Genomic DNA, 69,892 nt, shown 5'->3' on the forward strand with positions numbered 1-69,892 from the left:
AAGAAGGAAACAAAAGTTACACAATAACCTGGGAATATTTAGTGTAGGGGCATTCAGCTCTACACAGTTCAAAACCCCGTGAGAAAATACTATAGAACAATACATTACCTGATGGTCAAAATAGTGAGCCTGGGTAACCAAGATAAAGTTTTCTCTTGTGGACCTTGTTTACAAAGCAGGGGGCTGTGTAATAAATACTCTTAGAAAGATTTCTATCCAATATTGTTGAAATAAAAGGTCACATATTAAATGAGAAATATGCCAATACTTGTAAAATTCATTATTTGTGAACCACCCATTTCTCAACCATATCAGACAGAAGGGATATTATTACAGCACAAATAACAAAATTTAGTAACATAAAGAATCTCTGGATAGAAAATATTTAGGATCACAAATTGTGAGAAAAGGAAAAAATTATAGTTTTTTATTTATTATATGCATTGTCTTTTCATTTTTACATGACAAGCTTTCTATTTCAAAAGCTTATTTCCTCTGACATCTTCACACATAGAAACTCTCAATAAAGGTCTGGTAATGAATGAAAAAATGAATGAATTTTTAAAAAAGATTTTATATGCTGAAGGAATGACTGACTATATAGCCTCACATTTCACAATAAACTATAGCATATTAATTTGACCCCCAAATTAGGCAGAAAATAAAAGTAGTCCATAAAGTGCTCTACTTGCTTATATTGCCAAGAAATGAGAGGTATACACTATAGGTCAAATTCTAGATTAAGACCAAAATATCAAGATAATATGAAAGTACTTTATTTAAGTATCAAATACATGAGCCAGATTAGCCAATCTTGGGTGGCTATAATGAACCAGATATTTTGCTACATCAAATACTCTGGTCCTCAAGGACCTGATGTTAGAATAGCCAAATTCACATCACTAACCTTTTTGTTAATTTTATTTTTTGATTTGTGTTGAAGTTTTTGCATTAAGCATACCATATAACATCTATCTGTATGGACCTATTAATGTAATCTCCTCATCTAAACTCACAACTTATCACTGATCCAATTCTATATTCTACCTCTTTCCATTTATAGTCTGTTCATTTCAAATCAAATTCTACACAAATTTTCACTCCCTTCTTATTCAGACTTATCTAAAAGCCTTTGTTAGGGCTTTAATATCTTAAATTATGCTATTTAGTTAATAATTTCTTTATTTCACATTAAATAAATGAATTCGGAAGTCTTAACATTTACAGAGAAACATTCCAGTTTCCACTGTCTTACAGTATTCTGTATGTTATTCTTGAGAAGTGAAATGATTAAGACTAGGAAAAAATAGTGTTAAAGTATTGATCTATAACTTCACAAAAACAAATTCAGCAATTCATCTGTAATAATTAAAGCATGAGAATTTTTAAAATTATTTTTTCATACCGTACAGCAACCTAATTTTTTTCCTGTTCTTGGCCAATGAAATCTTTACAGGTTAAAAATTACACATCATAAACCATTTTTCAAATAGTCAAAGTGCAAATTTTTCAGAGTTATTTTTAAACCTTGATAATTTTTAAAAACTTAAAACAGAGAGAGTTTTGCATAAGAGAAGACACGAAGTATTATTCAATAATGGTCATTTAAAATTTTCTACATACATACTGTTCATTGACTTATCATTTGGCATTCTACTTAGAGGGAAAAAAAATGTACATAAGGGCCAAGCCAGTTTTAAAAAATTATAAACATACCCACGTGCAAATTGAGGATTTAAGACCACAGTATTGCCCTCAGTTATACTGTGAAACAAAAGTTATCTCATGTACTAAAGTATTCAGTCAAGTTTTAATAACTTCATATACCCTAGACCTAAAGCTGCCAAAGATCAAGGTTCATTGGCAATAAGAGAGCCTTCGATTATTATGAAGAAAATGTCCATGCTATTTGTAATATTTATCAAGTTAACATTTTAATCACGTGTCAGTATCTCATTTATTAATAGAATGAATACATTTCTCACAAATTCTGATTTTCTGTCACCACCTCCCCCCCAACCTGAGATGCGTCTGCCATTTTCAAGGTTTTAGAAACACTTGTTGAAAAGACCACTGGAAAGTTACAATAGTAGTGTGAAATTTTAATTATCCCAAGGAGGTACATAGTGAATAATTTTTAAGAAGCGAGGATAGTTTTATGACTTTCAAAATTAATTCAAAGGAAACAATGTGAGCCTGATTTTTGCTTTGAGTAAAGAAGTTATCATTAGAAGATCGAGTTCCAAGGGAACCACAAGCGCCAACATTGTAAAATTTACCTTCCCATATGACAGCCTTTACCCTTAGAAGAAAAAAGTCACCTTTCATTCTAAAGAAGTTACTCAGGTTAGCCTAGTTCCAATAGACAGTGAAACCATGGACGAAAAAATCATGCAAAAGGATTAGTTACTCCAACTCAGGTTTGCTGCCATTTCAGGGACACCCCATAAGTACTCTTCCTCTGCAGACTTAGAGTTGACCCCTGACAACCCCTAAGAAATAAAATTGTGGAGAAGTCATCACTGTCCAAAGCTGGGGGGTGGGGGAAGGGGAGCAAATGAGAGATGTATGAGAACCGACACGCTTTGCCCTCCGAAATGCCTCATATTTACTTTTGACAAAAGAAATAAATAGAAGCAAAACCGAGATTCAGAAGAAACTCTCTCTGCTGCGTGCACCGGTAGAGCATTTTAAAGATCCTTTAGAAAAGAAGCGGGCTGGAGGCTCACCTTCCATCTCGCCGCGGGGCTGGGCTGGAGCTGCCTGTCTGGCTACCCGGCCTCTCCACGTGCTCCTGCAGTCGCCGGGACGCAGCGCGCAGCTGGCGGGAGATTCCCAGCGCGGGGAGTCCCCGGGATCCGGCCGCCGCTTCGGCGCAGATTGAAAGGGACAGGAGCCGGCGACCGGCCGGTGCGCGGGGTTACAGCGGCGCTGGCTGGCGGCGGCTTTAAAGGACGCTCACCGCGGAGCGCCGGAGGTACCTACCGCGCCTCCAGCCTCCTTTTGAATGTCAAAGCCAAGAACCCCGATAGGATGGAAACGGTGCGACTGTAAATTGTCTCAGAATGTCTATTTTGGAAGGATAGTGGATGGAGAGTAATATCACATGGCGGGAGGGAGGATCTGGATTGATTCCTTTCAAGTATAAGTTAAAAGAGGTTTGTCTTAAATTGAGCAAAATCTGGAACTTTGGGTCTAGATTCAGGGATGATAGCCATGAGTGCCATCGATGAGAATTCACTTCATTCGATGTATTATGTTTTACTTCTTCAGTTTTTCATTTCACATAATAAAAGTTCTTGGTCCAAGTTTTCAGAAACTTCTGAGACAGTTCCAGAGTATTTTGGCACTTTCATCAGCTCAACGTTTTCATTTTTGGAAGCGATTCTCTCACTTTGTTTTCCCTTCTGGGAACTGCTTAGTTTATTTGCCACCACTCACAAAATACTACACACTCTATTTATGTGTGTTTATTTTCTGCTACCTTGCCCTCCTCCAAATAGGATCTGAAACAGCTTACAAAACTACGTATATAATGTATCAGTGCTAAGGGGTTGGGGTTGGGGAGACACAATAAGAGTAAAATTAACTCAAAGATGTTAGTACACAGAGTCAACATCTTTTCCCAACATCCTTCCCACTTTATAGAGGTCAAGCACGCACTTGACTATAGGGAGAGGAAAGGGGAAGCGACCACATAATTTTTTTCAAAAACAGAATTTTTCTTCACACTGAGGTCGAAGGGACATTGTTCAGGTGAGTCCTCAAAGTTACCCAGTGTGCTGAACTGGACAACATGTAAATGATCCTCAGAAAGACCACTTTCACCCTTGTTAGAAACTTACGTTGTTGGTATATATAAATACATTGGAGACTTAAGGTTGGGAGTTTGTGCATCAGCAGGCCATATCAGAATAAACCCACACTTACCAGTTAAAGAACGCATGTTGTAATTTTATGAATTTTAGTTTATTTTAAATATGCCTTGGTATAGGAGATATGTATAGATATAGATATAGGTATATAATTTTTAAATGAGTTAATAACTTGTATTGGCTTTGTTTTAAGATCATGGCACCATGATAGCATCTCTATAACTTGTATGGGTTGGAGTTCTACAGGATAATATCAATTTCAGAGAAATACTCTAAACACTAGGTCTAATTTTAGTATTGAAAGGGGAAATTTGTTGTTTGTTAGTTTCTAAAAGCAAAAATAGCACATCAAAAGTAGCAGAAGAGGAACTGTAAATTTTCACAGGGATGGTGTAAGGATGAATAGTTATTTGGTTATTAAAGAGTTTTAGAAAACGTTTAGCTTCCATTACAATGTTCTTTATGCTTAGCAATGGAATGTGTTACTACTTGGTAAATAATTAGTTCAGTATTGAGTATTTCAGACTCAAGAGAATGACACTTAACGGGATAGATAAAAACTAAACAGGTAAAGTAATTTATGCAGCTATTTTGCCCTCAAGGAGGTGGAGCATAAATCCCCACTCCTTAAGTGTGGGATTCGCGTCTGGGAATTCCCTGGTGGCCTAGTGGTTAGGATTCTGGGCTTTCACTGCTGTGGCCCGGATTCAATCCCTGGTCGGGGAAATGAGATCCTGCAAGTCACGTGGCGTGGCCAAAAAAAAAAAGATTAAAAAAAGTGGGATTCACATAGTGACATCCTTCCAAAGAGTACCGTATGAAAAGGGAGAGGGAGGAGAGTAACTTTATATTACAGAAACCAGACAAACACTACCTCAGCCAGGTGATCAAGGTAACATCCACAATGATATAAGGCAATGCTGATAGTTTGTACCTTGATACAGTGTGGTGAGTATGGTACTTCACCTCTGTAGTTTTCCACCCATAAACCAGTAGCCCCAGTCTAATAATGAAAAAAGAAAAGCAGAAAAAGTCCAATAGACAGGCATTCTGCAAAGTGTCTGACCAGTTAAGGTCAGGTCAATGTCATAAAAACTGTAATTAACTGTCAAGGTCATCAAAACTAAGAAATGTCTGAGGAACTGTCACAGCCAAGAGGAACCTAAGGAGACTTGATGACTAAATGTAATGTGGGATCCTGACTGGGATCCTGGAGCAGAAAAAGGCCATTAGGTAAAAACTAAGGAAATCAGAATCAAGTATGGACTTTATTTAGTAAGGTATTAGTATAGGTTCATTAACTGTGAGAAATGTACAATAACTAATGTAAGATGTTAATAGCAAGGAAATAGGTGAGTGTACGTGAGAACTCTTTGTACTATCTTCACAGTTTTCCTTAAATCTAAAACTATTCTAAAAGAGTGGATGGATACTTTGAACAAATAACTACTACTCACTTGGGTAGGTGTCTTCTCATAGTATTCAAAGTTGATCACACAGCGTTTACAAGGATCAATTACTTATAACTGGGAAGGTAATAAAACACTGTGGATTTATAATGTACTTTGACTACAACTGAAATGATAAACTTCCAGGGAATCAGAGATGATGCCTAAATTTGTCTTCATTATCATCACTTTAAGAAGGGTACAGTTGAGACTAAACCATGAATCTAGACACGGTAACTGACATGGGTGGATCTGACTCACCGAATCACATTTCATGGCTTATGCTATGTAGGTAAAATTAACAGTGACTAAAACTGAAATCACTGACAAAGGTTGCTCCCAGACCATCTGAGATAGCCCAACTACTGACTCGGCTCAAAGGAAATAAAACTGAAAACTCTTGATCTCACCCCAAATAATCATTCTGCACCCTGTCTGAACCTTGGGCTCTCTACCCACCAGCCTACTCAAAACCACAACTGAGGGTGTCCCGCTGCTAAGAAACAGACAACACACAGGGCATTCCAGGCCATCAAATTAGTAGCCAAGAAGGATCCATCAAAGACGCTGGCATGGTCCCCTTTGGAGCTCGCTCATCTTGACTTAGCATCCCTCCCCTCAGGAAAAGCATTTGGGGATCTCGCCTTTCAATTGGGTCCTTTCTTTAAAACAGTCTTACTTCGCAACCCTGGACACATTTGCAAGTGGGGTCTCTCAACGCCGTGTGATACTCGAAGTTGAAGATGAAGATTAAACTTTCCTCTAGAGTGTGAAGGCCTGGAGACACCTTATTGGTGCACTAGCGGTTCTTCATTTTATGGGTAGAACACAGTTGGGTAAAAATTGGGTGTTAAGAGTTTGAAAAAGATTGTGCACACAGTTTCAGACAGTTCATGAGAAGAAAGGCATAGGAAATTACCACGTGGGGCTCTCTGCTTCCTGTGAAGTGTAAATTTTCACAAGCTTCTCCCTCCTCAGGTCCTCATGTAATCGCATTCTTACCCACCCTATCCCACTGGGACCACCATGTTCCTCTCGTCGATCTCTTCAGCCCCTAGACTAAGGAAGTGACCGAAACGCGAAGCCTTACGTTCTTTCTTCTTCTACTCTTTTCTTCTCTCAGGGACTGCTCAGAGAAAACCGAGCCACCGACAGCGCGGGGGAACGGCGCCAGACTCGAGGCGCGAAGCATCAGAACCATCCGCACGACGGCAGCCGCGTGCGCGCGAGGGGGCGGGGCGCTCGCTTCCCGCGCACCTGCCCAAGGCCCTGCCCTCTGCCCGCGCCCCGCCCCCAGCCCCGCCCAGGCGCCCAACTTGGTCCCCGCGCGCGAGGCGCCGGTCACGCGAGCGTTCTCCTGCGCGTACGCTCCCGCTGTAGCGTCGGACAGTTAGGGGAGTCGACCCCCGTCGGTTTGCTCCTCTCGGTGGAGGAGAGATGGGGAGGCGTTGCGCTGGGGCTGAGGTAGGAAGGAGCCCGCTCCTCGACGCCTAACCCTCCCACGACGCTAGCCCCTGAGCCGTGATGCGAGCGTGGGTCCTGCTCTCCGCGGTGCTCTGGTACCTCACAGGAGGTGGGGATCCTCCCGCCAGGTCCCCTGGCCTCTCCCATCTTCTCCGTCCTGCCTCCTCCGTCCCGCCCCACTCTGAGCCCTGGCTTCTCTTCTACGTAAAAAGTCAGTGGTTTCTTTCCTCCGCAGTTGGATGGCAGCGTAATTCCGAGCGCACTGAGAAAGGCTTCATTTATGGCAACCCGGGACACCCAGGTAATAAGGACCTCTTCACCCGCAGAGTCTGCCCGAAGAGCCGGGGTTCCGTGGCTCTGCTAAGGTTCTTCCCGAGGAGGGAAATGGAACAAACATTTATTGAACGTATACTGTGTGCTCTGCACTTCCCGAAGGTTGTTGCATCGTTTCATCCTTACAGCGACGCCACTACGCCTCAGTTGAATCACCTTACCTAAAGCTGCATAGCTCGGTAGGAGCTAAGATTCCATTCAGATCTCTTTCTCTGATGCCACCTCACTTCCAGGTGTCCCCGCTGCTTTGCAACATGCGAGGTCCCCTCAGAGGAGTGATTTCCGGGGCTGGAAGTCCCTCTGTTTGGAATGCCCTTATCCCTTCCCTTGTTAACTAGAACTCCTACATATCCTTTACGGCTCAGCTCAAATGTCATTTGTCACTGTGATGAAACTTTCTCACACTCGCCAAGGAAAATTAGTCACAAGGCTAATTTTAGATAACTTTGGGCCGGTTCATAGCATTGGTCTGCTTTGGAATCTCTCCGTGTTTGGCGGCCCTCCCCTTCCCTGCCACCACCAAATTGTAGGACACTGTCTTCTTTATATGTTCAGAGCCTGGCATTCAGTAGGCTTTAAAATTAATATCTTGTGGGACTGTATTGGTTCCAAGCACATTGTTGCTGCTTCCATCAAATCCGAAACAGAATAGGTATTGCAGAAAATCTTCTTTGTCTGTCCCATTTAATTATTGTTCCTAACAGAGGAAATTTATAGTTAAATATCATGTTTGCCTTGCGGATGACAATGATCATCTTTAAAATAGTTTTGCAACCAAAAGATCCTTTTCTGATCTTTAATTTGATTCCACTAACCCTTCAAATTTTTTTTATTCTAGTTAGTTCTGAATCCGTACATCAAGATGTATTATGTACATTTTAGCAACTAAGACGTGGCACAGCCAAAATAAATAAATAAATTGATAAATAAATATTAAAAAATAAAATGTATTATGTACATTTTTATAAACAACACTATAATATCACAGAAAAAAAAATATTGACTCTGTAGCAGTCTAGAGTTTTAAGATCTATAAGAAGCAGAACGGACTTTAGCATTCCAAATGTTATAATGATATGCTGATTTTTAAAATAGTGAAATCCAAAAATAACTAATCAAAGTAACTTTGGGAAAAAATGGTAGGAAGTGTGTTTCTTAATTTAATTTTGCTATATAATGTAGTTATATATTGTTTTATTTTTGTCACAGTGAAATTATATGTAAAATTACATCACAATAGCCCAATCCTTGTCTGTATGGATTTGAAACGGGCTGAAAAAGAAACAGTGGACCCCACCTACTTATGGGTTGGGCCTAATGAAAAGCCATTAACAGGTAAGTTATTCGATTTTAATATCTTCTTTTCTTAATGATGCGAACATTTTTTAAGAAAAGCACTGTCATTTATTGGAATGAACAAATTGAAATTTAATTTTAACTACAGATTCACTTACTCCATATTTAGACAATCATATTATATCTTGGTCTGTGCCTTATTTTCTCCTTAGGCAAAAACTGAAGCAGTAATTTTTGTACCTTACTTCCCAAAGCTGTATTAGTTCAGAAGTTCTTATAAAACCTAAAATTTATCCTTGCAGCACCTGTGATAGGAGATGAGGTAACTAATAATGTAATTTTTCACGATGTTAGGAGGGTGTCTTATAATATGAGCATTGTTAATTTCTGTCTTATGTGAAGAAATTGCATAGAACTATAAGGCAGTGTGATCTCACAGAATTACTGGCATAAATCAATTGAAATTAGATACCAAGAAATGAATTAAAGAAAACCAAAATATATTTCAAAAGTGTACTTATCTCATGTGGTTTTCCATTGAGTAATATGACAGAGTTACGATTTTGTTGAATTCTTGAAGTTAAAATAGTCCATTAATTTTTAAATTTTTGTATTTATTTGTAACCCCAAGTTTACTAAATAAGGTTTGAACTGTTACATGTTAAATACCAAGCAATTTACTCTTTCTGTTTAGGAAATAATAAAATAAATATAACCAAAACAGGAAAGCTGATGGTGAAAGACTTTCTGGAGCCTTTGTCTGGACTTTACACATGCACTCTTTCTTATAAGACTGTCAAAGCAGAAACCCAAGAAGAAAAGGTAGTAAAGCAGAGATATGACTTTATGATCTTTGGTAAGAATATAGGCACATTTTAACTTAAACATTTAATATGGATCAGAATTAAGTATATGGTTTCTTCATTTAGTGAAAATGAGTCTTATATATAATCATTATGACTTATAGAGTATTTTGGGTGTATTTGACTAGGCAAACTCTTAAACTGACATCAAAATAGTGTGTCCTAAATAATCCTTTTTCAGCCTCCCACTTCCCACTCTAGGTATGCAGGCACAATCTACATTATCACAACTTTGCCAGGTAATTTAAAAACTGATGTTTAATTCCATAAAAGCAAATAATGATCCTTTTCACTGGACTGTGCTGACAGCAACACTTCTGTAAATTAAGACCCTCACCATCAAAATCTTATTTTTTTCTTGATACTTTTAACTTACATATATAGCCAGCCCACAGAAACCATACAATCTCTTGTACTGAGTGGGTAATATATCAGATGAAAATAACCTTTTTCATTAAAGTTATTCGTTTTATATGTTTTTGTGAGGACAAACTGTTAAAACATTTTATTAGAAAAAATAAAATACCCAAAAAAAACCCATTTTATTAGATAAATTAAGTTTCTGTGCTGGTTTGCAAGATTGATGGGATTAACTATTACATGTTATTTGGAAATTAATGCTAGGCACAATTGTTTTATTCTCATCTTTTTTAAAGCCTACCGGGAACCTGACTATTCATATCAGATGGCTGTACGTTTTACCACAAAATCTTGTGTAGGAAAGTATAATGATCTGCTTTTTAGACTGCTGAAGAAAATCTTGCATAATTTAATCGCTGATTTGTCATGCCATATCATAGAACCATCATATAAATGCCATTTTGTTAAAGTCCCAAAACATGGCCTCATTCCTGAGCTATTTATAGCCTTTCAAGGTAAAAAAAGTTTTAATATTTCTTTAATTTTATGTGTTTAATCTTAATTACAAAATTAATTGCCATATTATTATAGAAAGCTTATAAATAGTAGGCCTTAAATGTTCGTTAAGCACTAAAGTATGTTGTTGGTCTTAACCTGGTTGTGGTTTTAAAAATTAACACATTATTTGCCTTCAACTATGATATATTGTTGCCTGTCTTTTAGAACTTAATATCATTTTATAAATATGGGCTTTAACTATGCAGCTAATATTTAACTTATAACTTCTTATAGAATTTTAAATTGTATTTTTGAGAACTTAACAAAAGGGAGAAACCAAACCAAACCAACCCAGAATTATTACTATTCATTTTAAAGCCTTGTAGTTACCTCCATTAGCCCCCAGATGGAGTGAAATCATAATGTATAAATCATTCAAATTGTGCACCTTTACTTTATTACTAGAATTACATAGATTAAACACATGCACACATGCATACTGAATTCAGCATTTGGAGCTTTATTGGAATGTTTGGAACTTTTTGGAATCTTTCTGTGAAAATGTTATTTTTCCCCCTCCAGTTAATCCTTTTGCACCAGGGTGGAAAGGTAAATGCAATGAGTCTGTTGACTGTCAAGATAACACTAACCATAATATCCTCCAGGTGAGAATTTCAGTGTAAGGGGAAAGTATTTGAATAGTATACAAAGCTATTTAAAAACTGAAATATGAAGTATTATTGATTTTTGGTTTCAGTTTTATAAACTGAGATTGTTGCGATCTTGGCTATTTAAAAATGTTTTGTTGTGGAAGAGTACATCTGGAATGTTATATAGCTCCCCAGGTTACTATTATGTATTTTTCCTATGACAGAAGGATGGATCACTGTTCTTTGTTCTCCAAATGTAACTAAGCAGCAGCTTGAAGAACAACCTTACAATCATGTCAACCTAGGTTAAAACAGTGGTTCTTCCAAAATTGTATCTGTACTGATCAAAATAGTTGCTCTCTCCTCTGCCTCCTTAGAGGCTAAGGACATAGTCTAAAAACTCCCTTCGCTCTCCTCCTCTATATCCCTGAGCGCATACCCTTAATATTGTGCATGGTTTATGGGTTATTATTAGTTATTATTTAAGCCCCATGCTCAAAAAATAAAACAAAATTTACACCATTAGTCTGTAATGCTGGTTAGAGAAAAGTTTTGGTTTCCATTTTGCTTGGCTTTTTTTTTTTTTTAATTTTACTTATTTATGTATTTATTTTTGGTTGTGTTGGGTCCTAATTGCTGCGCGTGGTCTTTCTTTAGTTGCGATGAGCGGGGGCTACTCTTTGTTGCAGTGTGCAGGCTTATCATTGCGGTGGCTTCTCTTGCTGCGGAGCACAGGCTCTAGGTGCGTGGGCTTCAGTAGTTGGGGCACGCGGGCTCTAGAGCACAGGCTCAGTAGACGTGGCACACGGGCTTAGTTGCTCCGCGGCATGTGGGATCTTCCCAGGCCAGGGCTCGAACCCGTGTCCCCTGCATTGGCAGGCGGATTCTTAAGCACTGCGCCACCAGGGAAGCCCCTTGCTTGGCTTTTTGGAATTAGAAATAATGAACTCCCGGTTATCTACATATGGAATAGACATGATGCAAATAATTCAAAACAAGTGCTTTTTAACCTCAATTTAGTTTTTCTTAACTGTTGTGCATAAAAATTGACCATAATTGATAAGGTCAAGGCTGAACTAATTTTAGTATTAACGTGCAACTTTTCGGGAATTCATCTGTTGTGTAAAGCAATGGCATGTTTGTATTACGTTTCATTGCCTCTGATACAGGAGGAGAAATTTGGTTCATAGTTTAGTAATTGTACTTCTCTCTGGTGTTTTTAAATCTTAGGCAAGAAATCGAATAGAAGAATTTTTCCGGAGCCAAGCATATATTTTCAACCATGATTTTAATAAAACTCTACCAGCTATGCATTTTGTGGACCACAGTTTTCAGATAGTACGAATAGATAGCTGTCATCCAGGCTTTGGAAAAAATGAAGGTCTCCACAGCAATTGTGCTACCTGTTGTGGTAATTATAAAATATAAATATCTAATTATTTAGGTTATATAGTCAGAATTCACTTAGCATAATTCAGTTGAATATTTATAGTGGTTCTCTTTACCAAAAAAAATATGTTTAGTTAAAGGGAAGTAAAAATTCAAAGCCCAAATTTCTAAATATAATTATCTTCATTTATATGAATTCTGCTAATGTAATCTTTTGTATTACAAAATATTTCTGTCGTTTTTTTTTTTTTTTGGCTGCGTTGGGTCTTCATTGCTGCGTGCAGACTTTCTCTAGTTGTGGTGAGTGGGGGCTACTCTTTGTTGCGGTGCGCGGACTTCTCATTGCAGTGGCTTCTCTTGTTGTGGAGCACAGGCTCTAGGTGTGGGCTTCAGTAGTTGTGGTGCACGGGCTCAGTAGTTGTGGCTCGCGGGCTCTAGAGCGCGGGCTCAGTAGTTGTGGCGCACGGACTTAGTTGCTCCGCAGCATGTGGGATCTTCCCAGACCAGGGCTCGAACCCGTGTCCCCTGTATTGGCAGGTGGATTCTTAACCACTGCGCCACCAAGGAAGCCCTTCTGACTTAAGCTACTATACTATGAAAGAAAACAAAATGGTCCTGCCTAGAAATTGTAAATAGGAACTAGAAAACAAGAAATAGGAACTCATAAATGAAGCAATGCAGAAGATACTGTAAAATGCTGATGCTAAAGGAAAAAGATAAGATTCTAACTCTTTTCTGTCTTTAAGATGATCAGATAACAATGTTTAAAACTTATAAATGGGGAGTTCCCTGGCGGTCCTGTGGTTAGGACTCTGCGCTTTCACTTCCGTGAAATCCCGGGTTCAATCCCTGGTTAGGGAACTAAGATCCTGCAACACGCTCAGTGCAGCCAAGAAAAAAACCTCATAATAATCTTCCACACCTTAACTGGCTGAACATTACTCATAGTATAACATAGATATAGAATGTCAATGGTGTGACATTAATGGCAATTTGTATTATTGGTATAAGATACCTCTAACTGAAATTATAATCATCTACTCCATTGTGTTTTCCTCTGCAGTGGTTTGTGGTCCTGAGACTTTTAGTCCTGATGTCGATGTTACATGCCAGACCTGCGTTTCTATCCAAATCTACGGAGCTAAATCTTGCCCATAAAACTTCAAACGAAAACTGCAACGTGAAGACTAGAGGTGAAAGCATTGTTACTTGCTTGTGGAGGTGGCGAACATAAGATGATTTGTTCACATCCCAGAGTGTCATAGATAGTTCCAGTAAGGAAGATCAGTAAGACCAAAACATTGGCAAACATACCTTTTAGAAACCCTAAAAAGATAGTTGACATGGCATTTCTAAGAAGGCATTTAATATCTCCAGTGTGCAAAGGAAAGTGTAAGTATGAGTGGATGAGTTTTATTGAAATATGTTTTGTTGTTTACAAACAATCTGTTTCTGTGTACCTAAGACTATATTAAGGTAAAGAAAAGTAGCAAAGTATAATATAATAAAAACGTTGTACTTTCCATGTATTATTTTGTTTGATATCACTCTTATATAAAGGCATATATATTACCTTTATAATTAGAACCAAAAAAGTTATTTCTTTTGGTGTCTTTGCTTTCAGTTTGTTTTTAGAATAATAGAATTTATTAGTATAGTTTTAGGTTTACAGAATAATTGAGCAGATATTATACAGAATTCCATATACCCACTCCAGCCCACACCCTCATCCCTCCCCAGTTTCCCCTATTATTAACATCTTGCATTAGTGTGATGCATTTGTTACAATTAATGAACCAATGTTGATACATTATTATCAACTATAGTTCATAGTTTATATCAAGGTTCATTCTTTGTGTTCTGCAGTTCTATGGGTTTTGACAACTGCATAATGACATGTGTCCACCCTTAAAGTTTCATACAGAATAGTTTCACCACCCTTAAAACGCCCTATGCTTCACCTATTCATCTCTCTCCCTTACCCCAGAGCCATTGACAACCAGTAATCTTTTTACTGCCTCTATAGTTTTGCCTTTTCCAAAGTGTCATAAACTTGGAATTGTACAGTATGTAGACTTTCCAGACTGGCTTCTTTCACTTACCAATATTCATTTAAGGTTCCTCCATGTCTTTTTGTGACTTAATAGATCATTTCTTATTGCTGACTAATATTCCATCATATGGGTGTGTAAAGGACATCTTGGTTGCTTCCAGTTTTTGGTGATTATGAATAAAGTTGCTATAAATATTTGTGTACAGGTTTTTATATGGACCTAAGTTTTCAAATCAATTGCGTAAATACGAAGGAGCATGTCTGCTGGATTGTATAGTAAAATTATGTTTAGTTTTGTAAGAAATTGCCAAACCGTGTCCCCAGTTGGTCTCCCATTTTATATTTCCACCAGCAATGGATGTGTTTCTTGTTGTTCCTCATCCTCACCAGCTTTTGGTATTTTCAGTGTTTTTGATTTTGGCCGTTCTAACAGGTATATAGTGATATTTCATTGTCATTTTAGTTTTAAATCCCCTAATGACATCTGGTCTGAGCATCTTTTCATATGTTATTTGTCATGTGTATATCTACTGTTCAGATCTTTCTCCATTTTTTTTTATTGGATTAGTCATTCTTATTGTTGAGTTCTAAGAGTTCTTTGTATATTTTAGATACAAGTTCTTTATCGGATATGTGTTTTGCAAATATTTTCTCCCATTTTGTGGCTTGTCTCTTCATTCTTCTCACAGTGTCTTTCACTAAGCAGAAGTTTTTAATTTTAGTAAAATTCAATTTACCAATTTTTTTCCCATGGATCATGCTTTTGGTGTCATACCTAAAAACTCATTACCAAGCCCAAGGTCATCTAGGTTTGCTCCTGTTGTATTCTAGAAATTATATAGTTTCATGTTCTTTGCATATGGATGGTTCCAGCACCATTTGTTGAAAAGACTATCCTTCCTCCATTGAATTGCCTTTGCTCCTTTGTCAAAAATCAGTTGACCGGGCTCCCCTGGTGGTGCAGTGGTTGAGAGTCCGCCTGTTGATGCAGGGGACGCGGGTTCGTGCCCCGGTCCGGGAAGATCCCACATGCCGCAGAGCAGCTGGGCCCGTGAGCCATGGCCGCTGAGCCTGCATGTCCGGAGCCTGTGCTCCGCAACAGGAGAGGCCACAACAGTGAGAGGCCCGCGTACCGCAAAAAAAAAAAAAAGTCCACATCAAAAAAAAAAAAATCTTAAAAAAAACAATAAATAAAATAAAATTAATAAATCAAGGGACTTCCCTCGTGGTCCAGTGGTAAAGATCCACCTTCCAATGCAGGGGACTCAGGTTCCATCCCTGCTCGGGGAACTAAGATGCCACATGCCGTGGGGCAACTAAGCCCGTGTGCCACAACTACAGAGCCCACGTGCCCTGGAGCCCACACACCACAACTACATAGAGAAAACCTGCACACCACAACTAGAGAGAAGCCCGCACGACACAACGAAAGATCCCACATGCCTCAAGGAAGATCCTGCATGCCGCAACTAAGACCTGATGCAGGGTTTCCTGATGGTGCAGTTGTTAAGAATCCGCCTGCTAATGCAGGGGACACGGGTTTGATCCCTGGTCCAGGAAGATCCCACATGCCATGGAGCAACTAAGCCCGCGAGCCACAACTACTGAGCCTGCACGCCACAACTACTGGAGCCCGCACGCTGCAACTGCTGAGCCTGCGTGCCACAACTACTGAAGCCCACGCACTTAGAGCCTGTGCTCCGCAACAAGAGAAGCCATGGCAAGGAGAAGCCTGCACACCACAACGAAGAGTAGCCCCCACTCGCTGCAACTAGAGAAAGCCCGTGCAGCAACAAAGACCCAACACAGCCAAAAAACAAAATTTGTTTTTTACATCTTTATTGGAGTATAATTGCTTTACAATGGTGTGTTAGTTTCTGCTTTACAACAAAATGAATCAGTTATATATAAACATATGTTCCCATATCTCTTCCCTCTTGCGTCTCCCTCCCTCTCACCCTCCCTATCCCACCCCTCCAGGCGGTCACAAAGCACCGAGCTGATCTCCCTGTGCTGTGCGGCTGCTTCCCACTAGCTATCTACCTTACGTCAAAAAACAAATTTTAAAAAATTAAAGGGCTTCCCTGGTGGCGCAGTGGTTGAGAGTACGTCTGCCAATGCAGGGGACACGGGTTCGTGCCCTGGTCCGGGAAGATCCCACATGCCGCGGAGCGGCTGGGCCCGTGAGCCATGGCCGCTGGGCCTGCGAGTCCGGAGCCTGTGCTCCGCGGCGGGAGGGGCCATAACAGTGAGAGGCCCGCGTACCGCAAAAAATAAAAATAAATTTAAAAATAAAAATAAAAAAAAGACCCAATGCAACCAAAAAAAGAAAGAAAAAACCCTTTAAAAAATAAAATTAATAAATCAAGAATAAATATAAGAATATCATGTTTAGTTGTAATAAAAACTAAAACTGTTAATATGGGTGTCTCAAGGAAGTGGGACTAGGTTATAGGGTTCAGGGGTTTGAAAGGAAACTTTTACTTAATTTGTTTATATTCTTCTGTACTGTTCAAATATGTCCTCATGTGCATATATTATGTTTTTAAAGTTTTTATTGAGATAAAAACTCACAGTAAAATGCGCAGATCTTAAGTGTTTAGCTTAATAAATGTTTACACATGTAAACGTGATTACACATCCATGTAACCACTATCCAGATCAAGATATAAAATATGTCCAGTGCCCCAGAAAATTCCCTCATGCCCCTTGCCAGGCAATACTGCACCCACTGAGATAACCACTATTATTTTTTCTTTTTTTTTTTGGCTGCACTGGGTCTTATTTGTGGCAGGCAGGCTCCTTAGTTGCGGCTCGAGGGCTCCTTAGTTATGGCATGTGGACTCCTTATTTGTGGCATGTGAACTCTTGGCTGCAGCATGCATGTGGGATCTAGTTCCCTGACCAGGGATCAAACCCGGGCCCCCAGCATTGGGAGCACAGAGTCTTAACTACTGTGCCACCAGGGAAGCCCCAGAGATAACCACTATTCTGACATCTACCACCATCATGTAGTTTTGCTTGTTTTTCACTTCATTTACATGGAGTTATATACTGTGTGTTTTTTTAAGACTTTTATTGATGTATTGAATATAATACACTTACAGTAACATATACTGATCTTAAATGTTAGCTCAGTGAATCTTGATATATTTCCAGCCAGAAGATTCCCTCATGCCCCTTCCCAGTCACTACTGTCCCCACTAAGATAACCACTATTGTGACTTTCTACCCCTATTGCTTGGTTTTGCCTGTTCTTGGGCCTCATATAAATGGAATCATACAGTATTGTGGTGGCCATGGAGGGTACCACCCGGATTTTCTTTAGGAGAACCTGCTGTGGGAAGCAGAGTTGACCGAGAACCTCTAGCCTACCCCGCTGTAGATCTGTCTTCTGAGCCCCAGCTCCCCGGGGCTACATCCAGCCAAAAGCTGAGTATGAGGTACTGGAGCCTGGCCCTTCTGCCTGATGGGGAGCCCTCCGGCAGACCACCTTTGCTCGGGTCGGCTTGGCTGAGACCCTCAGACTGTGCTGCCACCCGAGACCCTTCCTACTGAGTCTTTCCCTCCTCCTCTCCATTCCCAAGTTTTAGACCTTCATTGTGATTTGAAGGTTTGCCATGCCGATTCCTGCTCCCTCCCTTTACTCTTCACGGGCTTTCCCCCTATTAAGTCCCTTGCATATCTGATTCCATTCTGGCACCTACTTCTCGGAAGACCCATGTGTTTTTATGTTGGCTTCACTTGCTCAGCATTCTGTCTCTGAGAACCATCCCTGTTGTTATGTGTAGCAGTAATTTGTTCCCTTTTATTGCATAAGTGTACCTCAATATATGTATCCATACTAATATTATTGGACATTTGAATAGTTTTCAGCTTGGGGCTCTTATTTTAACGTTTCTGTACATGCAATCTTATGGTGAACACGTGCATTCATTTCTCTTGGGTATATGCCAAGGAGGTGGAGTTGCTGAGTCATAGGTATATGTTTAGCTTCAGTAGATACTGGTAAACAGTTTTCCAAAGTGGTGGACCAAGCTACCCTCTGACAGCACTTAGGAGAGTTCCTGTTGCATATAATATTTTTACAAATTTAAATGTAAAAGTGACTAGTTCAAAAGATAGATACAAAACAAATGTATGCTATAGCATTCCTAGTTTAATGTTTAAGTTACCATTTTTAAAACTGCTCCATAGAAAAAATGTTCACATACTCCAAAATGTTAATAGTGGTTATATTAAAGGGAGAAGGGAGATCACGGGGTACCTTTACCTTTGACTTTGAGAAATATCTGAAATGCTTTACAACAAATATATATTTCTTTTGCTTTTAATTACATTGTCTTGCAAAATGTTACATAGAACTAAAAGGCTTATGATGAAAACCAGCAGTCTCCTCCTACACTCCTACGCATCCCTCAGTCCCATGCCTCCTAGCTTGCACTCCTATAATTGCTTCCTTGCTTCCAAAGATGTGTTGAAATCCCTTATCTGCTGCCTAATTCTCTTTATTCTTGTGGGTTTCTATCTTTTCCATCGCTTTATTGTCATTTAGTGAGATTTCAAGAGGGAGAGGAAATTAATATGATCGATCTGCCACTTTTAATCATACAATCCAGGCTGATTTTTGGACATTATCATGGTGAATGGGATGTATCAAAAAAATAGCGGCTTGTTTTAAAGACATCATTCTGGTGATTGGGAATAGGGATGGTGAGAATGGACTGGGGAGGGGAGCACCCAGAGGCTTGTGGGGAAAATGCTTAAAGAGCTGACAGGAGGGACTTCCCTGGTGGCGCAGTGGTTAAGAATCCGCCTGCCAATGCAGGGGACACGGGTTCGAGCCCTGGTCTGGAAAGATCCCACATGCCACAGAGCAACTAAGCCCGTGCGCCACAACTACTGAGCCTGCGCCCTAGAGCCCGTGAGCCACAACTACTGAGCCCGTGTGCCACAACTACTGAAGCCTGCACGTCTAGAGCCCATGCTTCACAACAAGAGAAGCCACCGCAGTGAGAAGCTCGCGCACCGCAACGAAGGGTAGCCCCCACTCGCCCCAACTAAAGAAAGCCCGCACACAGCAACGAAGACCCAACGTAGCCAAAAATAAATAATAAATAAAGTTATTTTTTAAAAAAGAGCTGACATGGTATTAGGAAGACACAGAGGTAGAATTCTCACCCAGCTGCAGCAGGATGGAGACAACAGCGTAGAGGGCACAGAGAGTCCGTGCCTCAGGGTCACAGCCCACGTCACGGGGCTGCTCACCCTGGTTCTGCTCCAGGATAGGCTCCACCTGGAAGGAAACCCACCAGACTGTAAAATCTAGAAACAAGGAAATATGCCAGAAATGGCAAATATTTGGCCGCCCTCCTTAATCCTGAGCCCATGGCAGACGTAGCAATCCACCACGGTGCTCTTGCCTGGAGACCCTCAAACTCTCAACATAGTGACAGGCGCTGCTGATCAGTGAAGATGGGGCCAACTGCCCTCCTGGGACTAACAGTTTTCCAACCCCCTTTCTTGCCCATAGGCAAGCAACAGAGCCTAAAAGGCCATCCTAAATTGTCCTGGGAACTATATATCCGGGGAATTGCCACAAACCAGCTGCATAGACAGCTGGCAGAGGACTATGAAGTAGGAAGGGACTGGTCACTGGGACTTCTGGATCCTTGAGAGCACGGGCATTCACTTCCACTAGGACCTGGGCCCTCAGCCCAGGCTGTCTTACCTTGTCCTTCAAAAGGGGCAGGGTCCCCTTAACTAGGGCCTCAGCTACAAGCTGCCCCTCCTCAGACAGCTCAGGGGGCAAAAAGGAGGGTGGCTGGTGGAGAGGCGAGGCACATAGTGGGACGGGGCTTCACTGTCTGGTGAGAGCTGGGACAAGCATCAGAAGTTCCAGAGAGCCCCCAGGAGTGCTAGATGGAGGGTCTTCCAAAGGGCTCCTGCTTTCCTCTTAGCCTGCAGGAGGTCGTAGGGGAAGAGGAGGCTGTACCTCAATCCCTGGCCTGGGAAAGATGGCTAGTGTCTGAAGTGTGAAGTTCTATGCCTCACAAAATGTAAAAGGCAGTGTATACCCGCTTCCTCCCAAGATTTGATTCCCCACAGGCCCCTCTGCTCAGCATTTCCTCCACACCAGCTTACATCCAAACCCCTCCTCACCCATCAAGTCATCCAAGAAATCTGAAATGGCTTCTGTGTGCTCCTCTATCAAGATCCCAGCAGCGTATATACAATGGAATATTACTCAGCCATAAAAAGGAACGAAATTGGGTCATTTGTAGAGACGTGGATAGACCTAGAGACTGTCATACAGAGTGAAGTAAGTCAGAAAGAGAAAAACAAATATCGTATATTAACGCATAAATGTGGAATCTAGAAAAATGGTACAGATGAACCTGTTTGCAAGGCAGAAATCGAGACACAGATGTAGAGAACAAACAGATGGAAAACAAGGGGGGAAAGGGGGGGGGGGGGATGAATTGGGAGATCGGGATTGACATGTATACACTAATATGTATAAAGTAGATAACCAATAAGAAACCGCTGTATAAAAAAAATAAAATTCATTGTTTCAAAAAAAAAAAAAGATCCCAGCAGCGTTAAAAAGGCTGCATGACAGAACCTGCTGGGCCTTCCATCTGTAGCTCCCTGGAGCGCCGGACCTCAGACACCTAGGACCAGGAGATGGGGGAGATAAGCCCAGTCCCATTATAGCAGGTTGTCTCCCCACTGGCTCCTCCCTCTCTCTGCCCCAGTTCTTCCTTGGGCCTCTTATTCTTCGCTCTAGATCCTGCAGCTCTTCATCCTTGCTGAGGCACTTGGTGAAGCAGCTTAGCACCTCTTTTCGCTCCTCAGTCGGATTCTGGAGGACTCGCACCATGTCCTGCATCCTCTCCTTCACGCTTGGGAAATCCTCCAAACTCAAGGACTTCCCAGTAGAGGCAGAAATTAAGAACCCCACCCACCCAGCCTAGCAATCTCCATTACCAAGGCCCCCCAGACGCCATTCTTTATCTATCTTTCTTCTGGAGATCACCTCTCTGTATATTCCCTTCTTCTAGTCTTTTCCTGTTAAAACATCCTTCTTCCCAGACGCCCACCAGCATTGCCTCCCGCTGACCCCACTTCCACCTCCCCAACTCACCCTCAGTCTTATACCAACCCCCAATTCTTCTCAATCTGCAGGAAATCAAAGCTTATGTTGTCCTTTCCATTCAAAGTGCAAGCTTTAGGCCCCAGCAGGAGTAGTGAGGATTTAGAGGAAGTTAGAGCAGTGGTTCTCAGCCTTGACTGTGCATGAGAATCCCCTGGGGAGTGCCCAGACCCGATGCCCAGACCAGGCCACACCCCCAGATCACTTAAGTCAGAATTTCTAGAGGTGGGACTCAGGTATCACTACTTTTAAAGTTCCCCCCAGGTGATGTCTACAACCCATGAGAATCACTGTGTTTAGAGGAGACAGATGCACTCTCCAGACTGAAGTTGAAACCTGCTTTGGGCACTGTCCTACCCTTCTCCTCCCAACAAGCTCCACTGCCACACACACATATGCACACACACTCACACACACTCAGCTGCCCCACCTGAGCTGCACTTCTTGAGGGCAGAGGGCTCAAGAGTGAGGAGTGCAGCTACCCTGAACACAGCTGGCTTCCATCCTTACCTAACCAAGATGAACCGCCATCTTTCTCTGCAGAGGAAGAATAATCTCAGAGAGTTTTCAGGTCACCTCCACCCACCTGTGGACCTTCTTGTCCCAGTGGTGGAAGTTTTCAATTCTGGACTCTGAGCCCTCACTGCCCATGCCAGGGAGCCTGCATCCTCATCATTGTGTGTAAATGACAAAGCACTATATTTACAGACCCCTTCCTACACCCTCAGAGATAGGCAGGCATAGGATTATGCCTGGATGATTGAAGGAGAAATGGAAGCCCAGAGAGGGCCGCTCAGCAAATCTGGATCAGGGCAGGAACTGGAATCTACCCCCTGACTCCTCTGTTATGGCACTGTAGTCTCTTTTGAGCTAGCAAGACCTTGCCAGGACTGAAACTGCAACTTCTACAACTTCCAGAAATTTTTCTTGAATTTTCTGCTCCATCTAGACTTCTCTCTACTCCTTCACAAGGCCTTTTAGGCAGTAACAACCCTTATTGGATTCAGGGAAAGACTCTGAAATTCCAGAGGAAGCCACATTCAGAATCATAGGGATCTCCTGGTCTAATCCTAGTTCTTTTTTTTTTTTGCGGTACGTGGGCCTCTCACTGCTGTGGCCTCTCCCACCGCAGAGCACAGGCTCCGAATGTGCAGGCTCAGCGGCCACAGCTCACGGGCCCAGCCGCTCCGCGGCATGTGGGATCTTCCCAGACCAGGGCACGAACCCGTGTCCCTTGCATTGGCAGGCAGACTCTCAACCACTGCGCCACCAGGGAAGCCCCCTAGTTCATTTTAACGTCAGCATAACCATGGCTCAGGAGGCTGTAGAGCTAGTGAGTGGCAGAGCCAGGACTAGGCCCTGAGACCGTCTGACTCCTAGTCCAGTGCTCCTTTCAGTGCTAGTGCTATTGTGTGAGAACTGGCCAGACAATTCAGGTGTGCTTCCTAGGCCAGTAACCCTTCAGTAAGGGCTGTGAGCCCAGGATCCAGCACACTGACCTGCACAGAGCAAGCCAAAGTTGGCGGAGCCTGGAAACCCTAGGTCAACATGCAATCCAACCTACTTCTCCAACAGGCAGAGTTTTCTCCTGCCCTTACCACAGTTCCCACCTGGGTGCATCCTATTACATTCTTAGCACTAAGAACTCTATAATCCCAGGCCATTTGTTATCCTCTTTTTAAAAATAGTATCCTTGCCCATTCTGGAATGATGAACAGGAGGCCCATAAGCTCACTCACCTTCTGGAAAGGATTTTTCTTTTCTGCCCGAGAAAACCTAATACCTAAACCAGTTTGTAAAAAGAGAAAGAGAGAAAGACCAGTTATCAAAAAGCTCCGTTCTGGGACTTCCTTTGTGGCACAGTGGTTAAGAATCCACCTGCCAATGCAAGGGACACGGGTTCGTAACACTGGTCTGGGAGGATCCCACCTGCCGCAGAGCAACTAAGCCCCGTGCACCACAACTACTGAGCCTGCGCTCTAGAGCCACGAGCCACAACTACTGGGGCCCCCAGGCCTAGAGCCTGTGCTCTGTAATAAGAAGCTCACGCACCGCAACGAAGAGCAGCCCCCGCTCTCAGCAACTAGAGAGGGCCCGCGTGCAGCAATGAAGACCCAATGCAGCCAAAAATAATTTTAAAAATTAAATTAAAAAATAAAAAATTGATTTTAAAAAAGAAAGCTCAGTTCTCTCTCTGTAAGGTCCTCTTTCTCCCCAACCTTCCCACCCTGCCCTCCAACAGAAAAAAAAATACTGGGAGAGAGATGGGAGTTAAGGGAAGAATTAGTGTCATGCTGGGGCAAACCCTGGGTCAGTGGTGTCTGAGCAAGGACCCTTCATCACCCTTCTTCTCATTCCCTGGAACTTCCCCCCACCTTCCAGCTCACCAGGGCCCCTCCAGGCTGACACAGATCCCAGCTGAATCAACCCCCACCCTACTCATGTGTTCAGGCTCCCCCATCCACCCCGCCCCACCAGGCCTTGCTTACCCATACTTTCTGCGTTGGGGAAGACTAGCTGCTTTACTCGATAGCCCAGGACCTTCTGAGGGGTGATGCTCACTTCCGTTTGGTGCTAGGAAAAAGGAGCTCAGGTTGATTGATCCCTAAGTGCTTGACATAGTTATCTTGCCTGATCTCCCAAACAATCCTGGGAGGTAATTTTTATCCTCATTTTACAGATGAGAGAACCGAGGCTCTCATTTTACAGATGAGAGAACCGAGGCTCTGAGAGGGTCAGCAGATGAGCCCGTTTCACAGCAGTAGAGCTGAAATTTGAACGGGCATCTGACCCCAAAACTCATGTTGTTTCCACTTCATTCAACAAATATTTATGGGGAATTCCCTGGCCATCCAGTGGTTAGGACCTGGCGCTTTCACTGCCAGGGGCCCGGGTTCGATCCCTGGTCAGAGAACTAAGATCCTGCAAGCCGCGTGGCGTGGCCAAAAAAAAAAAAATTATAGAGGACAAAACATGCCCGTTTTGTTCCAGGCATCGTGGCTCCTGTCCTCCTGCCTCCTGGAAAGGGAGGAAGACAATGAACAAGCAAAAAACACCCGTGTAACTATGAACCGTGGGAAGCGCTATGAAGCAAATGAAGACAGAGCACCACTAGAGAGTAACAGGGGAGAGGCTGAGTGATGCCACACAGACTTTCTTGGGGCAAGAAGAAAAGTCGTAAGAAGGCCAAGGAGCAGGCAAGACTGCTCAGAGAGGTCTAAAGGAAGAGCTGAAGAGTACGGCGGCTGGGCTGGCAGCCCCCGACCTGCAGTGGGTGAGCCGAGCTGGCTCTCCCACAGTTCCCACCTCCCAGGATCCTAATCTTGTGTTCATATCGGAGGCCAAAACATTTCATCGGGTCCCAAAAAATATATTGCTTTTCACTTTTCAGGATTACAGTCTTTGTTGTCTTCAGAGTTTCCGTCACTAGATAAAGGTCTTCTCTCATTGCCTGGATTGATTGGAACATAGGGGTCAGTTTCCTCTTCAGCTTTCTGGAGGGAGTAAAGGGGGAATGAGAGGGGCCCCACCTCCCAGGGACATTTGTCCCTCTCCAGCAGCTCGTTTCTATTTGAGATTAAGTGCCTCTGAGGCCGGAAGACCACAGCACCCCTGTCCCAGTTCACTTTACCCACTGTGGGCGGGAACGGGGTGCAAATGGGAAGGGAACCCGCTAGCATTTCTGGAAGATTACAGTGTACCAGCGCTGTGAGGTACTTCACACGTCATTTCATTTAACCCTCACCGCCCCGCTATGATGTAGGCAGGATTGCATCCACTTTTCATATGACGAAATTGAGGCTTAGAGACAGGTTGTGAATGGTCCAAGTTCACACAGCTAATAAGTGTATAACTGGGATACAAACCCCAGTCTGTATGAGTCCAAAGCTTGTGCCCTTCCCATGGCACTGAGATAGGTATCTGCCCAGTCCACAATACCCCATTCTCTGAGAAGGGGCTCCAGCTCCCTGCACTGGTCTCTGGGGCCTGGTTGAATTGTCCACCCTTGGGGGTCCATAAGGCATCTCTGATTCCATAAAGAAATTCATTTGGTGACTTAAAACAGCCTGATGGGGGACTTCCCTGGTGGTCCAGCAGTTAAGACTCCATGCTCCCAATGCAGGGGGCCCGGGTTCAATCCCTGGTCAGGGAATTAGATCCCGCATGCATGCCGCAACTGAGACCCCAAGCAGCCAGATATAAATACATGTATAAACCTCCCTCCCTCCCTACCTGATGGAACTTCTGGTATTTGCAACCAAAAGACCCCCAAGAAAGTCCTACATCCTTGCCTGAGCAGATCTTCCTCTACCTACCCCCCCAACACACAACTCTACTTACACATTCCACATAGCTTCACTCTAGAAACAACAGGCATGCTAGAAAAATGGAGTTCCCTCAGAAAAACTGCAGAAGCCCCCTCCCCAGCAATACCATGGTGGGTAGGGGTAGATCAAAGGACCAGTACAATTTCACTGCAAGGCTTTCAGTTTTTAATTAAAAAGGAAAAACAAAAGGCATCCACCGTGCTCAGGGAGGGCTAGCCCAGCAGAGTGGTGGGGCCCCTTCCCCCGACCTATCCACACTTTCCAACAATTGCAGCTAGGGAAGAAGACACCAATACCGACCACAACATGACTGTCGAGGAGGAAGGCTGGTGATATCCCTCTAAGTCCCTTGGAAGGACCATGCCCTCAGCTATCAGAACTTCTGTGGCACTTGATTGGTGCCACCCTGGTGGGGTGGGCCGGTGGTACTTCCTGTGCAGGAAATGTTCGACGGGGGTGCTTTGATTTCATTGGGCTTCACTTCAGCTCTCTTACCAAGTACTTACCATGTGCTGGGGATAAACAGAGAGGTTAGTAAAGTCAGTCCCCGGTCACAAGTTGTTCTGAGTGCAGTGAGGGGAGGGAACATGGAAACCACTGGCTTGCCGCAAGGCAGAGTGAAACAGGCACAAAACACAGCAGGGAAATGAGTGAATTGAGGACCTCAGAAGAAGGGCTCCTGGAGGCTGATCCTGGAAGAATGAGAAGGCTTCCTGAGGGTGGAGAAGAGGAGGGCATGCTTGAGCGAAGGAGTGGGATGGGGAGAGCTGGGAGTAGGGAGTGGGAGGCTGCACCAGCCAGGGGCCCCCCACCTCAGATGCCCTTGGTGCCCAAAATGGGCTTCTCCCTCTCTCCCTCCCTCCCCCTTGCTGCCCGCAACCAGCCTCACTTGTTCTTAAGGGAATCCAGGAATTTCTGGAGTATCCAGGTCTTTGATAACTCGATGCCCTGCTCTGGGGACCTGGAGAATGTTATTCCCACGTCAAGTGTTTTTTCTTTGGGTAATTTCACTGTCAAACTTCCCTTTGAGTCTACGCTGTCCATAACTTGGGACTTAACCTTTTGACCTGGAAAGAGAAAGGTAAACGTCACATTGAGGCTGACCCCAAAAGATCTCTCTCTAGAAACAAACACACCATTGTAAAGCAATTATACCCCAATAAAGATGCTAAAAAAAAAAGAAAAAAAAGATCTCTCTCTAGAAAATCCTCCCTGGTGCACCCCGTCCTGGGCTCCCCTCCACGATCCCCTTCCCTTCTGAGGAATTCTTCCAGTTGTGGCTCTCCAGCCAATGCTGTTCTCACCAGAAGTCATCATGCCTGGAGCCCACTCTGCCACCTTCTTACCAAATGACCTTGGATAAGTCACATCACCTCTGAATCTGTTTCCTCATCTATAGAAGGAGAATTTTTTTTTTTTTTGGCTACGGCCTGCGGCATGTGGGACCTTAGTTCCCCGACCAGGGATCGAACCCATGACCCCTGCAATGGAAGCTCGTTGTCTTAACCACTGCACCACCAGGGAAGTCTCTATAGAAGGAGAAATATTAATAGTACCTACTTCCCGTGCTTGAGGAAATTAATAAACTAATGCAGTTAAGCACTTAACAAAGTGCCTGGCACACATACTAAATGTTCAGTAAATGTGAGCTAGTCCTATATAACTATTTGAGAGGCTGAAATGAGACAAGGAAAAGTAAAGTGAAAGAATTAGGAGGCCCTGACCTTTGGGAAATAAAAGTTAAGCAGAGTTCAGTCTCTGTGTTTGTGTGCACTGTGCATGTGTAAAGTGAGGCAAGTCTGGAAAGTTGCCCACCCAAGTGGACTCTGACCAGCCTTGCATAAGGCCTTGCATAAGGGCGTGGACTCCAAGTCAGTTGCTGCCCTGGAGTTAGTGGAGCATATGTGGAGATGCTGCCAGGCTGAGTGCCCTTCTCTCAGACCTCCCAGTTCTGAGCCTACAGAGCAGGGAGAACTTCTACTGCTGGATTTGGGGGGCAGGGCCAGATTTACAGAGAAGAAATGCATTTTGAAACTGGTGGAAATATGACAGACCTAGAAATAGTGCCTGAAATCAGTCCTGTGTGTGGGACGCTAATGTCTCAGGGCCCAATTGTTTCCTGAGTAACGTAAAAGTTCGTGGGTACTTTATCAGAGAGAAAGAAAAAATCAAACCTTATGCACACAAAGAATACAGTATGGGGGAATTCCCTGGCGGTCCAGTTGTTAGGACTCTGGGCTTCCACTGCAGGGGGCATGGGTTCAATCCTTGGGTCAGGGAACTAAGATCCTGCAAGCCACACGGTGCAGCCATCAATCAACCAATCAATAAAACATTGTGGAGGAGGGGCAGGGGGAAAGAGTAACTTGACAGTGGAGAAACCTGACAGGCAGTACCTCAGCCAGCTGACCAAGGTCAACATCAACAGTGATAAGTCATGTTGATAGTACATAACCTTGATATGATGTGATGGGGACAGCACTTTACCTCTGCAGTCTTCCTCCCCCAAACCCATTACCTAGGTCTATCCATAAGAAAAAAATCAGACAAATTCCAATCAGAGGGGTGTCCTACAATATGCCTGACCACTACTGCTCAAAACTGTCAAGGCGGCTTCCCTGGTGGCGCAGTGGTTGAGAGTTCGCCTGCCGATGCAGGGGACACGGGTTCGTGCCCCGGTCCGGGAGGATCCCACATGCCGCGGAGCGGCTGGGCCCGTGAGCCATGGCCGCTGAGCCTGCGCGTCCGGAGCCTGTGCCCTGCAACGGGAGAGGCCACAACAGTGAGAGCCCTGCGTACCACAAAAAAAAAAAAAATGTCAAGGCCATCAAAAACAAGGCAAGTCAAAGAGGAGCCAAAGGAGACGTGACAACTACATGTAACATGATGTCCTGGATGGGATCCTGGAACAGAAATGGGACACTAGATAAAAACCAAGGAAATCTGAATAAAGTATGGACTTTAGTTAATTAAAAAAAAAAAAAAGATGTACACCATCTAGTTAAAAAAATAATAATCTGTTTGAAAAGGGAGCAGGCCAAGTTGCTGAAAATCAATTTAAATGACCAGTTCACCTCATTCTTAAGGACTTTTTTAGTTTGGTTTCATCTCTCCCTCTGAATTTTTTTATGCAAACAGATAGACTTTCCCTTAAAGCAAGTTAACTGACTCAGTCAAATTTTTTTTTCCATAATTAAACTTGCCCCTGCCCCCTGGGGAGTAAGATGATCATTGCAAAACATTCTAGTCCTGCTTTAAAGTTTTCTTCTGTTTCCAGTGAACTTGTCTTTTTTTTTTTTTTTTTTTGAGAATTAGCTTTTAGTAAATTTGACTCTTGGCAATTCTCGTTTCAGAGAATTGACTCAGTCTTTGAAAAATACTAATCTGAAAATTTCCTAAAGTCCCCTTGCTTACTTAAACCCCACTTGTGGAAAAGCCCACCACCTCAGAGCATTCTGTGCACTGCTCTTGGTCACATAACAGCAGTACCAGGCACGTGGCAGGTGCTCTAAAACTATACAGTGGTGTTGTTAGAATTCTCTTCCATCTCTTGGTGAGACCCAAATGGGCTTTGGCAGAGATGTCGGAGCTGTAAAACTCCTCACCATGAGGCGTGAGATGCTGCAATACGTCTCCAAGTGAGGGTTCATCAACACCTATCCTGGGGCTTCTGAAACCCAAGAAACCCCAGGAGTCGCTGAGCTTGGAAGCAGGGGGATGGAACAGACTTCTCTACTAAGGCCTTTGAGCCCTTAAGGGAGCTCTGCTCACCAGCAACTTCCCATTCAGCCATGATGTCCAGGAACAGGAAGGGATAACAATAATAACTGCCACCAGTAGAATGATTGAGGCGAACTTTTATTGAATGCTCCTTCTTGCATGCACTGTGGTAAATGATTTATGTAATTTATCTCTTTTGATTCTTGCAACAGTCTTCTTGAGTTGACAGATGAGGAAACACACTTAGATGAAACCACTTGTCCAGAGGTCACCCAGCTGGTAAGTGTGGCAGAGCCAGGTTTCGAAGGCAGATGCCCCCAGTTCTAAAGCCTGAGTCCTTTCCTAACCACTAAGCTAACTGCCTCCATTTAATTATCCATTTAAATGATAAACATTATAAACACATGAGAAGACCTCAGCTAATTTAAAAGCGAATTATTTACAAAGGAAAAAAATAGGAAAGACGACTATTAAAGAAGAGTTTCCAATAAAAATAAATTTCCATTTCCCCTATTCCCTTCTCCCCATGCAGCTCTCCTGTACATTTCTTTAATTGAGGTGTATGGACGTGTACATACAAATACCACGGTTCCTCTTTTGACTGGCTGACCTCATTGATAGCAATGGGGTGTTGACAGTGGGGTAGCGTAGGCGTAGACAAAGTCTCTCACCCACCTCATACGGACCTTGGAGCCCAGGAACCAGCTTATCAAACAGCCCTTCACCCTTGTCCATCTCCAGGATGTCCTACAGGGTGAGGTCTCTCTTATCGTATTGGTATCCAAAGAAACGTCTCCTCTCCTTCACCAGATAGAAGCAGTGGAATCTGTCAGCATCAATGAGGCTTCTGACAGCGATCATATCCCCACCAGCGTCCACGTGTTGGACCACAGCTCTTGCAATTTTCTCAAATACCGCGAGCATGGTGCCTGGACCAACTGGGAAAAGGAAGCCCATTGCAGTTTGGGGGAGGGAAATATTAGTTCAGGTTTTTAAATCTTCTACCTTTGGCAGCTTGGGGTCAAGAAAGATCCAAAAGTTCTAGGCCAACCAGAACGGTTTGCCTTCCCTGTTTCCAGAAGGTGTGGTGGTCACTACACACTAAGGTGGGATGGCCATCACAAATGCTGGATTCTCCTCTGCCCCTTGTGGAAACTTTCTGGAGGAAAGCTGGAGTGGTGATTGCCCAGAAGGAAAGCGAGATCTGTTTTCTGCATCTCCCACAGCAGAGTTGCCCCTTGCTCAGAGGGGCCTGATGGGTGGGAAGGTAGGCTCACCATCCCCAGCCAGACCCTCACCAGTGCTGATGAAGAGGACCCAGGAAGAGATGAGGGGCATGACTGCCGGACCTCACATTACCAACCCCAACAGATGACTCGCTTCGCTCTGACCCCTGGGCCACCCCCCCTTTCCTGTTCTGCAAGGCAGTTGGATGTTGCCCCTACCAACCATTTCCCAGTGAGATGGTCATAAACTGGCCTCAGAAGGAAACAAAAGAGAAAAAGTAGTGCTCTACCTTTGTACTCAAGAGTGGCTGGGAGCTAGGTGCTCTGGACAGCCCCCCGCCCCCAAGTCCTGTCTCCTCAGTTTCTGGTCAACTTCTGAAGGGTCCCCTTATACTTGGTAAAATAAAATGAATCCCAAAACCCCGCCTGGGGCATCTCCCTCCACCCACTCTCCCCTTCACCCTCTCCTGGTCTACTGTTGTCTCCATCTTGCCTGCCCTGCGGGACGCTCCACGGGCCCACCACGGGGCCAGCCTGACACAGCTGCTCCTCCCCCATTTCTGTTCAGCAGCAGCTCTTGTGTCCCCACCACGTTGGACCCTTCGGGCTCTCTTTCCTCCAAATCCTTCTTACTCTTTCCCCTTCCATCAATCATTCCGCATCTCCTTCCCTTTCTTCAGGCTCCTCTGTCACCCTCCTGAGGCCAGATCACCCCTCACAGTCTTCCTGGCCGCCTTCCCCTAAGTCCCTTCTGGCTAGCCCAGGCACCTACTCACCCATGCTCCCTTCTCTGCCCCTGCCCCCATCATGGTGGCCAACTCTCCACTCACTCCCCACCTAGGAATTCATCTGGGTATATGGAAAGGCTGTGCCCAGGGCCCACAGTCCATCTCAGGGGCCACCCTCTTTTTTTGTCCTCAGCTACTCACCAAAAATGGAGGTTGAAAGAGTCCCCTCTGTGTAAGATCTCTGCACAGTTCCTGGCCACTGTGTCTCAGGAAATTATAAAAAGGGAATTGAAAAAATAACAAAAAAAACAAAAAAAACTGGAAAGCTAAGTGCCCCACCTCTCAGGCGTTTAGATAAGCCACATTATAGCTGGGGTGGAGGCAGACAGGCCAAAGGTAAGAAACCAACCCTTCCCTCCTCCTGGACCCAGGGAGCAGGTGGGAGATAGATGATAGACATACACAGATGATATACACAGATGATAGATATACACAGGTGACAGATATACACAGATGACAGATATACAGATGACAGATATACACAGATGACAGATATACACAGATGACAGATATACACAGATGATAGATATACACAGATGACACTGCACTGAACGCGCTGTAAAGACTCCTCCCTCTCCTGGCCATGTGAGCCTCAGGAAGTCCTATTCCCTCCCACTCATGCTTATGGTGGGGAGAAGGAAGCAGGAAGATTCCTCTGAAGACACAAAGGCCAGGAGGAGATGCAGCCCTCCAAGGCAAGGAAGAGAAGTGAAACAGGGCAGGAATTCAGAGGAAAGGACTGGGCACCCCTTGGGGCTCTGCCTTCTACATGAAGCCGTTGCTGAACTGACCTCCTCCCTGGCCGTGTCACAAGCTCTCCCTCTGCCAGCCCAGCCTGGCTGAAGCCCAGAGGTGTAAGTTCTGTCTGAGGACCAGCCAGGCGAAGTCCCAGAGCAAAATGCTGCTCTCTGGCCGGCTTACTGCCTCTGCCAGTTCCCCGCCAGCCCCTCCAGCTTGCTCTGCTGGAGGCAGCAGGAAAAGCAGAGGTCCCAGGGGCCCTCCCACCATCCAGGCAGAGGGTCAGACTGATGCTCCACACTGCCCCGTCTCCGCCCCCTCCAGGAAGCAGAGGCCAAACTCAGGGGAAATAGGAACACACTGTCCTTTATTTGTGTTTCTCAGAATACTGTACAAAGGGAGTAAAAATCCTATTCACACTTTGCTTAGAAAGATTTTGAGGTCAAAGTTCCTTATGATACGTGGGGCGGGGGTTGGGGGGACCAGGATGCAGAAAACAGGGCCAGTGACGCCACCACCGCCGCTGCCACCGCTCCCTCAGCGCCCTGGCACCCACACCTTCTCAGAATTAACACGGACCCCAGTCAGGCTGGGGAGGGGAGAAGGCGGCTCCTTCCCGCCCCTGCAGGTCACTCCCTGCGCCTGCCGCTGTCCCGCTTGAGAGGGACCATGCGGGACTCTGAAGCCCACCAAACCCCTTTGGAGGTGGCCTGATGGCCCCAAAGGTGCATGCCACACGAGAGGCCCCGCCCCAGCGCAGTCTGCACAAGGAGGTTACCGGGTGAAGGGCTGCAGAAGGGCCCCACCATTCATCATGTCTGTCCCATGTCCCCGCGGCCCTCACACCACTGCAGAGACGAGCGTCAAACTGGACCTGTGCTTACGATGACGCACAGGCCCCTTCCACCCATCTCCACCCCCTCATGCCAACCCAGGAGCTTCAAACCCATAGCAGCCTCCCTTCCCATTACCCCCACCATGCTGTGGGTAAGTGACCCTCCAAGACTGCCCCCTTCCCTGACCACTTCCCAAAGAATGAGGTTGGGTCTGTTCCCCCCCCACCCCACCCCGCACCTTACACGAACCCCCGCTGCTCTGCGGCCCCGTTGTTTTCAGTCTCAATTCACCCTCCCCACCCCTGCCCCCAGCCCCCTCCCCACCTCCACCAGGGCCAGAATGCTGCAGCCCTGGCCCCCCACCTCTGGGACCAGGCCATGCACACTCAGCCCCATCCCCCCACATCTCCTTACCCTCCCCACCCGCACCTAGTACCCCGGGGGGTGCTGTACGGGAGCTGTCTGACTTGAATTAGACAATTCTCTACCCAGAGGGATGAGGCACTCTCACACAACTGCTTTCGTATATATAAGCACACACTAAGTGTCATCCTAAAGACTTAAGAATTAAAGTGAAACAAACTAGAAGCTGTACCGTTCCCTCTGCCCTGCTCACGGGGGTTAAAGTGCTTTAGCAGGCCAAGGAGGCGCGAGCGAGCAGGGGGCTTCCCTGGCCTCTCGTCCGAACCTCATAGGTCTGTGTTCAGCCCAGGAGCCCAGCCCATTCCAGGAGCACCCCCATGAGGCAAAAGGAAAAGATCAAAAGAATCAGGAGGGGTCAGAGCCCCGGCGGGGGGGGGGGGGCCCACCCCAAACTACTTCAAGTCTGCTACTGGGGGAAGTGAGGGGGAAACTAGGGCCCAGAGGCTCAACCCCCAGCTCCGGCGGTACCCGGCGGCTCCTTCTGTCTTCAGCGTCACAGCACAGGCTTCTACCCCTCCCCTGCCATCCCACGCAGGAGAAGGGGCTGCACCCTCAGTACTTATTGATTCCAAAAATCCGGACTCCATGGAGCTGCGGCAGCTTGGGGATGAGCACGCTCATCAAGGACACAGTGTTGAGGATGAAATGGATCTGGTCGTACTTGGTGTAGAAGCTGGTGAGGAAGTACCTGGGTGGGGAAGGTTGGGGGCAGGTATAAGACGCTGTTTGGAAGACGCCTTTCTCCCTCACTCCCTGGTCGGGGGAGGCAGATTCCTGACAGCCGAGGAGTTATGGGAAAGACCCCCCCAGAACAGAAGTAGGGTGGCAAGATCTGCGCAGCTAAGGAAGCTCCTGCTGACCCAGTCCCCTTGCTCTACCCCAAGCCCATGGGCCAAACTCACTGGCAGGAAGGAAGCCCAAACCGAGGAAAGACAGGACCAGGGAGGCACAGCCTGAGCCCAGTGTAAGACCCAGGCGCACCCCAACCTTCCTTCCTTTGCTCATTCCTGTGTCAAGAGCCACAGCTGGCGAGGGGTTTAAGCCTTGCAGGGCCCCAGGGTCCCCCAGGCCTTGGCCTTCCTGCTGGCGTCCCCCTCTCCCTAAGGCACTCACAGCACGATGGGTGTGATGGTCAGGAATTTCCGAGATGCCGTGAACTGCACTCCATAGTCCATCTGCTCCCAGTGGGTTAGCAGCCTCGCCTTGCCCTGGTCTGGGGTCTCAAAGGGGGTCCCCTTCACCGTGTGCAGGAAGATGTACATGCCCTGGAGGGAGGGGCCTTTGTTAGAGGACGCAAAAGGCCGAAGGCCCTCCAGCTCAGCTCCTCCGCCCCAGTCACAGACGTGGGCTCCTGGTGACCTGGAGCCCCCTCTGCTGGGCAGGGGGATGCGGGCTGGAGGTCAGGTGGGAGGAGCTGGGAGCCTGGCCAGAAAATAAGGGGACCCACCGGGGGAGAGGGCAGGCCTGGCATGAGGAGAACTCCCGGGGAGGTGTCAGCCACAGAACCAGCATGGAGACGCCACCCCTCCAGCCCAGGGCTAGGCTCCCTGTGCCTGCCAGCTGGCAGGGGGCAAGCAGATGGGAAGGAACGAGACCCCTGCTTGCCCACCAAAAGAATAACAGGGAGCAAGCAGGTAGCGAGGGAGCAGAGAAGGGCAAGAGGAAAAGATGCTCTGAGATCCTAACTCGGGAAAGAGGCATTTCTGCCCCAGGCTAGGACCTGGGTCCTCTGGACTCTTTAGGGCCCTTAGTTCAGCTCTCCGTGGCCCATCTTCCAGGTCCACAAGTCACCCCATCCTAGAGGTGTGGACATATCTGCAGATTTTATTCCAATAAAGAGGAGTGGGGCAGAAAGAAGAGGGTGGGGTCTGGGCTCTGCTGACACATGCCGTCAGCAGGTCACCCTGACATCTGGCCCAGGTCTGGCGGGCTCCCATCCTCCCCGGCCCCACCAAAGGCAGGGAGCAACAGGTCCTCACCATGTTGTGGATGAGGTTGGTGAGGGTCCAGACGACGGGGACGCTCACAAAGGGAATGCTGAGCAGCACGACGTGGAGGAGCCCGATGGCCAGCACGTAGGACAGCCAGATGCCACGGCTGTTCATCACCCGCGTGTTGGGGTTCACCTCGCTGTGTGCTGTTCCCACATTCATCCTGCTGCCCCTCTCCTGCCACTGTTCTGCAAACAAGCAGCACAGGTGAGACAGGTCACACCACTTTCCCTGCCCTCTCACACCCTCCAAATCCTGCAGGGAAGGAGGCTCTGCTCTCCCCGAGAACTCCAAGCAGGTCTACCATTTTGATTCTCAAGCGAGGAGGCCAGAGAAAGTCCATGTAGACTTAACTCTATTCATTTCTCACTGCTGGGTTGGGATGAACACCAGGCTGCTCCGCACATAGTCCGATCAGGACAGTGCCCTTCCAGGCACTGGGACTGCCTGGGTGGATAGGTCGTCAAGAGGCATGGAGCCCCAGAGTCAAGAAACCACTGCCCATCCCGCAATCTCACCCTCCAGAGGGTCCCCTTCCCACGAAGCCCAGGGGAGGGGAGAAGAGGCCTGTGCCCTTAGAATCACTCGGCATAACCCCTGCTGGACTCCGTCTTGCTGAGGGTCTGATATAAGACACCTCCACCCCTGAGCCCCCCGCCCTCCTGTTACAAGGAATAAAAGGAGATGAGAACAGTCAGTAGTGGATAAAATATTTGGGGGGTCATTGCTTCTACCCATCTCCCCTAATTCTCCAATCCTGGGTATGACTGGCAGCGTAGAAAGAGAGGGAAAGGGAAGAAAAGAGAAAACACACTAGAGATGAACTTTGCCCAGACCTGGAAGCTGCCTTCTTGGTGACACAAAACAACCAGTCCAGACAGATGTTTTTTGGTTTTTTTTTTTCCGTCCAGATGTTTTATCCATTTGGCAGCCACTCAGGCTACCCCTCCTGATGCCACCAGTTTTGCTGCCAAACTTCCAGGGCCCTTTTCCCCACCAGAGGAGAGGCAAGGATAGAGAACACAGCCAACACCTACAGCTCCCACGGGTGGCTGGAGCCCACATCAACATACCTCTCCCAGGGACACAAAACCACACCTGTGGCCTCTCTCCTACCCCCCCCCCTTTTCTCTCTGCCCACCCATCGTCACCTGGGCCTCCTTTCCCAGCACCTGTTTCCAGGTGTAAGTTAGCACCATGCCTTCCCCTGCCCAGCTCTAAGGACAGAAGCCCTGCAGCAGGAGGAACCAGGAGGGCTGCCCTTGATGCCCATGAAACAATGCAGCCCAGCTGCATTCCTGGATGCAGGTAAGGAGGGGAACGAGCAGCCCCATGTCCAGAGCCAAGCTGTCCCCAGATCCCTGAGGGCCCTGTGACCAGCAGGAGGTGGGGACAGATGGCACCTTTGTACTGGCTCTCCTCCCTAGCTGAGGGAAGATCCTGCCTGATAAAGACCCTAAGGTCATCACCATGATGACAGCCCCATCTTTCCTGGGGATACAGATGAGGGCATCCTGGAAGTGCCCAGAAGGTCACCTCCCTCACCCTGCTGCAACAAACCCCCTCAGAATCGGTTGCCCTCTATCTCTGGCTAGGATCACAGAGTCTGCAAAGGAGCCGATTCTCAAGAATCAGTTCCCTACTTCCAGGATAATGGGAACAAGTTTCCTCCTTTCAGATGGCTCCAAGCTTAAAGACCTCAGGGGAAATGTGACCCACAACACACTTTCCCAACATACAAACACACGAGATGGCCCGGGGTGCATCCAAAAGTAGCGATGCTCCTGGGGCCCCCCAGCTCGACCCATCAGGCTGGATCCCTGGGCCTAAGAGAAACCCAAGGAGCTAGGAAACCAGGAGTGGCTCAGATGTTTACCTTCCCAGGGCCTTAGGGCTTCAGTTACCCTAACAGAGCTCCTGGGACACCTACTGCACAAAAGCCTCCACCTGGTGGACAGGGTGGTCGGGGACACTTGGCTAGGAAGTGAGGGCTCTGAAGGACTTCATTACTGACGAAGGAGAGAGAAAGAATTCCCCAAGTTGACCAGACACTGCTGCCCCTCCCCACTTCTCCCTAACCTAGACCCTCAAGGGTGTAGGAGTAGCTAGACCTCTAGCCCTCCCTAGTGTTTTGTCCAGGAGTGCTAAGAGCCTTGCTGAGTTCCAGATCATCCTACACTCCTTTCTGGCTGTATCAGGGCATCCAACGAAGCCTGATGAGTCTAGGAGGGGCCCAGACCTATGACTTAAATGACACCCTGGGAAGCTTCCTCCTGAAACCTGAACACTAAGTGCCCTGAGAACAAAACATCTCAGGAGCCCACCCCCGCAAAAGAGGCCCCCCCAAAAAAGAAAAAACAGAAGAGGTCAATAAACTAAGAAAAAGACTGGAAGCAAGAAGCACTCTTGAGACTTTTGTGTGACTAAGGGTACATATCACCACTGCTAGTGAAATAACCAACTCCCCTGGCCCAGAAGGGGAGAAATGGAGAGAAGAAGCTCTTGGAGAGAGAGTAGGCGCACAGCAGCTGAGCCTGAAAAGTTCTGCTGCCACCGCTGGCAGCGGGCAGGTGGCTGCCTGTGTCAGTCCCTGATGTGGTTTCACAACCTGCCTCAAACCAGAGCCTGCAGCAACTTTGTTCTGTTAACTACTTTCTTGCTGGTAACTCTTTCCTACTAATTCCCTCCCTTCCCCTCTGGCTCCGTATACAAATATCTCTGCCTAGCCAGTCTGTCAGACACCTAAACCGAGGCCACAGTGCCAGCAGCCAGGTGAGCGCTTCCTAATCTCTCCCCCAAGTAAGGGCAGCAAATCTTTCGCCTTCTGGGGTGAGGAGCACAAAGTCTGCAACCTGGACCCCAAAGGGGAATCCCTGGCAGCACGCCACAGTGCCATTTTCATTTCGCCCACCCCGCAACCCGCAGGGCCACAGTCGTTCACCTCGCAGCTCCGGCTCTGCCTCCCGGACTCGGGGTGGCGGTGGGAGTGGAAAAACAGCGAGTACAGGAGGGAACCCACACTAGCACGGGGAGAGGGTGAAGCGAGGAGGCGGAGTTTTCACTATTGTTGGGGTTTTCTGAGTGGGACTTCAAGCCGAAGTGGGGAGCCTCCGCTCCGTTCCCCAGCCTGGGACCTCGCACTCGGAGCCTGGCCCGGTCCGGAGCCCCACCCCCACCCCCACGCGTTCACCCAGCCCTGGAAGCGAACAAACCTTTATCCCCGAAGCCCAGCCTCTCCCCGCCCCCCACCCCCAGACCGAGCACTCCTCCTCTACGCCCCATCCCGGGCCTCCGCCCGCACTTTCCCCTTTGGGCATCCCTTCGACTGATGCACGCCCCCCCCCGCCCCCCGCTCGGCTGACGCACCCCCTCCACCTCCGCTCACCCTGTCCCGGTCCCCTCCAGCCACGGGCGCCTCCCCAGCAGCCCCCACCTCCTTTCCCGTCCCGCCTCTAGCCCCAGGAGGCTCCCGGTTTGGCCACTCCGAAGCCGCCCGTCCGAACTCACCGTGCGCGGCCAGAGCTCGAGGCCCGGGAGGGGTGCCCGGGGGCGAGGGCCGCTGCTGCTCCAGCAGCTGTAATAAGCCGCGGCGGCAGCCACCCCGCTGGCAGCTCCGGCCGAATCAACGACCCGCGCCGGCCCCCGTTACGTCACCGCCCAGCGCCGGCCCGCCCGCCGCCTCCTGGGAGTTGTAGTTTTTTTTTTTTTTTTAACCCCTGCTCCAGCCCAGGCCTCGCTGGGGCCGCACGGAGCTTTCAATAGCAAGAGAAACAAAGATCAGATGGTATCGCTTTGGCTCAGGGCAATGCCTGTTTCGGCGTCTGCGCGCTGCTTGTGGGGTTTACTCTTGCCCGATTTTGCTGGCGAGGAAACTTGGAGTTTTAAGTAGCTTGCCACAGCCGCCGGCTGGGTCCCCCCAGAAATTCTGACCTCAAGTCAAAGTTTTTCATCTACACCTCGCTGCCTCTGCCCTGGCCCTCCAGAAATCAACTGGCTCAGCCGGTGCTGGGCACTCCTGGAAGCGGGTTTTTCACAACGTTGCTTAGGATGAGAGTCTGCAGGGCAGAGAACGCAGTCCACAGCCTGTCTGCTCCTCAGTTACACCTGACCCAGGCTGGCCTGGGCCAGGTCACATCCTCGGCCTCCCCACATTAGAAGTTGGAAGAGGACTTGGGAAGACGACCTGATGAATAGCCAAGACCCTGAGTCCCGGCCCCTGGTCAGCTGTTTGGCTTTGGGTGGGAGGCTCTCAGATCTGCACTTTTCACCTCTGCATGCTCTAAAGGCAAGGGCACAGATTTTCCTGTCAGGTAGACTTAGCAGGCACTGCTTCACCAGCAGTGTCACCCTGGGCAAATAACTTGTCTTAATCTCCAATTCCATACCTGTGAAAACCTACCTCTGAGGTTGTGGGAATTCAGAAGAATGTATGTATAGCAGCTGTTGCGTGGTAGGAAGCTGTTGCTCTAGGAGGTTGAACTAAACGACTCTTGAGGTCTCCTGGGTCACTCCCACTCTCCATGTCACCAAGAGTGCCTTGTTTGAGGAGTTTCCAATCCCCTGACCCAGGTTCTAAGTCCACTCTATGCACAACAGGGCTGGAATAGCAGGGTCAGGTGATGTCATGACACACCAATCTGACTGGCTGTAAACACACACTGAAGGTGAGGGGACAAAAAGGAGAATGCTGGCCCAGCGAACCTGGGGAGCACTCCTCTGGTGACCTCACCCACCCCTCCCCAAGGGGGCTTCCAGGGAACAGCTGTCACAAAGCAGGAGTGGGGCCCCCAGAGGCACCTAGTGGGCACCAAGCAGGTGGATATCTGAACCACTCAGAGCAGAACAGGCAGCTTCTCGAATATTTCCAGGGCCAGTAGCCCAGGAGCACTCAGCCCAAGACCTAAATGGTCACCCCAGAGTCTGAAAAATTTTTGCTGTGTCTTACAGAAGTTCCTACTGGTAGGGAGAGGCCCCTTTCCTTACAGTCAGCCTTGTGAAGAAATAAGCAAAAACTGAGTGTTATCCTTTCCTTAGAAGCCTCCCCGGTATTGAGGTAAAAAAAAAAAAAAACTCTTGGGCTTCCCTGGTGGCGCAGTGGTTGAGAGTTTGCCTACCGATGTAGCAGACACGGGTTCGTGCCCCGGTCCAGGAAGATCCCACATGCCACGGAGCGGCTGGGCCTGTGAGCCATGGCCGCTGAGCCTGCGTGTCCGGAGCCTGTGCTCTGCAACGGCAGAGGCCACAATAGTGAGGCCCGCGTACAGCAAAAAAAAAAAAAAAAAAGTCTCTTATTTTTCCCAAAGTGAGCCTACTTGTCTCCTTCGACTTTTCTCTGGGATTCTTCCGTCTTCCCCGAAGTTGATCAAGCTCTCTGATCTTTGCCAGTTTCCTCACTGTCTGTGAAGTTCAGTGACCCAGACTGGATCCGTGTCTCAAATGAGGGTCTGACTAATGCATAGTCTTAACAGAGAGATTATTGGACATGCCATGCCCTATTAATAGCTCCTGTTATCAAGGGGTTGTTGTTTTTTATCTTTCACAACAGGAATGAACAGAGTACTGACTCACTCTAGGTTTGTGGTAAATTGTGGATCACTTTCTGCTTAATTTAGCCTGAGTCCCTGTCATCATCTTTCTCCTCTAGCTCTCTGCCTTCATAATTATCATGTCTTCACCAAACATCCTTCAGCCTTGAATAGGCCTAAGTACTTAGAATGAGTGACAGCACTCTTGTGTGGTGCTGGGCATGCATAACCCCTTGGACAGACACTTGGTGATCTGTGCCAAGAGGCTGAACGATTGTTCAGGCCTCAGAGCCATGATTCCATTTCTGGTAGCATATTCTAAGGAAGTACGTACCATGCACTATGTGTGAAGATCTTTATTCCAGCGTTAGTTATAACAATGGAAAACTGAAAGCAACCCAAATGCCCAAGAAAAAATTAATCGTACTATATCCATTGGGTGACATAGTAGGAAGCCATATAATAAGCAGTATAGGAAAATGTTTGCTAAGTTAGATGAAAAGATCAGGATACAAAATAGCATGAGCTGGGAGTTCCCTGGCGGCCCAGTGTTTAGGACTTGGGGCTGTCACTGCCATGGGCCCGGGTTCAATCCCTGGTCAGGGAACTAAGATCCCACAAACCCTGCCCCACAGCACGGCCAAAAAAATATATATGTATATAGCCTGTGCATTCTCCAGGGATGCAGTCAGCAAAACAAACACAATTCCCTCATTAACAAATAAATTGGAAGAAAAAAAGGAAAGGGAGAGACTTACACTTAAAAGAAATTAAGCAATCTGTCAACCAAAAGCCTTATCTGGGTCCTCATTCAAGCAAACCAACTTTTAAAAATATATATATTTTATTAAATTATTGAGGAAATTTGAATACTAACTATTCAAATTGATGATCTTAATGAAATATACATTTTAAGGCATGATATGGTACTGTGGTAATTTTTTCAATAAAAAACCTCAGGCTTCCCTGGTGGCGTAGTGGTTAAGAGTCCGCCTGCCAGTGCAGGGGACACGGGTTTGAGCCCTGGTCCGGGAAGATCCCACATGCCGCGGAGCAACTAAGCCCGTGAGCCACAACTACTGAGTCCGCGAGCCACAGCTACTGAGCCCGCGTGCCACACTACTGAAGCCCCTGTGCTTAGAGCCCGTGCTCCGCAACAAGGGAAGCCACCACGATGAGCAGCCTGCGCACCACAACGAAGAGCAGCGCCCGCTCGCCACAACTGGAGAGAGCCTGCGCACAGCAGCAAAGACCCAATGCAGTCAAAAATAAAATAAATACATTAAAAATAATAATAATAAAATAAATAACCTCCTTATCTTTCGGAGATAAATACTAAAATATGTGTGGATGAAATGATATGATGACTGGATTTACTTCAAAATCATCGGGGCTGGGGATGGGGGAAGGGATTAAAAGAAACAAGTTGGGCCATGAGGTGATAATTATTGAAACTGGGGGAGGGGAACATGAGATTCTGTTTGAAATTGTCCATAATAAGTTTTTATAAACCTGCATATGCATTAACGATTATGATGAGACAAAATAGAGTAACACTGGTAAGATCCTGGCCCCAGACTGCCAGGGTTCAACTCCCATCTCCTGTAGTTACCAGCTGTGTGACCTTAGGCAAGTCACCGAACCTCTCTGTGCTGCAGTTCCTAAAAATGAAGGATGTTGATGATCATGGTGATACCCACCTCATGTTGTTGTGAAGATTAAACGGGTCATTAAGTGTGAAGCATTTAGAACAATTCCTGGCACATAGTGAGTACTCTATATATGTATCAACGTTTGTTAATCCGTTCCACATTTGAGTGATATTTGAGCATCTACTTTACTAGGCTGTGGAAATTCAATAAAATAAAAACAGATCTTGTGTTAGGATGGAGGGTTTGGGGGTGATCTTTTTCATTCTCTAGTTTCAAACTTTGTGTAATGTGAGATTATTCGTTTTAAATTTTTTATGAAAACTGTTTGTGTTTTTAAAACAGAGTGAGTCACCTTTGCAGGCTCTCCCAGCCCTCTGGGAGCTCCTTAGTCTGCTCAAGTAGACGTGTTCCCAGCCTTGGGGTATTTCCATCTGGCAGGGTGGTGTGGCCTCTGCTTGCCATAGATACACTGTGTGGGCCAAGATAGCAAACACGGGCAGGGTAATAAGCTGGGAGTACATTCCTGGGGTGATGGTAGTGGTGGGAGGTGAGGAGGTGGGGCATCAAGAAACAGAGCCCCTTCTTCTGACCCCTGGGGGAATGAATGGCACCCCTCCATTCTTACCACCTCCTACTCCGCTCCAATTCACTCTTGCTACCCTCCGGCTCCCCCCCACCTCACCTCCCCCCTTCCCAAAGGGGAGGTTTTGAGGTCACACCCAGAGCAAGTGCGACGAAGCAAGGAGCTGTTTATTTCGTTGGCAGTTGTTTTTATTTGGGTGGGGGTACCATGGGCGTGCAGTGGCAGCGGAAGGGAGGGGGCAGTGATTCTGAGCAGACAGAGCACTGAGAGCTACCAAGCTGATGAGAAACAGGAGGAGGTGCCGGGACGGGCAGCATCGCCAGTGGGCACTCCGCTCTCCTCCCCTCGCCCAGCCCTGTGGTTAGCTATTTTGGGCTGCAGAGGGAAAGAGTCAAGCCTGCCAGGGCCTCCAGGGCCAGAGCCAAGGCCAGAGAACCAGAACCTCCCTCTGGGAACCAAGAGCAGCCTGTTCTTTAGGAACCCCTCAATCTGCATATTCTCTGTTACAGACAATTGAGATTTTCTCTCATGAAATAAAAACAGTTTAGAAAACTGTAAATATTACAGATCAAAAGGGCAATGGATATAAAAACAGTAGCTTCAGGAAAAGTTCCCCTCACATCCTTCCAGTCGCATTACTACCCTTAGCAGGCCTCACCTCTTTAGAAATTCTGGGCGGTCACTGCCCCAGATCAGCTTCCTCCTCTTCCTAACACTGCTCCTCCTTCAGTGACAATCACAGCCAACATTATGAGCGTTTGCTGTGTTCCAGGCACTGGGCAAAGGCTTTTACGTACATAAGCTCTCTTAATCTTTAAAACGGCCCTGCAAAGTAAGTACTTTTATTATCTCCACTTTACAAATGAGGAAACTGCCGTACAGTGAGTTTAAATATTTTGCCGAGGGTCACACAACTAGGAGTGGCATTTCTCCCAAAAGTCAATCCTGGACACAAACACTCCTCCAACCACGAGTCCCTCATGTTTCCACAGGTGCCTCGTAAAGACTTCTCTCCTGGGCTTCCCTGGTGGCGCAGTGGTTGAGAATCTGCCTGCCAATGCAGGGGGCACGGGTTCGAGCCCTGGTCTGGGAGAATCCCACATGCCGCGGAGCAACTGGGCCCGTGAGCCACAACTAGTGAGCCTGCGCGTCTGGAACCTGGGCTCCGCAACAAGAGAGGCCGCGATAGTGAGAGGCCCGCGCACCGCGATCAAGAGTGGCCCCCGCTTGCCACAACTAGAGAAAGCCCTTGCGCAGAAACGAAGACCCAACACAGTCAACAATAAAAAAATAAGTAAATAAATAAATAATATTAAAAAAAAAAGAGACTTCTCTCCTACACTGAGGGTGCTGTATTTAAGTTACCTGTTACACATCCGCTTCCCCTGGAGGCTGCCTGCTTCAGATTTCTTACTCATATTTGCATTTCCTGCATATACTGAGTCCTCAGTGAACATTAGCTGAGGGAGGTAATAGACCCATACATCCCAAACTACAGTCACACCAAGCCCCTAGCCATTCTCAGAACACACCTTACTCTTTCTTGCTCCTGTCTCAGCCTACAATGCCTTTGTCCATCTGGTAGACTCCTACTTGTCCCGCAAGGCCACCCCTCACCTGTCACCTTCTCTGTGAAGCCTTCCCCAACTGTCCAAACAGAATCCACTGCTTCTCCTCTAGGCTCCTCCGACGCCTGCAAACACCTCAACTAGAGCCCACCCTAGGCTCTCAGGGGGCTGTGTTTGTGCTCACATCCATCTTCACCATTGTCTGGGGGCTGTTCTACTTCTCTCTGCATCCCCAAGGCCTAAGAAGCCCAGAAGGTGTGCGTTGAACAAATGAGAGAGTACATCGGAGGATGGGAGCAGGAGGTGTATACACCCTTGTCAGTTTCCGCAAGGAACAGGAATGGCAGAGGCCTTTGCTGCCCCTCCAGCCCACACTGCCTAGGAGACTGGCGTTAGATGGGTCCCTGGCTGACATGATGGGTAAAGTAGCCAGCCCTCCTGCTTTCCTTTTGACCCCCCTCTACCCATGCTGGATCTGGGAGCTTCCAACGTCAGGCAGATAGGGTCCTAGAAGCCTGCTGAACTTCCTTCCAAGGTCACATCTTTGGGGCATGGAGTTACTCCCCTTGGAGGAAGGAGTTGTGACTCAGTCGGCCCAGGGTGGGGGCCTGAAGGACCTACTTTCTGGGACCCTGAACTTGGGAGCCAGGCCCTGACGTGCCTCAGCCTCTTCCCTGTCCCACCATCATAGACACATTGAACATCAGGCTGGCAGGGATCTCAGAGGCCATGAGGTCCAGAGAACCGAAGGCCCAAGGGGATTGGGAAGGGATGTGCCCAGTGGCACAAATGTCTGATGATCTTGGGCTCCTCCAGACATAGCTCCTTCAGTCCCATGCTCTGGTGTCCACCCAGGCCCTCATCACCTCCCACCTGGACTGTTGCAGTAACTGGTCTCTCTTCCACCAATACATCCCTCACACAGCCAGCAACGTGATCCAAATATCAAAGGTAATTTTAAAACCCTTCCATCGAGCTTCCCTGGTGGCGCAGAGCCCGTGCTCTGCAACGGGAGAAGCCACTGCAGTGAGAAGCCTGCACGCAGCAACAAAGACCCAATGCAGTCAAAAATAAATAAATAAATTTATTAAAAAAAAATAACCATCAATCCATCAGCCATAGAACCAAGTCCTAAATCTTACCTGGTGTATGAGACCACAGGGATCTGGTCCCTTTCCACTTTAACTGCAGCCTTTGACACCACCCCTTCTGCTCTACTGTCTAGGAGAAGCCAAGCCTTCTCATGCTCCCTTGACCCTGCACATACTCTGCTGCTTCACCTGATGAACCGAGCCTTAAAGACCCAGCTCAAATGCTACTCCTCGGTAAAGCCTTCCCTAACATCCTGGAAAAGTTAGTGTATCAGGTAGGAATGCTCTCAGTTAAAAGCAACAGAAAACCCAAGCAAAGGAATTTTTGTGACCCTAGCTTGCCATCAGAATCTCTTAAGGATCTTTAAAAAGTCCCATCACTGTACACATGCCAGATCAATTTAATCAGAATCTCTGAGGTGGACCCAGGCATCCGTAATTTTCAAAACCTCCCACATTCGAATGTGCGGCCAAGTTGAGAAGCACTGAAAGAAGCAGGAGGTTATTTTTCTCACATGGTGAGTCCAGAGGTGGGCAGCTGCCTGTGTCGGTTGAGCGGCTCAGCAATATCCAGGCCGATGTCTCAGTGATACGCTTCACCTTTCCTTTCGGCTTTGCTGCCTCGAGGTCACAAAAGACTGTAGTTGACCCTTCATGTTCAAAGCCTGAAGAAAGCTGTACAGAGAAGGGGAGGGCCCAAACCACCCTCTTTTATGAGCAAATCAAAGACTGTCCTAGAAACCCCTTTAGCAGACTTCTGTTTAGACGTCATTGATCACAGTGGACCACGCCCAGCTGCCAAGGTGTCTGGGAAAGTGGACGAGATTTCTGACAAACTGAGAGGACCAGTCAGCTCTGTCATGAGGGTCGGAGCACATCGCTACTCCCAAAACACTGTGTGTTATCAAGGAAGGAGCTTAGGAATGGATACTGAAGGGTGGCAGAATACACCACTCCAGGGGCTTCCCTGGCTGTGCAGTGGTTAAGAAGCCGCCTGCCAATGCAGGGCACACGGGTTCGAGCCCTGGTCGGGGAAGATCCCATACCCCGCGGAGCAACTAAACCCGTGCGCTACAACTACTGCAAGCCCGTGCACCTAGAGCCCGTGCTCCACAACAAGAGAAGCCACTGCAGTGAGAAGCCCACGCGCAGCAACAAAGAGTAGCCCCCTCTCGCCGTAACTAGAGAAAAGCCCACGCGCAGCAACGAAGACCCAACACAGCCAAAAATAAAATAAATTTATAAAAACAAAATACACCACCTCAAAATATGCCACTTGGGCTTAAGGATTATTTTGAGCAGATGCAAGAAGAGCATTCTAATCTCCCCTTTTCTTCCAGAAAACGGGAGACCAAACCCCCATGTGAAAGATGCCCTCCCTGTATGGGAGAAAAGAAACGTTCTTCAATGGAGAATCAAAGCCAAGAGAATTCTGTACAAACAGGCCTTGTTAAAATAGCTTTTCCCTTCCTTTAAGCTCCCCGTATATTTTAGTCACTTCGCTACAATCACTGCTCTTTATTCAACGCAGTATAAAAGTATTAATGTTTTGCCACTTCCCTAGGTCTCCATTTCCTTATGAGGGCTCCCGTGTCATTAATATAAATTTTTTTTTTTAATTTTTAATTGAAGTATAGTTGATTTTTTTTTTTGGCCGCGCCACACACCTTGCAGCATCTTAGTTCCCCGACCAGGGATGGAACCCGGGGCCCCCTGCAGTGGAAACGCAGAGTCCTAACCACTGGACCGCCAGGGAAGCCCCATTGAAGTCAAGTTGATTTACAGTGTTTCAGGTGCACAGCAAAGTGAATCAGTTACACACACAGTAGGACTTTACAGTAGGACCTTGTTGTTTATCTTTTTTGTATATAGTAGTGCGTATCTGTTAATCCCAAATCCCCAATTTATCCCTCCCCCTCCAAGACATAGAAATGTGTACGCTTTTCTACTGTTCATCTGTTTTATGGTACTTTAATTCCCAAGCCCACCTGAAAAGCCCTAATTGGGTAGAGGTTAAAATGTCGCCCCCCCCACCTCCCCCGACAACACCAGCAGAGTCTGCCACAGTGACTTAACCTCTCTCTGGGCTTCACAGCTCTGGGCTTCACACATTGCTTCTGGCAGACATCACATTAAAGGCACCGTGCGGACATGTGTCCACACGTCCACGTCTCCCTCTAGACCGGCAGTTCTTTTTTTTTTATTCTTTCAAAATGGCCCCACACTGTTTTATTTCAGCCCTCAAACAACATAAAGAGGTAACAACTTCTGATGCCATGCAACTAACAATAAAGGAACAAAAAAATATTTTATTTTATTTTTTTATTGGAGTATAATTGCTTTACAATGTTGTGTTGGTTTCTGCTGTGAACAAAGTGAATCAGCTTTATGTATATATATATCCCCTCCCTCTTGGACCTCCCTCCTCCCATCCCACCCCTCTAGGTCATCACAGAACATCGAGCTGATCTCCTTGTGCTATACAGCAGTTTCCCACTAGCTATCTATTTTACACATGGTAGTGTATATATGTCAATGCTACTCCCTCAATTCATCCCACCCTCACCATCACCCCGTGTGTCCACAAGTCCGTTCTCTACATCTGCATCTCTTTTCCTGCCCCGCAAATAGGTTCGTCGGTACCATTTTTCTAGGTTCCACATCTATGCGTTAATAGACGATATTTGTTTTTCTCTTTCTGACTTACTGCACTCTGTATGACAGACTCTAGATTCATCCACATCGCTACAAATGACCCAACTTCGTTCCTTTCTATGGCTGAGTAATAAGGGAACGAAAAACATATTAAAAACACAGTCTTTGAAAGGCTGCTCACAGCAGTAGGTTGGCAGCAGTGGTAAGTATTTCTGGCCAATGGCTTCCAACAAGAGGGGTCTGAACGAACCCCCTCATCTCAGCAAAAGAGCTCCCACACTTTCCCTCGATAGTTTACACACTCTGCGTCACGAGTGCCACGCCACTACACTCACCAGACTTTTGGAGTTCACATCTTTAAACATGTTGTGCATAATCGCAACAAAAACTGAAAACAAAACTGGCAGAAAAGTAAACAAATCCAGTGTTTCCAGTAAGGCATCAGGGAATCACTGCTGGCTGCGCCCTTCATTTCACCAGTTTAAAGAAAAGTTTGATTTACGTCTCTCAGCAAACCCAATATTCAGAAGCTTAACCAGCAGCCTCAAGTTAAAAGTTTAAAAGACAGTCCTCCTTTCTTTTGGTAAATGGTTCATATACAACATGAAATCAAGTTCTACTTTATTAAAAAAAACTGAGTATTTTTAACAACAAAAATATATATGTTTGTTTGTATTTCTCTTTTTTAAAAAGACATTTAATAACAATAAGTCAGAGGACAGGATTTAACCTTCAACCCCCCCACCCTGCCAAGCTGTCTACATGGCACAGACACTTTAAGGCAAAGGCTCCTGGAGAGGCATGTCCGCTTCGGCGGTGGGATGGGGACGTGAGGGGAACACACTCTGCTCCTGCAGGGCCACTTTAGAAAGGCTTCTCCCTCATGTTCACCAAGCCGTCCTGCATCCCAAAGTAGACTCTCTCCGCCATGCTGATGAACAGGCCCGTGTCCACCGCACCTGGGATCATTTTGATAGCTGTGTTCCCTTCACTCCATTTGTGGACCCCGTCAAACTTCCAGTCCAGGATAAAATTCCCATTACAGTAAGTCCCCTACGTATGAACCTTCAAGTTGCGAACTTTCAAAGATGCGAACGTGCGTTCACATGTCCAATCACGCAAGTTAGTTCATGTGTCTGGCGTACCTTGTCACATGCGTGCATCCTCTGCAAGTTGTTGTGCTTTTGTGTACTTTACTGTACAGTGCTGTTGCTATGCAACATGAGGAGCTTACTAATGAAGACCTGGTGGAATTGGAGGCCCAGAGAAAGGACAAAGAGAGACAAGAGGAAGAAGTAACTGAAGAACCGAAGAGAGTCGGGATGCAAGAAATGGCAAGGGGATTTTCTTTATTTGAGGAGGCACTGTTAGTTATTGAAGCACAGGACCCGAATGTAGAAAGGTTCACGAAGGTTGCAGCTGCCGTTCAGGACGCAATCCAGTGCTACCATGTCATCTATGATGAGAAAAAAAGAGCTACTACCCAGACATCACGGATCATTTTTTCAAGAGGGTAGATAGAATTGAATCCAGCAAGGAATCAGAACCTGTGCCATCCACATTAGGCGTGAGTGAAATTGCAGCTCGCCCTCCGTCTCCTATCGTTGACGATCCTTCAACTCTACCATCTCCCACCTCCTCTCCCTCCTCCAGTCAGCAACTCTTCTTGCCTGTTCACTCGATGCAGCCCCGGTATGCCAGCTGTACTGTACTACTGTACTTTTCAAGGTACCGTACTGTAAGATTAAAAATGTTTTCTTTAATTTTTGTGTTTGTTTTTTATGTATTATTTGTATGAAAGTATTATAAACCTATTACAGTACAGTACTATAGAGCCGATTGTGTTCATTGGTACCTAGGCTAACTTTGTTGGACTTATGAACAACTTGGACATATGAATGCATTCTCAGAACGGAACTCGTTCATATGTAGGGGACTCACTGTTACCCATCACCAAGGGATCTGCCTTGTTGATGGCCATTCGAAGTTCAATCACGCCCCCAAACTTCTGGGTCACAGCTCGGCTCACTGGGAATAGGCCATCGGGATGACCTTGATGGGGGTTCCCCTTGTGCCACTGATTCCCTGAGGTTCTTTGAACCTTTCCTGAAATCGGTGATCGCGATGAAGCAACTGGCATTGCCAGCCACAATTTTCTCCTGAGTCAGGCAGCCTCTACTGCCCTTGATGAGATTGAGATCAACATCTACCTCATCGGCACCGTCGATGGTGAGGTCAGTCTCTGGGTGTCGGTCCAGGTCACCGAGAGTTCAGCCATACTGCAGGATGAGCTGACGGGCCTGGAAGGAAGTGGGAATACAGACGGGGTTCAGATTCTCTTGTTTCACCCTTTCAGCTATTTGCTGCACGGCGTGGACAACTGTAGAACCATTCCCAATTCCCAGCACTTGGTTATTCCTCACGTGGTTCTCCACCGCTGCACGGCCTGCCAGCTTCTTGGCCTCCTCAGCCTTGGACATGACGGAGGGGGCCAGGCAGATGCTGTTAGCGTCCGCGCCACCAGTACTTGTCTAGACCGGCAGTTCTTAACTCAGGATGCACGTTAGAAATACCTGGGGAGCTTTTTAAAATGCACCAGGGCCTAGACCCCACGCACAGAGATTTTAACAAAATTGGTACAGGTAAACCCAAGCATAACTAATTTTAGAAACTCCCCCAAGTGATTCTAATGTGCAGACTGGGTGAACCACTGGGTTAACCACAGCCATCTGAGACCCTCAGAACAGGGGCTGAATCTTGAGCACAGTACTACTTATAACATGGGGCTCACAGGAAACCCTCACTGAACGAATGGATGAATGAATGAATGGCAGGGAAGAACTTCTGCTCCAACCTTGTCAACCCCCAGTCTGCACTGTGCACCGTCCTGAGTGTGGTTCCTCCCTCCTCTCTGTTCTCCCTTCTCTACTGAGCACTGCACTTAACCACCCTCAGTGCACCACGTCCATGAGCCAGCTGGACCCTCCTAGGTGAGCAGACTTCCTACTTCTCCAGCAGCTGCTGTGCTGGAAACCCCAGTCCCACTCTTTCCTGGTAGCTGGCCTAGTCGGAGAAAGAGATAACTCACCTCTTGTGCCTTCGTTAAAGCCCCTGCCCAGCGTGACGTGAGAGCCGTGGGAGGGGTAGGCTTCCATGTGCTTCCTCTTCTGCTTTCAGGCCCAATCCCAAAATGGACTCCCAAGTATTCAGTGGCAGAGTGCCTGGCCTAACTAACAAGCAACCACAGACAAAATGTTCACTTCTCCTGTCCAGGTGTAAAAAGTGTGTCTTATCTGATTCCTTGGACAAACGGGAGTCTGAGAAATGACCCTGTTGATGTCACCAGAATGAGTCAGTGGTAAATACATGCCCACAGATAACATCATCCAGTATCCTACCCTCTGATTCTGGCTTCCATCACGCGTCTGAAATCGCTCGTCCAAAGGTCACCTACAGGGCCAGCTTCAGCGGCCTGCGACCTGTGCAGTCCCACAGGGCCTCACGCCCTGCATTCAGAAGGGCCCTGCACCTGGTTTTACGATGTGCTGTGGTTGCCGTCTTGAAATTCTTAACAGTTTTGAACAAAGGAGCCCCACATTTTCATTTTGCACTGGGCCCTCACTTCTGTTGTCCGATCCGGGTCACCCATAGTCTCTTACAAAATCCAGCAAGGTTTTCCTTCTCAGAAAGGTCTCCACAACGTATGACCTCAGGCTCCTTTGTGCAAATCTCTGTGACACCCAGTTTTCTGTTCCCTTCCTTTACATTAAAAAAGGGTGGTGTGATGGGGTGGCATGGCTGCACGTGATGGTAGGGATCAAAAGACCCTGGGGAATAAGTCGTACAAGCCCTCCTTGACTCCCGGGCCTGAAGGAGAGTTAACAGTACCAACTTGGGAGCTCAAGGCCCCAGCAAACTAAGAGAATCTCAGTCAGCTCCAATCCAGAACAGAAAATCAGCTTGAAAACTTGTAGATGACCATATTGGACTTCAGAAACCTTGAAGAACCCCTTCCAACTCCTTGAGGGGCCGTCTACCAACAGTGCAGAGAACTAACGCAGTGCCCCCTGCCAGGCAAGGAGGTCGGGTACCCTGCGAGGAGCCAGGAGATGAGGTCCTCTGCAGAGAGAGAGACAAGTTTTCCAAGGAAAAGGCTGAGGAAAGTTTGTTCACCATGGGAGACAGTGCACTGTAGGAGGGCAGAAGGGAGGTATGGAGCTGAAGGGAGATGAGTTCAGGAGACAGTGGATGTGAGAGGGGGCCCACCCCAGTTCTGCCCCCCAAGCCTGCCAAGCAGGGATCCCTCTGCTCAGACAGGCTCTGGGCAGAGGGCAGAGGTTCTAAGAGGCAGAGTTTCAGCCCCAGCTGGGAGAGGAAGGATGGAGGATAGCATGTCAAGGCCTCGGAAGGGGAGCCTGAGGCAGGGAATGGAATTGGGGCCCAGTCTTCCCAAGGCAGAGCTCATCAGGGTCCGGGATCTGCCCTCTCTTGGCATCGCCTGGCCAGGCCATGGCTCAGGTATCTGACACCTGGGGCCTGGAGTCATATGCCAGGAAACCCAACACTCTTGGGCCCCAGCCCCCAACTTCCAGCAGCTACAAGCGAGCGAGCAAGGCTTCTGGAGGAGGAAGCACGTCTCCAGAGCCGAGCAGCAGGGAGGCTACTTCCGGGGAGACGGCAGCACAGGAGAAGGCTCTCAACAGGGGTGAGAGGCTGGGAGGAGGAAGGAGAGGACAGGGGGGAAGAGTGGGGCAGAGAGGACAAAGCCGGGACGGGCAGAGGGGCGGACGTTCCAGGAGAAAGGGTGAATGGGTACAGGAGCTGGGGCCTGAATCACCTAGCCTAGCTGGACGCTGCAAAGCCCTGTTGCTGATCGGGCTCTCTGGGGCCTACCTGGCCCACCTGGCAGCCATCCAGGTAGGCTGGCAGGAAAAGCCTGTATTCCAATGAAGGAAATCAATACATGAGCAGAAGCAGACACTGAGAAGCCCCCAGACCCAGAATGACCAGTAGGGCTTTGGACCAAGAGACTTCATAGATTAGCCTTCCAGAATCAAAGAGACCCTAGAAGAGTCTCAGGCCCAGGGGACCCTCTACCCAAAGGGCCCAATAAGGAGTCTTGGACCCTAAAGAAGCAAAAAAGCCACGCAGGCCTGAGAGAGCTCCCAAAGGAGAGGCCCTGGCCCAAAAGGAATCCACAGGGGGACTTCAGGAAGAGAATGCTGGCCGTGGGAATGGAATTCTCTGGACTCATTCTTCATTTACGGGGCTTTTTCTTCCCCAGATCCTACTCCACTCCAGGACTATGCCAATCTGCGGCCATGCTCCCACCAGCTGGTCACCTCCTGTCCCTGCTGCTGGTGATAGGCACAGGGGGGACTGTGCCCAGCCCCCGGCTGTCTCCCCAGGGCTGCTACGTGGCAGAAGAAGCTGGGGAGCGGACATTCCGCTGCAGCCAGGCAGGCCTGAGGGCTGTGCCCACCGGCATCCCTAACGACACCCGCAAGCTCTACCTGGACGCCAACCGGCTGGCATCCGTGCCGGCTGGGGCCTTCCAGCACCTGCCTGTCCTGGAGGAGCTGGATCTATCCCATAATGTCCTTGCCCACGTCTCAGGGGCCGCTTTCCAGGGCCTGGCGGGCACGCTGCGCCACCTCGACCTCTCTGCCAACCAGCTGGCCTCGGTGCCCGTGGAGGCCTTTGCGGGGCTGCAGATCCAAGTGAACCTGTCTGCCAACCCGTGGCGCTGCGACTGTGCCCTGCAGGAGGTGCTTCGGCGGGTGAGGCTGGCACCAGGCACTGAGACGGGCATCGTCTGTGGCCCGGGAGCCCGATCAGACCTCGTGGGGCAGGAGTTCCTGCCGCTGGTCGAGGAGGAAGAGCTGTGTGGGACGGGGCGGGGCGGGGCCCGGCACAGCACCGACGTGGCCCTGCTGGTCACCATGGGGGGCTGGCTGGTGCTGGTGGTGGCTTATCTGGCCCAGTACGTGTGGGAGAACCGGGATGGGACCCGACGTCCCCTCAAGCGGGCCCCCGTGCCGCCTGTGCACTCTGAGGACTCCTCTACCTTCAGCACCGTGGTCTGATGACCAGGGCTACTCTTCCGACCCTGCACCCCACACCCCTGCTCCTATGCCCTCTCCTCTCCTCCCACCCCCTCTGCCTCCTGTGCAGCCCCTTCCCACCCCCCAATTCCACCTCCTTCCTCCTCTGTCTCCCCGAAACACCTGATCTCTCTCACTCCTCCAGCACCCCCCAATTCCACCTCCCTCCTCCTCTGTCTCCCCGGAACACCTGATCTCTCTCACTCCACCAGCACCATCTTTGGTGCCTGGGAGTTTTGATGCCGACGCTGGGTCTGGGTTGTGCTAGACTCAGAGACCCAGAGCTTCTGAGCCCACAGTGATGGGGGGACCCCAGAACAGAGAACGATGGTAGATGGTCACGTATGCCAACTTGGAGGTAGGAGCAGGCAGCTTGAGAGCGTGGCGGAGGTGATCTCAAAGGCTGCGCCGTATGGATGTTTGAACTGACTCCGCAAGAATGAGGGGGGCTTTGGGCAGAAGAGGGAGGCCCCCAGCTGAAAGATGGTGGACCAAGACGAAGAAGATGTAAAACTTTGAACGTCTGAGCAGCGGCAAGACATATCTGGGGGCTGGAGAAGAGGGCGCATAGAGGGGCAAGGGGATGGCGGGACCAAGGTGGCAGTGAGGTCAGAAAGGACCCCGTGGGCTCTTCCTCTCTTCTCCCGCCGCCTCTGCTGAAAAGCTCCCCTCCCCGCCCCCTGCCCCATGCTTCTTGCCTCTCTCATGGCCCCAGGCTCTTCTCCCTGTACCTTCTATTGTGACCCCCTGGTTTAGGGTTCCCTGCTTCCTTTTCCAGAGATTCCCTATCTCTCTGCTCTCTCCTTTTTACCCAGAAGGGCTTCCTGAACCCTTGCCCTTGGGGGAGAAGAACTTTCTGCTCTGCCTGAGCTGGGGATGGGTCACTAGAGAGCTGGAAGGGAGGTGGGGAGGTTTCCCATCCCCAGAACATCACTGGACAATCCAATAAAGCCCCTTTATTAATGCCCCGATCTCTTTCTTATCATTCAGTTTGTTGAACACATGTGGCCCCGCAGTGAGGAGTGGGAGGGTGTTGAGACCTTCTCTGCTACCTCCACCACCCCTTTGGTGCGGGTGCTCCCACTGGGCTGCGTGCCAGCTCCTTTCTCCCATGCTACCTCCCAGCTCCTGACACCAGAGCCTGTCTGCCAGGCATGCCAGGGCCTATGCATTAATGATGATGGAATGGAAGAAGGATGGGGAATGGAAGGGGACACGGAGGGAGGACAACAAGGGAGGAGGGAAGGAGGCCAAAGCCCAGGCATCAGTCTCCAGCCTGCTTGGGGTGCACGGGAAGCAAAGGAAGAGGGAGCCGGTACTCTCTTAGCTGTCTGTCCCTTCTCTCAGCGGGAGTCTGAGCAAGGGGTAGGGAGAAACTAGATATGCCCAAAGTCAGTAAAAGAATTCCTGGGCAGAGGGGGAGGGCAGAGACCAGGTTGGCTGAAGGAGGGGGCCGTACGAGACATCCCTATCACCAAATAGGCTTTTCAAGGGACCCAAAGGGGCCAACACTCCCTGTCCCTTGCCCCTGTGAGGGTGATACATCACGTGGCTTCCATGGAGGAAACAGCCACTTTGGGAAAGCTCTTGGAACCCATAGTAGAAACTGAAGATAAGAACCACTGAGCCAGGGTTCCACCCAACTTACGGCAGAGCCTGGGGCAGAATAGGCGGCCACTCAAGGAGTGGCAAAGAGGAATCCAGTCACCTCCCCTCGTCCCTCTGACCCATCCTGACTTCCCTGTCTCCTTTCCAGCCCTGCCCCCTCCTCTCTCGATCCCTGAGGCTCTTCCCACCACTCCAACGCTGAGCTTCCTCACCTCATCCAGGAAACCTCAACTTGACTCATCTCAGAAGAACATGGGACAGCCCCCCATCTTCTTTTCTCAGGGGACATGGGCCTCCCTCTTCATTTCCAGAGGTGCTCAGGGATGGAGGAAAGAACTTGGATGTGGGAAGTTTCAGGCTGTACCTTTGACCGTCCACCCAGCCACATCCTGGCCTGGGCCTTAGAATCCTGGCCCCATCCCTATCAAACCCTCCGTCACTCCCTCCCCTGCCACTCTCAGAATCTGTCCCACTCTGCTCACCCACCCCCTTCTGGAATCAGGCTGGGACTCATCTCCCTAGGTTCTGGGAAGTAGATTGTGGAGACCCATGGGGGTGGGAGGGTGGGGGTCGGGTGGGGCACCGTGTCCCTATCGTTGATGCCCATTCCTGGAGGCTCATTCAACTTCCTGTCATCCTGAGCAGCGGAGATAGCATCTTTAGGGTCTGCAGAGAGTGCGTTCCCCTACCGTCATCCCTAACCCCAATGCTCAGAGGTAAGTTCAGGATGGGAAAGGATCCAGGGAGGGAAGCTTTGCTTGGAGCCCGGATCAGGAGGGGTCCTGGAGCCCTGGATAATAAACGTCCCACCAGTTATCATTATGGCTCCCCTCTGGCTCAAATTTCTTTCCCTCTCTGGAGCTAGGACAGGAGGGAAAGGAGAGGGAGGACAAGTGGGGCAGAATATGGGGGGGCAGGGTAGGGAGGTGGCAGACAGGTGCCTCACCGGCTCTCCTCCCCAGGGAGAGACCTCTTCGCCCGAGCCAGTTGGGGTCTCTGAGTCAGAACTTGGTGTGAGGGGGTGTCCAACGCAGTAACTTCGGCTCAGCGCATCACAGGAAACTGGGCAAGGTGGGGCCGCCACAGCCTCAGAGAAGCTCCTGCTAGGACAACAGTTACTGAACCCCTAAGCCCTACCATCAGCACCCTGGCCTCTGGGTTGTGTTTGTCCTCTGGGCAGGCAGGAAGGGGTGGCAGAAGTGGTTTCAGCCCCATCCTTATCTCTGCTGGAGACCAGTGATCATAGGACCAGTGTTCCGAGACGCCACGCGGGCCCTGGCAAGGCAGCTGGATGGCCTCGTTTTGGTTGCCTGCTTCTGGACCTTCTGCCTGGTACAGAGGAAAGGGGGACACGTTATGTCAAGACCAACCTCTCCCATCGGGATGTGCTGGAGCCAGGAACAAAGCTGCTTCCCTGGTGGAGCAGTGGGTAAGAATCCGCCTGCCGATGCAGGGGACACGGGTTTGAGCCCTGGTCCGGGAAGATCCCACATGCCGCGGAGCAGCTAAGCCCGTGCGCCACAACTACTGAGCCTGTGCTCTAGAGCCTGTGAGCCATAACTACTGAGCCCGCGTGCTACAATTACTGAAGCCCGTGCGCCTAGAGCCCGTGCTCCGCCACGAGAGAAGCCACTGCAATGAGAAGCCCGCGCGCCGCAACGAAGCGTAGCCCCCGCTCGCCGCAACTAGAGAAAGCCCGTGCGCAGCAACGAAGACCCAACACAGCCAAAAAAAAAAAAAAAAAAAAGGCTGCCAGCTACCAAGAGAGCCCAGCCACATGCCTGGTCCAGCTCTGATGCAAGAACCCAGGAAGGCAGATCCCGGCTTGTCATCCATGGGCAGCACCCTGTAGCCGGTGGTCTGTGGGTGGAGGTGGGAGGAGAGGAGAGTCCCTCACTCAGCCCTTCCACCACCAGCTTCTGGAGCAGCAGAGAAAGCAGGTGCTGCCCTCAGGGAGCCCCAGTCTGAGGAGGAGAGCTATGACCCTATCTCTCAGGGAACCCCCAGACTAATGGAAGAAATAGGGTCCTTTCTCTTTGGGGAGCTCTGATGCTGGTGAGACCAAGACATCTCCCAGACACAGAGACTGAAGCACGTACAAAGCCTAGTTATCTACTAAAGGAAGTGGAGAGAGAACAAACCGAGTACAAGGGAGCTGAGGGAGGCCCTTAAGAAGTAGTGCCCCACCCTTCCTGTCCTGGGCTCCTGTGCAGACATTCCAAGTGCAACCCTGAATGAGGGGTGTCAGTATCAAAACCAGGAGAACCCAGGCAGCTTCTTCCAAGTACCTCCCCCATTAGACTATGGGGAGTTCCAACCAGAAACAGTTTCCTCTCGTTTCTCTGGGGTCCTGTTATCAGTAACCTCGGTTGCCTGTAAGGCATGATTTCCCAAACCAGGAAGGCAGAAAACCAAGCAGACAGAGCAAGGCATCTTAGCTGCCAAAGCGCATGCCACCACAAGTCCACTGGCTCGTTCAACAAACATTTATTGAGTTACTACTACATACCAGGTGCTGCAGATTCAAAGATGAGGAAATCGTGGTGCCCATCCTTGGAAGACCTGACAGTTAGTGACGACAGCCCGGGCGACAGAGGTGTGCGCGGGGGCCACGTGAGCCCAAAAGGGCATCTAAAGCAAAGGTGCAGATACTTTGTTCACCGGAGCACTCACGCAGAACCCATTTATTTCGCCTATGTTTTAAAATCTTATTCTACATAGAGTTCTAATAATTTTGGAACTATGGTTTCCTTGATACAACAGGTTAGAAGCAGTATATTTGAAGTAGGAAAAAATTTCACTACAGATAGAATAATAGCAGGGAGTATCAACAGCCTGAGAGCAGGGAGAGACCTTCCTAAAAGTATTTTTAAGAACTCAAAAAGCAATGCAGTAGGGCCCTGTAATGTCTTCTTTTTTTAAATTTATTTTATTGAAGTATAGTTGACTTACAATGTTTTGATGGTTTCTGGTGTACAGCAAAGTGATTCAGTTATACATGTATATACATTCTTTTTAGTTTTTTAATATTTATTTATTTATTTATTTGGCTGTGCCGGGTCTTAGTTGCGGCACGTGGGATCTTTTTAGTTACAGCATGCAGGATCTTTAGTTGTGGCATGCAAACTCTTAGTTGCGGCATGTAGGATCTAGTTCGCTGACCAGGGATCAAAGCCTGGCCCCCTGCATTGGGAGCACGGAGTCTTAGCCACTGGACCAACAAGGAAGTACCTACATTGTTTTCCATATTCTTGGCCATTATGGTTTATCACAGGATATTGAATACAGTTCCCTGTGCTATACAGTAGAACCTTGTTGTTTATCTATTTTATATATAATAATCTGCATCTGCTAATCCCAAACTCCTGATGCATCTCTCCCCCACCCCTCCTCCTCCTTGGCAACCACAAGTCTGTTCTCTATGTCTGTGAGTCTGTTTTTATTTCGGAGATAAGTTCATTTGTGTAATATTTTAGATTCCACATATAAGTGATATCATATGATATTTGTCTTTCTCTTTCTGACTTAGTACAATAATCTCTAGGTCCATCCATGTTGCTGCAAATGGCATTATTTCATTTCATTCTTTTTTATGGCTGAGTAGTATTCCACTGTATATATGTACCACATCTTCTTTATCCATTCATCTGTTGATGGACATTGAGGTTGTTTCCATGTCTTGGCTATCGTAAATAGTGCTGCAATAAACATTGGGGTTCATGTAACTCTTCAAATTACAGTTTTCTTCAGGTATATGCCCAGGAGTGGGATTGCCGGATCATATGGGAACTCCATTTTTAGTTTTTTGATGAACTCCATACTGTTTTCCATAGTGGCTGCACCAATTTACATGTAGTGTCTTCTAAATGACCCTGCGTGGACAAATTATTCTCCCCACCTCTAAGGGGCCTATGGATGTTGGCAAAATGCATACTATTAATCTCACTGACTTTGAGTTACCTGCAAAAGAGGTCAAATCTTGGAGTGTCCACTTTCAGGGACACGGAGTCCGTGATGCATTTGAGAAAGTTTCCCTCCTATGAGGGCAGAAGTAAATAATGCAGAAAGACGATTGGAAAAATGCTTGTTCTACCAGGGCTGCCTCCTTGTTCCTTCCTCCATGGGACCAAGATCTGCCCTGAGGCTGTGCAGAGCAGCCCTTTGAATGGGTGAAGATGGCTCTCCAGCACCTGATTCAGCACATCATGGCCCTTCTCTGTTCTTGTCTCTCTGTCCCCAATTAATGTCCCACAATCACCACCACACCCACACACCTGCCTCAGGTCCCTGGAAAATCCAGCTTATCTCCTCCCAGTCACAATACTCATTTCTGCACTTATGACGATTACTCTCTTCCTCTTTTAGAATGTTTTTTTTTTTTAAAAAAAAAGGGGCTTCCCTGGTGGCGCAGTGGTTGAGAGTCCGCCTGCCGATGCAGGGGACACGGGTTCATGCCCCGGTCCGGGAAGATCCCACGTGCTGCAGAGTGGCTGGGCCCGTGAGCCATGGCCGCTGAGCCTGCGTGTCCGGAGCCTGTGCTCCGCAACGGGAGAGGCCACAACAGTGACAGGCCCGCGTACCGAAAAACAAAACAAAACAAACAAACAAAAAAAACTCAAGTCCCCACACTAAAACTAATGTCTGAAGTCAGCACTCAATTTTTATTCATTTTAGGGGTCGGGGCAATTTATCATGCAGAGTCAAGCCATGAGGGAAGTTTCTCTCAAAGGATGTATGGGAACAAGCACGATGGCATGGTTTCTGTCCCGGAGAACCAAGAAAAGACTCCAAGATCACCAAGACTGCAGTCGTAGGGCTCCTGGTGAATATCTCTGTCACAGTCAGCAGCAAATGTCAAAATTCCATGGACATCCAAAACCTCAGCATTGTGAATGATCTGGAAAACCTAAGAAGGGGTGAGCTGCTGACTGAGGTGGGGAGGCAGGTTGAGGATGCCAGGCCAGCCAAGGGGGCTGGCACCAAGGGGCATGCCCCCACCCAGAGGGGTTCAGGCTATCAGAGATGGCAGGGGTCTTCACTTTACAAAAAGGCCCAGAGAGGGATGGTGAGTTGTCCAATGTCACACAGGGAGTCAGGGAAGAAGCAAGACTAGAACCCACAGGTCCCCTGTCCCTCTGAGACACACACACACACACTTCCTTCCAAGGGAATGGGCTGAGGGAAGGGTAGACCTAGGGGTGCCACTGAGGGAGCTGGACATGGATCAGAAGAGAGCCTCACCCACTCAGAGCCAGCTCCACCCCTGCAGCACAAGAAGCTAAGAAGCTTCAGGAGCATGGGGAAAACCTGTCTGTACGTGGTGACCGAGGCTGTGAGATGCTGAGGGAAGCCACCCTGGAGGAGGGGAGCGAGACTGGAGGGGTCATTCCATCCCCCTCCTCACTGCTGCTGGATTCAGAGTCGGGAACCTCCAAGATGCTTTCCATGCCCCACCCCATCCATACACATGCTTGCCCCCACTCCTTCCCTCCCACAGCGCTTGAATCTCCCCTGCATCCTTGCCCATCATTAGGGCATCCTAATGTACCTCTCTCCCGTCCATACCTGCCTCTCATCCAGTTCCCCTAATAATGGCGTCTTCATCTTTTATAATACCGCTCTTCTCTTTTCTAAGGATTTTTCCATCTATTATTTCACATGAGATAGGTAGGCTACTTGCTATTGCAATCCCCATCTCACATGTTTAGGAAACTACCTCGGAAAAGTCCATTGGCTCACCAGCTACTCAGTGGGCAATCTGTGAGCAAACCCCAGGCTTTAAGACTCCAGCCGGTGCTTTTTGCTCACAGCTCCAGCCCCTGCCAGAGTTCTCACCTCCCTCTGCCAAGTTCCCCTCTCTTCATTTCTCTTCCATCTTCCGCCACCACCACCTGCCCCTTGACGACCTGTCTTTCCCCAGGGCTCTCTCAGTCCTAACACCACCATCAGCCTACCCCAAGCAGTAGTCACTGTGTAGAGCAGGGGGGTGCCCTGGATGGGAGCCGGGTGAATGTGAAGGAGAGGAGGGGAGGCAGACAGCCCAGGGTTGGTCCCCCAGTCTCAGGGCTGAAATCTGGGCAGTGGGGGTCTTCCATTCCTCTTTAGGCTCTGCCCCCCAAACCAACTGATGACCCCAGCCCCTTCCAACACTTTCTGTGCAGCTCCCTAAAGCATACACCTCTCACCACTCCTCCCCTCTCGGAGACCACACTACATGGGTATGTGTGGTGAGGCGAGCTGGCCAGGAAAGTCAAGGAGGAGTAGGGAGTCAGTGACAGCCAGTGCCCCATTTCTGAGCCCTCACAGACATCCTTGCGTTCAAGGACCAGAACCTGAAGCTGTTCCCCTCCGAAGGTGAGAGAAGCTGAAGGACTCTTCTTCCCTCCACATCCCATAATGTGATGGGGGCTGGGGAAGGGTGGACAAAGTCTCAGAAGGCGAGAGGGACACAAAGATCCCCCTTCTCCAGCAAAGGAAAGAAACCGGTCAAGTGAGGAATTCAAGCCCAGAGCCCTTTCTCAAAACCCTGGGGTGGTGGTGGGTGGGATGCAGAGGGGTCTCTCAGGATGCAGTGAGGACAGGCATCCCAGCCACGGGTTTCCTGGGCCTTTAAGTGCATCCTCCCCCTGCCCCAGGCTCCACCAGGCTCTTCTAGGCAGGATGAGGCTGAACCCACCCGGGGCTGCACCAGCGGTCAGGAGGACGCCTCTTCCTTTAGGGCTCTCAGTCCTCCTTCTTCAGTCACAGTCACCCGTGGAGTCCCTTTCCCCTCTGCAGGGTCCTGAACGTCCATCAAAAAATACTGTAAGGAGCTGAGCTCCCCCGTCACCCCACACCAGACCCTGCCCTGATCCTCTTTCCCTGGGGAGGGGCACTTGAGGGAGACACAGGACACCAAGCCTCAGAAGGGGGCCTCTGTGCCTGGGGGTGGGGGGACCCTCTGGGTGAAGTTATGTGAAGGCAGACGGAGCAAAGTAGGGTCCTAGTCACCACTGTCCTGTCCTCATAGCTCTGTCTGGGCCTGAGCCGGTCCCCCGGGAGCCCATGAGGTTTCGGGAGCTACAGGCTTAGGTGGAGGAGGAGCTGCTGGTGCTGAAGGGCCTGACCCGGAACAGCAGACCGCCGGGCTGAGGGAAGGATTGGCGCTGCTGGGCCAGGGGCCGAGGCTGCAGGAGCTGTGGGACACGGCGGGGGCGGGGCTGGGGCTCCTGGGGGCGGGGCCGGGACGGAGTGGGCGGGATTGCGGGAGGCTGGGGGCGGGGTGATGAGGGAGTTCCGGAGCACGCTGGAGTGGTGACTGCGGGACTGAGGGGGCGAGAAGCGGGGCTTAAACTGCTGGCGGGGGTCCCTGGGAGTGGGGCTAAACTGGTGATGGCTAGACTGTTCGCCGCGGGGGCGGGGCCGGATGGTGAAGGCGGGACTATGGGAGCGAGGGGAGGGGCTTAACATGGCTGGGGGCGGGACTGGGCGGCCTGGGGCGGGGCTACGGGTTGCAGGGGCCAGATGCTGGTTGGATGGGGCGTGACTGGCCTCCTTCAGGGATATCTCAGCCAGCACGTCCACTCGAGGGAGGATTCTTTATGCTAAGGGAGAGACTAGACTCCTGCCCTGAGGGAATCCTCACTCTGAGTGGGAAGACCTGCTCCCTCTCCCTCGGGGAGCTCTCTGTCTCACTAACTGCAGGAGTACCTAGCTGATCACTTCCCATCTCTCTGCCAGGTGGATGGGGCCCTGGATTTTAACAAGCCAGAGGTTCTGGGAGTCCGAGGGGCGGGCCCGGTTACTCAGTCCTCGAATGACTACAGGAGACTTCTAGCAAACTCCGTTCCATACTGGCTGGATACATCCTCTACGTGCTGGAAGTTCTTAGCGATGAGGGTCGGGAGCGGGGATGGGGTCAGTCTCTGATGTGACTGATGGGCCTACTGGGTTGGGCCCAATTGCACCAAGAAGGACCTGCAACGTAATTTACGAGTCCCACTGCAAAATGAAAAATACAGGGCTCCTTGTTAAAAATTTATTAAGAAATATTCAAGGTGACAACAGCAGAGCATTAAACCAAGCATGGGACCCAATGCAACTGCATAGGTTGCGTGCTGTGGTACCAGCTACAAAGCAGAGTGTCTCAGGGTCCAAACCCAGGTGTCACCTCCGAGGAAAAGGCAAGAAGTGCAAGCCCTTCTACCCCACCCACCCACCCATTTTTCCTAAAAGAAAGGGGAATATATCCTCTTAGAAATCTTCTCTTATCCTCTCCTGGAGGGGATTGAATCTGCTGTCCCCCAACACACACACACACACACACACACACACACACACACCCCAACTACCAGAGCTGCCTTACAATCTGCTGCCCACCAGAGGGAGAGAGTGTGCCCCTGTCCCTCACGTGGTCTCTACTCCTTTACCCTCTGCAGAGCTGAGCAAGGAGCAACAGCAGCTACTAGCCATATCCATGGAGAAAGTGTTCCTTCCCCAACAGACAGAGCTGATGAGGATCTGAGGGTCGCAAGATGGGTGTCAGGGATGACAACTAGGGTAAAATTGAACGCTAGAAACGATGTGGGAGTGCATCCAGCTCCACTCCCTCTCTCACTGATGAGCACTCTGGACCAGAGAGCAGAAGGTACTTCTCCGGGGCCACACAGCAGGCTCTTGGCAGAGCTCTCTACAGAACTCAGGTTTCCAAATTCTTAACCTATGCCTATTTTTCCTCTGCTCTAGCACTAATGGGCAGAAGGGGTCAAGGATGGGAGCAGGGGCTGAAATTTAAAATTTTACTGCAGGGACTTCCCTGGTGGTCCAGTGGGTAAGACTCCATGCTCCCATTGCAGGGCACCTGTGTTCCATCCCCGGTTGGGGAACTAGATCCCACATGCACGCCGCAACTAAGAAGCCCACATGCAGCAACAAAGATCCTACGTGGGGGCTTCCCTGGTGGCGCAGTGGTTGAGAATCTGCCTGCCAGTGCAGGGGACATGGGTTCGAGCCCTGGTCTGGGAAGATCCCACATGCCGCGGAGCGACTGGGCCCGTGAGCCACAACTACTGAGCCTGCGCGTCTGGAGCCTGTGCTCCGCAACAAGAGAGGCCGCGACAGTGAGAGGCCCGCGCACCGCGATGAAGAGTGGCCCCCGCTCACCGCAACTAGAGAAAGCCCTCGCACAGAAACGAAGACCCAACACAGCCAAAAATAAATAAATAAATAAATAACTTATTTTAAAAAAAACAAAAACAGGAAAAGATCCCACGTGCCACAACTAAGACCTGGCACAGCCTAAATAAATAATTTTAAAATAAAATAAAATTTTACTGCGGACCACCTCTGAAGTTGGTAGCTCCCCAAATGCAAAGCACCTTGTAATGTTTATTCTCTACTGTGCAGGTGGTGATCATCCTGGACCAAGTTTTCCAGGGGGATGCAGTGCTCTTCTGTCTTCACTTCAAGCTACTCAGGGGCTTTTAGGGCGAGGAGCTGAAGGTCACCCAGCCCTAGTCGGACTCTGCAGCCTTGACATACAAGGGGATGGACATCATTATACCCGGGACCCCAATGCCTTGTCACCATTCTGCGCCCTCCATGCCATCCTCGCCGTATTTCAGGTGTGGCCAACAACACCTGGCTTTCCCCAACCAGAACTGGGGAAAACAGAGTGGGGCTTGGCGCAGGCCTGGGGGAGCTGGTGAAATGGAGAGGAGCTTCGACTCCAAGTTCTCCTGGAAGCAGAGCTTCAAAGGCTCCATCTGGGACCCAGTCTCTTCAACAAGGATCTGGGACCTCTGTCCCATCACGAGGGCCTAGCAGTCACAGCTGAGGAGGAAAGCTTCTCTTTCATCAGCTGTGAGTGGACAGGAGCTCCAGCACCTGGCGCAGCTGCATCTTCAGCCTGACTAGGGGTAGGGGGCCTGGCAGCAGAGGGCTAGGGGCAGCGAGGGCTGGCACCTTGTAGTTTGACCTTGAGTTTGACGTACTTCTTCAGTGATTCAGCATAACTTTGAGTAAGTGTCACAAGCCACTGACCAGTGTCTGCTCAGCCAGGATTTTGGAGATGTCTTAGGCTCTAAAGCAGGTTTGAGAATTTAGGAAGAACATTTTTTTAGGGGATAAGAAAAGAGTCTGGGGGTTTTACTCCATTCAGAAAAGAAGTATAGTTTATTTATGGAAGTATAGCTCACAATCGGCAATGTGCACCCCAAAACTTCCAACCTCCCATGAGAGATATAATTTTTTTTTTTGGCCTCGCATGGGGGATCTTAGTTCCCTGACCAGGGATCGAACCCGCTCCCCATGCTGTGGAAGCGCAGAATCTTATCCACTGGACTGCCAGGGAAGTCCCCCATGAGAAATATAAAACGCAACGCCCTCACAGCACATTCTTCCTGCTTCTCCACCACTCCAGCCTGTCTTCATCCCTAGCTAGTCCACCTCCTTTAACTCAGCAAAGGTCTGGGAGTATGTCTGTGCAGGGGGTCCCTTCACCCAAGTGCTCCAGGCTTCCCACACCCTACAAATTGGCTCTGTCTGCTACAGGCACGTTCCTTAAGCTCCTTCCTGCCCTCATAACTCCCAGGGTGTCAGCTTCTTCCCATTGTTGCCAGGATCAATGCCTTCCACCCTCCTGAACTTCAGTAGCCTACCCCTCTCTCCTTCCTCTTTGGCCCCGTCCTGAGGAGAAAATTAAGAATAATAAAGAAGAATAACCCGGCAGTCCAGTGGTTAAGAGTCCACACTTCAAATGCAGGGGGCACAGGTTCGATCCCTGGTCGGGGAACTAGGATAACACATGCCACGCAGCGTGGCCAAAAAATAAAATAAAATAAAATCTACAACAGAAGGAAACCCCATCCCACCCCCCAAAAGAAGAAAAAAACTGTAAAAAAAAAAAAAAAAAGGAGATTAAAGAAGAAAATGGGTAAGTAAAATAAGTAAATAATGCCCCGTCCCAATGTCTGTGTCTGTCTTCAGAGTCTGCAGTGTACTCTGTGGGTCAGCGTCTTAGAGAACAGGTGGCTGGGGCTTCCTCCCCTAAGTCGATTCCCTTGCCTGACCCCCATCTCCTAGCAACCACACACAAATCAGGAGATGGGAGCAAAACTCGGGGATGATTATCGCCAATTACCTCCCTTAACTGACCACCAGAGGGAGATACAGAGTAAAGCCTGTTGCCTGCATCAGCACCGTGCCCTACCCAGGCTCCTGTTTCAATAAATCACAATTAATTGACCTGAAGAGTACTTACACATTAATCCAACTTAAATTTCCTCCAACACAATTTGAATTGTGTCCCAGATTCCCCTGAACATAAACAAGGACTCTGAGGAAAAGAAGTCTCTGGACCCTAAAGTGATTCTGTGGCCTATCCCTAAGGACTTTACTGGAGGTTTTCTTGAGGAGCTGGTGCTGAATGGGGTAGAGGGTGACAAAAAGACAGGATATGCTGGGTGGGAGGAACAGCACTGGGACAAGCCTGGCATGGATGTTTTTATTCCAAAAGCACAAGACCTTCCAACCTGACTGACCTCACAAGCCCTTATTTCTTCTCTGTGCCTTGAACCCTCAAAGGCTCCTGCTTGGAACACCATCATGCAGTTGGGGGGATGGTGCGAGGGGGTGAAGGTGGGGTGGGAGCAGGACAAGGAGAATAAGGACAGGTCTGGTAGAGTTCAGAGGGAAGGAAGGAGGGCAAGAGAAATAAAGTAGCAAGATTTCTAGGTCAGAGGAGAGAAAGCTGGCTTGATGGACTTTCTGGGTCCTCAGGAAGAACAGAAACAGGTGTGACTTTTTTTTTTTAATATTTATTTATTTATTCTTGGCTGTGTTGGGTCTTTTTTTTTAATTATTTTTTATTTTTTATTTTTTGGCTGCATTGGGTCTTTGTTGCTGCACGCGGGCTTTCTCTAATTTCAGCGAGTGGGGGCTATTCTTCGTTGCAGTGTGCGGGCTTCTCATTGCGGTGGCTTCTCTTGTTGTGGAGCACGGGTTCTGGGCACGTGGGCTCTAGAGATCAGGCTCAGTAGTTGTGGCGCACGGGCTTAGTTGCTCCGCGGCACGTGGGATCTTCCCGGACCAGGGCTCGAACCCATGTCCGGGCAGACTCTTAACCACTGCGCCATCAGAGAAGCCCCTGTGTCGTGTCTTAGTTGTAGAACACAGGATCTTTTTGTTGCGGCACTCGGGCTCTCTCGTTGAGGCGTGTGAACTCAGTAGTTGTGGCACTCAGGCTTAGTTGCCCTGTGGCATGTGGGATCTTATGTCCCTGACCAGGGATGAAGCCCTCATCCCCTGTGTTGGAAGGCGGATTCTTAACCAGTGGACCACCAGGGAAGTCCCAGGTGTGACTTCTTGAAATCACTATTCTCCAAGTCTTTGGAGGATGAGCTGAACTGGAAACCTTGGCTTGCAGTCAGTGGGAGGAAGATAGACACTAGGAAGAAACTCCCAAGAGTCTGGCTGAGGCAATGGTGGGCTGGGAAGAGGGTGGGGAGTGGAGCCGCCTTCTCTGGAGCTGATTAAAGGATGGGAGACTGCACAGCCCAGGACCACATGCTGGATTGCTGTCGTATCACATCAATGTGCTGAATAAGAGATACAGAGAGGAAGAGATGGAAATCCAGGAAGAACCAGGAAAAGAGAGATGGAAAGGTTATTACACAGACACACATTTCTGCATACATGTGCAACTGTGACAGGAACCGCGTGACTAATGGCAGCCTTCCCCCACGCCCAATCTCCCATCCCACCGCCTAAGGAGAAGGGATGTTTGTTGAAGGTAATGGTTAGAGCTGTCGAAGGAGGAGGTATTAGACAGCTGAACAAGACGAGCCCAGGGTGGATGGGAAGGGAAGTGAACCAATAGATGGGGGCAGGGACCAGAGGCCCAGCAGGGGCAAAGTCTTGTTTTGTTTCAAGACAGGGGAGAGAGATTTGGGAGCAGCTGTCATACTGAATGAGACTTTGGGGACAGAGGAGGAACAGTCAAGTTTTTAGGACTTTTGCTGTGTGTTATGTGGTCTAATCTCCCCCATTCACCACCAGCCCTTCAAGAAAACCTCCAGTAAAGACCTTGGGACTTCCTGGCGGTCCAGTTGTTGAGTCCGCGCTTCCAATGCTGGGGGCGTGGTTTTGATCCCTGGTCAGGGAACTAAGATCCCGCATGCTGGGCAGTGCAGCCAAAATAAAGAAGTCCTAACTGACTGTTCATAGCCTTCAAGGTCACACTTCATTTTTGTTGGGTGATACTGAGGAGACCCTAAAAGTGAGTGTATGAAGGCTCAGTGGTATTCAGGTTATACATACGGATGCGCAGACACACATCCCAACACCACAGGAGCCTTGCTTGTAAATGTCTTGGTTTGTCATCTAGAGATCTGCCATGTGTGTCAAGTCCCCTTTAAAATTCCTTCCAGGCAGGGATTTAAGATAAGAGCAAGACCTTGGTAGGGAGGGATAAATTAGGAGTTTGGGATTAGCAGATACAAACTACTATATATAAAATAGATAAACAACAAGGTCTTACTGTATAGCACGGGGAACTATAGTCAATATCTTGTAATAAACCATCATGGAAACGAATATGAAAAAGAATATGTACATATATGTATAACTGAATCACTTTGCTGTACACCTGAAACCAACACAACATTGTATTGGGTTGGCCAAAAAGATCATTTG

General features: G+C 48.4%; 5 protein-coding genes and 1 pseudogene across 9 annotated transcripts in view; 2 read left to right on the forward strand and 4 right to left on the reverse strand.

The window, feature by feature from the left end:
• IKZF3 (IKAROS family zinc finger 3) overlaps positions 1 to 2,992 on the reverse strand; it is an 82,463-nt gene extending 79,471 nt beyond the window's left edge. For both annotated transcript variants that reach the window (XM_027094454.1, XM_027094453.1), the window contains exon 1: positions 2,730 to 2,992. In XM_027094454.1, coding sequence (XP_026950255.1) covers positions 2,730 to 2,736 — 7 coding nt within the window. In that variant the 5' untranslated portion in view covers positions 2,737 to 2,992. The remainder of the gene's footprint in view (positions 1 to 2,729) is intronic.
• Positions 2,993 to 6,632: 3,640 nt separating this feature from the next.
• Positions 6,633 to 13,705, forward strand: ZPBP2 (zona pellucida binding protein 2). Of its 4 annotated transcripts, XM_027094486.1 has the most exons (8): positions 6,640 to 6,896; positions 7,023 to 7,088; positions 8,330 to 8,455; positions 9,111 to 9,272; positions 9,936 to 10,154; positions 10,720 to 10,802; positions 12,018 to 12,198; positions 13,240 to 13,699. In XM_027094486.1, exons 1-8 carry the CDS (start codon positions 6,848 to 6,850, stop codon positions 13,332 to 13,334), a joined length of 981 nt encoding a protein of 326 aa, XP_026950287.1. In that variant the 5' UTR covers positions 6,640 to 6,847; the 3' UTR covers positions 13,335 to 13,699. The 4 variants fall into 4 exon arrangements, with proteins under 4 accessions (XP_026950290.1, XP_026950287.1, XP_026950288.1 ...); XM_027094487.1 differs by lacking the exon at positions 7,023 to 7,088; XM_027094488.1 differs by lacking the exon at positions 9,936 to 10,154 and having other exon boundaries at positions 6,642 to 6,896; positions 13,240 to 13,705.
• A 5,600-nt stretch (positions 13,706 to 19,305) lies between these two features.
• On the reverse strand, positions 19,306 to 31,895 carry GSDMB (gasdermin B). The gene is given in 9 exon segments (XM_027094446.1): positions 19,306 to 19,525; positions 19,961 to 20,033; positions 20,394 to 20,475; positions 20,818 to 21,170; positions 21,901 to 21,922; positions 23,875 to 23,959; positions 24,606 to 24,879; positions 26,603 to 26,780; positions 30,120 to 31,895. Coding segments are annotated over 9 exon segments (1,482 nt in total). The 5' UTR covers positions 30,391 to 31,895; the 3' UTR covers positions 19,306 to 19,381.
• Positions 31,896 to 32,531: 636 nt separating this feature from the next.
• On the reverse strand, positions 32,532 to 39,062 carry ORMDL3 (ORMDL sphingolipid biosynthesis regulator 3). Its single transcript, XM_027094347.1, has 4 exons — positions 38,943 to 39,062; positions 35,424 to 35,623; positions 34,558 to 34,709; positions 32,532 to 34,132 (listed from the first exon to the last, which is right to left on the reverse strand). The coding sequence occupies exons 2-4, from the start codon at positions 35,595 to 35,597 to the stop codon at positions 33,997 to 33,999; spliced, it is 462 nt and encodes a 153-aa protein (XP_026950148.1). The 5' UTR covers positions 35,598 to 35,623; positions 38,943 to 39,062; the 3' UTR covers positions 32,532 to 33,996.
• Positions 39,063 to 43,735: 4,673 nt separating this feature from the next.
• LOC113613722 (ribose-5-phosphate isomerase-like) lies at positions 43,736 to 51,004 on the reverse strand (annotated as a pseudogene).
• Positions 51,005 to 53,700: 2,696 nt separating this feature from the next.
• On the forward strand, positions 53,701 to 54,595 carry LRRC3C (leucine rich repeat containing 3C). The gene has a single exon (XM_027094631.1). The coding sequence runs from the start codon at positions 53,729 to 53,731 to the stop codon at positions 54,593 to 54,595; it is 867 nt and encodes a 288-aa protein (XP_026950432.1). The 5' UTR covers positions 53,701 to 53,728.
• Positions 54,596 to 69,892: the final 15,297 nt, after the last annotated feature.

The sequence above is a fragment of the Aethalodelphis obliquidens genome, unplaced genomic scaffold, assembly GCF_003676395.1.
Source record: "Aethalodelphis obliquidens isolate GAN/ISIS:26980383/991018 unplaced genomic scaffold, ASM367639v1 scaffold89, whole genome shotgun sequence".
Lineage (NCBI taxonomy): Eukaryota > Metazoa > Chordata > Mammalia > Artiodactyla > Delphinidae > Aethalodelphis > Aethalodelphis obliquidens.

Bases quoted from the DNA above. Each gene is read 5' to 3' on its own strand.
- LRRC3C (XM_027094631.1), top strand. From the start codon at position 53,729: ATGCTGGCCGTGGGAATGGAATTCTCTGGACTCATTCTTCATTTACGG.
- ORMDL3 (XM_027094347.1), bottom strand. From the start codon at position 35,597: ATGAATGTGGGAACAGCACACAGCGAGGTGAACCCCAACACGCGGGTG. The intron at 34,710-35,423 runs GTGAGGACCTGT...CCCTCCCTCCAG, and splicing joins CCAACCTCATCCACAACATG to GGCATGTACATCTTCCTGCA. The intron at 34,133-34,557 runs GTGAGTGCCTTA...TTCCCCACCCAG, and splicing joins ACCATCACACCCATCGTGCT to GTACTTCCTCACCAGCTTCT.
- ZPBP2 (XM_027094486.1), top strand. From the start codon at position 6,848: ATGCGAGCGTGGGTCCTGCTCTCCGCGGTGCTCTGGTACCTCACAGGA. The intron at 6,897-7,022 runs GTGGGGATCCTC...TTTCCTCCGCAG, and splicing joins GCTCTGGTACCTCACAGGAG to TTGGATGGCAGCGTAATTCC. The intron at 12,199-13,239 runs GTAATTATAAAA...TTTCCTCTGCAG, and splicing joins CAATTGTGCTACCTGTTGTG to TGGTTTGTGGTCCTGAGACT.